The sequence below is a fragment of the Topomyia yanbarensis genome, chromosome 3 (assembly GCF_030247195.1).
Source record: "Topomyia yanbarensis strain Yona2022 chromosome 3, ASM3024719v1, whole genome shotgun sequence".
Taxonomy (NCBI): Eukaryota; Metazoa; Arthropoda; class Insecta; order Diptera; family Culicidae; genus Topomyia; species Topomyia yanbarensis.
Window position 1 is genome coordinate 43,399,304 of NC_080672.1, and position 72,089 is coordinate 43,471,392.

Sequence of the window (72,089 nt, forward strand, 5' to 3'; positions counted from 1 at the left end):
TTTTTTTATAAAAATCGACTTTTTGGGACTTTGCCGATTTCGCACCTTTTTTCAGTTCAATATTACCATGGCTGTTTTTTCTTTTTCAAAATTTTAGAACTCGAATAATGATTTATTTTCTTGTATATAGTTGTCATGTGTTGTATAATAATAAAATGTAATATATGCATTTAAAAGTTTTTAATGAATATGAACAACGCACACATTCTCGTGATTCATGATTGAGAAAGGCACAATTGCACCGCTAGGTGGATTAAAATAGGTTTTTTATATTGGCCTAAAACGTCTTACCTTGTTTACGGGTTCACTGATTCAGATTTGAACGTCGAAAATGTTAAGTTCGGAATGGCGGATGCAAATGGCGACTCAGCTTGGCCAAATTTCATGTCTTTTATATTGGCCTTAAACGTCTTTCAAGGGGGCTTTCGGGGTCGCTGATTTTGATTCTGACGTTAGAATTGTCAAATTAAAAATGGCGGATCTAAAATGGTGAGTGGTTTGACTAAATTTCATGTTTTTTGACAATTTTGTAAAAAATGGTTGCCATTTTGTAGACGCCATTTTGAATATTCGAACTCTGACATCGAAATAGTAATCAGCGACCCTAAAATTCTCGAAAATCGAGTTTTATGCTCCTTGTAACAAAATTTGCAAATTTCGTTAAAAAAATGGCTGCTATTGCGTAGCCGCCATTTTGAGTTTTCAAATTCTGTTATCAGAATCGTAATCAGCGACCCCAAAAGCTCCCGTAAATCGAGTTTTATACTCATTGTAACAAAATTTGCAAATTGAGCATGAGCATGATGACTACTTCGTGATTGACCAGAACAAGCAAAATTGCGCAGAGAATCAACGAATGGAGCCGGGAAATAGCTATCCATCCTCAATGTGCACGTTTCGAGAGTTCTATACTTTGAAATGGCAATAACGGTGCCGACCACGTCCTTGCAGTCAACGGGGAAGGAAGGGAATGTTAGTGTAACAAACGTTGGTATGGAGACCGTTTATAAATCTGCATCTTCACGTTTGCCAAGAGAAGGTATTGTTAGAGGGACGGAGTAAAGAGTTACACAAATCTGGATTCACCTTGATAATTATGATATGATTTTTGCAAATTCTAGAAGAACTATCATGTGTTTATTACTCTTGGCAGTCGGCTGCCGAGAATTTATGAAAGATTTATCGTTTTCTGGATTGATTTGGAAGCTCACAATTCATAAAAAAGTAACTTTAACTCCGGACAGCCGACTACTGGGAGTGTTACTTTTGCTTAATTATATCAAATAATTTTTAAATGGCATGTAAACGACTTATATTCCCTTATTTTTTTCTTCCTGCGAAAGACGACGGTCCAGAAACAATACAGCACTGCAGAAAGTTATTACATTAATTGTCCCGCGACATTTATGGCAAAATATCTATTTCGTAAGATAAGTAATATTTACTTCGTGTAAACTTAAGTGTTAATTACAGCAATGTTTTTCTTTATCCACGAACAATTGAATATAATGACGACATGCAAACAATATTCGTGCGCGTTGTTATGCTAACTTGAGAAGAACGAAAAGAAACTATTCTGCTGATTACAACTAGAAAAGGCAGAAGATGCACGAAAAGGAGGATAGTGTCCTGTCTTGTTTCCTCTTACGACAGTAATTAGGCTGCAACATTAGCACTCGCATGACAAAATATTGCAGCCATTTTGAATTTTCAAATTCTGTTATCAGAATCGCAATCAGCTACCTCAAAAACCACATAACCAATTTTTATACTAGTTGAGAAGTTATTCCTGTCTCTCAGAATCTTTTATAGACCAACATATTAATAAACTCTATTTTTGCAAATTTTGCTAGTTTTTTTCGAAAAACCAGACCTGCGAAAAAATCTGCAAAAAATCTATTAATTAGTTCAATGTTTGAGATACTTGCAAAAGCAGTTTTAGATCGCTAGGACTTTTAATTCAGACACAGCCGCATTTATTGTAAAAAACAATATTTTCGAGTTTTAATTGTTTTTAACTAATAAATAACAATCAAATTCATATATTTTTTGTGCTAGTTGCACTCCTTACATCCCTAAGAGCCGATTAAAAGAAAGAATTCGTATTAATATGACAACGCTAACTACAAATCCCATAGAACTTAGGAGAAGTAGGTTGGACGTATGCGTCCCACTACGTCGCAAAGGGTTAAGTGGTTACATATTTTATTACTAGCTGAAATCTTTCGTGTTATAAAGTTATAGTTTCAAACAAGCAGACTATAGAGTATCATCAACATGGTTTAATTATGTTTAATGAAAACTAGGTGCAAATAGTGAAAATGGAGCAAACTTCGATCGAACGTTCATGTTTAACAGCGTTTACGGTGAGCACGATAGCTCCACAATAAATGAACCGATTGATCTGATTTTTCCAATAGCTGTTGTAAGAAAAACGCATCTATTTCAAACAAACACACAGACTTGAACATCTTCAGCAAATCACAAACTTCTGTCCAAGCAGTGATGACTGTTTAATGCATAGGGAATTATCTTCTAATATTTCATAGGAACATTTTTCACAAAATAAATATAACTATTCTATAAGTGCTCATAATTTCAAAATTTGTCTTTTATCACTTCCTTTTCCACGTAGACTAATTCTCTGCGAGCACTATTTAAAAATAGAGCCACGAACATATTCTTTAAACTAATTTCGCTGCGGTTACGTATTTATCGTTTGAAATAATTTTAAATCACACAGAGAAGCCTACTGTGCTAATTATAAAAAGACTTTAAGGCTGAGTGGCAGGCCAGAAGCCTTTCGCATAGAAGCAGGTGAAATAAAAAAAAAACACGCTAAACATTTCCAACATCTGAAGCACTAAGCGCAACATGGCAAATCATAAAAACGAATTATCCTAATTACGAGTTCCCTTCTGAAAGTTGTTGGTTCTTTCTCTCGTTCCGACGAATGGGAAAAGTTTGTGTGCATGCTACACGAGCACTGAAAAGCAGGCCCTCTGTCTCTGGTTTCCTTTTTCTCTCTCGGTCTATCCCAATCCACAAGGTGAAAATTACCGGGTTCATGAATTAGACTCCGGTGTGCCGGAGGCCGAACTACGATGAATTCTAAGTCGGTATTCAAGTTGAGCGTCCAGGACCAAGCCATATCAGTGTCGTGCGAAGGAAATAATTATTCATATTATCACACAAATCAATCTAAAAACTAGTGTAGGTTAAAAATCGAAAGAACTAATAGTAATTGCTTAAACTGGTTTCATTTTGTTCATAGTTTTATCAGAGATGCTGAATGCAATAGAAGTGTGTACTGTAAAAGGCGTCCATTTCGTGGGTAATCAACCTGCTTTGGGCCCATACACGGAAAACAATCCGTTCATAAATTCATGAACAAAAGGTCACGATTTTGTGAACTGAAGGATTTACGAAAACCGTGACCGAATTCCTGAAATTCTGAATAATAAACCTCGTATTTATGAAACTATTTGTGTTTTCAAAAAACTAGTTCGCCCCGAATATATACATGGACATGTTTAATTTTCGTTGTGATTTTTGTTCATGATTTGGGAATACACAGCCGGCAGTCAAACGTGTTTCATGATTTCAAGAGCATATTCGCGATTCTTGTGCTTTCTTTTCACGCTACCGTTCTATTTTATATATGAGATTACTATCGGATTTTTCTGACAGACTAGCGGGATTAAAGCTGATGATTTTAGGATCTTAATCGCGATTTTAGTAATTTCTATTCACGTTATTGTGATATTTTAGTCATGAGTAGAGTGATCAATATTCATGATTTCAGGATCTTAGTCACGATTTTAGATATTTTTATCACGAGTTGTGTGATTTGTGTTCATGATTTCAGGATCTTAGTCACGATGTTCGTAATTTCTTGTCATGTTACCGAGACATTTTATTTTAGAGCTTACTTTCAAATTAGAAACGAGGAGTAATTTGACCAATGTTCATGATTTCAACAGTTTTTCCATGGTATTCGTAACTTTTCTTCACCTTATCGTGATCTGTTATTTTTTGGTAACCAATTTTTTTTTTCGAAATATCGTGACAATATGAACTGGATCATTAAAATGTGACTGATCTGCGATATCTTGTTCTGTGAACTATATCACGCACACTATTTGTGGTTTCCAGCGTTATTGCGCATTCAAATAAAAGATTCACGGTACGCGCGCGATCATTCAAGAATACACACCAAGACTACCAGAAAAATAGTGAATTTTTGAAAACTCAATCGGTCCACGCCTGATTCGATTCCTAGTCCCACCAGGAGTACTTGCACCAAATTTGAAGCAAATCGGACAAGTCTAGCTACCGGACCAACGTGCCTGAAGTTTGTATTGGATTTTTCGACAATTTACATGGAGAAAACCCACTAACTCGTATTTTTGCCGCTAGGTGGCACTGTATGTATCGTATTACCACTGTAAGTGAAAATAAGAAAGATAAATTAATTGTCTACAACTTTGTCGAAGACTGCTAGTGAATCCGGCTTTGCTAAAAGACGTTATTAAACTTTTAACGAAGTGATGTCTGAGTCAGTTTTGCATGGGGCCTAGCAGTGCATGGTTGTGTATCTACTCGATTTCCACGAACTAGGCATTATTGTGAAATAATCGATAATTTTTGCCTAATAGTATGTTCAGAATAATTATAACACATAATATGAGTTATGTTCTGGATGGAAAATTTTAGTTCCAACTGTGACCGCATAGAGGGCGCCAACACTAACTTTTCACTGAAGAGAGATAGAATATCAAGATGTTCGGAAGAATTATTGCAAAATGTCTGTTCTACAACTTTGTAGAAGACACCTAATTTCTATCTCTTTCCGTTGAAAAGTTAGTGTTGGCGCCCTCTATGTGGTAAAATGTGGAACTAAAATGTTCTGACTAAAACAAGGCTAATATCATTTACTACAATTCTTCTGAATATACCATTGAGCTAAATCTTACGATTATCTCACAAAAATGTTTAGTTCATGCGAATAGAGTACTGATACACAACCATGCACTGCACAGTGTTTTAAAACGTCGTTTTCATGCTCAAAATTAATAGCGTCTAAACCGTTGATTTTAGAGGTACAGTTTGTTCAGAGAAGTTGTTGTTCTTATAATTGCGCATCCACAGGAGTATACCGTTCAGTGATTAATTCACCTAACGAAATTAAGATAGAGACTTTGTGTGTTCGATAAAGTTTTAGAAAATGTTACTACAAAAGAAATTGAATATATAGAAGACACTATATATCTAGCTTCTATAGTTTACGAGTTATGGAACATATTATATGGAAGGCCCCTTAAAATTAGTTCTTTTCATGATAACTTTTTTAGACATTCTCGTATCTTCTTGGAATATTCCACAAAGTTGTTTGCGGTGTCGAAACACATATTTTTGCTTAACATAGTTACTTCCTATCTGTTAAATTTAAAAAGATATTCCAAATTTTACGATATTTTTGGGGTAACTTCCACCTTAAATAATTCGTTAAAGAGCAAAAAGGAGCAAACAACATCATAACATACTGAAAGTAATAGCTTTTTGCTTTCATATAATGGCCCGATTGTTAGTCGACGCGATTCTCCCCGAGTGTTATGTTCAGTACAATATGATATCGCAGTGGTATAAAATGAAATATTCAGTGCACTGCTAGGCCCCATGCAAAACTGACTCAGACATCACGTCACTAAAAGTCTAATAACTTCTTCTAACAAGGCCGAATTCTCTAGCAGTCTTCGACGAAGTTGTAGACAATTAAATTATCTCTCTTATTTTCACTTACATTGATAATACGATTCATGCAGTGCCACCTAGCGGCAAAAATACGAGTTAGTGGGTTTTCTCCATGTAAATTGTCGAAAAATCCCATACATACTTCAGGCACGTTGGTCCGGTAGCTAGACTTTGACTTTTTCACGAATATTTGAATGGTCAACCGAATTTATGCACGCGATAATACATAAATGCCAGTGCATGCATTGCATACGTTGACATACAAACGCTTAAGCCGTTCGCGATTTTCCACGCATAACTATGTACGCGAATTCACAAACTGGATGACACCCCGGTGCCTAAGTGAACGCTATAGCACTTCTAAATTTACAAACACGGTCTCAATAGTGTATCTACAAACTCCCATGTTCGCGTGATTCTGAATAGGTTACGTCCGGCAGTTCCTATTCTCGGCTCTAGCTGCCATAGTGGTTTTTTTCGTCAAAAAAGTGCAAAAAAAATTTCAGGCGAAAAGTGTAAAGTTTAGAGCATGATGTCTTCTGGGATGTTTTATGATGATCCAAGACCTTTATTTTGGTGATATTAATCCACCTTGAAGTGAGATATTTGTTGCCTTTTTTTTTTTCAAAGTATGCAAAAAAGGTAAAGTCTTCAAAAATGTCGAAGAATTTGTTTTTGGAACCATTCTTGCTGATGACCAAAAGTCTCTATTAATCGTACACTCGAAGTTATAGACCGTTATTTGTGAATGACTGCTTTAAGACATATTTTTAAATATCTTAGATAAAGCTTCAGAATGTTCCAGAATGTTAACTGTCTTGTCAAGATACATTTATTTTCCAGAAAAGAACATCGATCTATCTTTTGCTACTATCTTGTTATTGAATATTTTTTGATAAAATTAGCGAAAGTTTCAAAAATTATAACTTTAGAGCGTGCAGATAGCTCTAGTTGCAATTAGAAGGGCTACGTCAACCCTTTAAAACTCAATGGATTTCACTTGTCTCTCGTTGTCTCTAGAAGAGTTACAGATGATTTGAAAAAAACTACTGTTTTTAAAAAAGTTTCGAATATTTTTTTATACTCAATAGAGGAAAAAATATGCGATAATCAAAATTATGTATTTTGACGATTCGAAAAACTTCATAGAATATAATAAACACGTAGGAATGATAATTGTATAGATATTTACAAAAAAAAATTATATCATCCAAATATAAAGAGCCAATAGTTCTATATTGTTTGAATATGATACTCATGTGTGTTCAGTAAGGATATTCGCGAAAGCAATCTCAACAATTTTTCCAAACGGATTCAGATCATTTTCACTACCAAATAAAAATAATTAATTGTGAAATCTCATTTTTGGGAGGATCAATCACTACAAAACATAGCAGCAAGTGACAGACCTTGCTATATTTAAAAAGCATCCCGAAAATACTCTTGACGTAAACATAGCCGTTTCGAGGTAAACATACGAAATCAGTCAATCAATCAGCCAATGTTGTAATTATAGAAAGTTGTCCATTTTGATAATTCAAGCATTTTTACGGAACATACTTAACTTGTTAGGATGATATTTAAAAAGTTATATTAATGAATTGGCTTTTCGGGGTCATCCACAAACAACAAACAATAATGTTGAAGATATTAAATATGAAGTCGTCTGGCAAAAGTTTGCTCTACAACATTGCTGAAGACACAATTGTAATACAGGGTATCCTTTTTCAACATTGAACACCTCCGCCATTTTTCAACCGATTATCACAAGTAATCAAGTTTTTTTAGGGTATTTTGTGCCATTTATTATAAACCAGGTTTAGAATACAACGTCGATTAAATGACCACCCCATTTGATACACAAAAAGCAGCTGTTTTGCGGGCATTTTGCATGACATTGGACAGCTTTGCCGGCTTAATCACAGCAATTTCGGCTCGTATAAAAGCTTTGAGTTCGTCAAGGTTCTTAGGTTTGCTAGAATAAACTTTACTTTTCCAGTAATCCCACAGGAAAAAGTCTGGTACCGTTAAATCAGGAGAACGAGGAGGCCATCACCATTTTTTTTAGGCAACGCGTTCTGGGAATTTGCTCTGCAAGAACTTGGTTGTAGTGGCTGCAGTGTGGCGAGGTGCCTTGTCTTGTTGAAAATAGAAGTTTTTCAGACTTTTTTTCTGCATTTGTGGACAGACGAAGTGCGCAAAAATCCAAAGGTAGCGTGCGGCGTCGATGGCTCTCCATCTTTGAAAAATAAGGACCGATGATTGTTTTGGAGCACACTTCAGTCCGTACAGTTACTTTCTGGTAGTCCAGTGGTGTTTGATGCATAACGTGTGGGTTCTGTGTCCCCCAAATTCGGCAATTTTGCTTATTTACTCCGCCGGAAAGGGTGAAGTGAGCTTCGCTGAATGTCTGCCATATTTTTTACGATAAGCATGCACAGTTTGTACTATTGAAGGATCGTTTTCAATGTAATGCGCTACAATTTCAGCGTATTCTTTCGGTGTAAATCGACTCATAGCTGAAATAGCACAGAATTGTGTTTATCTGTCGAAATCATCTGGAAAATAGCGGAGTTGTTCAATGTTGAAATAGGATACATTCAGATGGCGCATCCGGCACAAATTTGCGGAAGGATCCACATCGTGACGAACGGAAAAATTCGGTGGGAAAGTCATGAGCCCGAAAACTGTATACCCAGATGCTAACGAAGCCTCATTGTCTCATCATGGGTGATGGGACTTACGTCAATGCGGACTTCCAGCAGCTTCTGGGTATACTGTTCTTCATCGCCCAGCGCGTTTTATATTCAGGATGGAGATAAGGAAGCCATAGTTTACCCATGTGGCAAACGGAATGCGCCGTTTGTGACTATTAGGACTGTAAACGGGTAGATCTACCTCAAGGAGTGTCTACAGAAGCGTCTGTTTCCTATGTTAAAGCAACACGAGGGCCCTATGATCGTCTGACCGGATTTTTTTTTTTTTTTTTTTCATACGTTTATTTGACACGGCATTTGCAATAGCTTTTTACGCCAGTTTCTTTTTTTACATAGCACGTTACAAAAATCCTTAAGACTAATTTTAACTATACTAGTACTTTGTCTAAAACTAACACTGAAATCACTTTATTGTTTGCTTTTTTCCTTACATTGTTGTATTTCATACTGATCTAGTATTTTCGGGTGTATTTATTTACTTTTTTTCTGTTATTGTCTAAATTTAAAAACTAAATATTCTAGGACACTTTAATTGGTGAATGATTAGCCTTGGATGAGAGTATGAGGAGATGAATTTAATTAAATTTTGACAGACGCTGTTTTTAGAAAATGATAGATAAGTTCCATGTATAGAAGATCGCGATACGCCAGGATGTCTCTAACAGGAACATGGATTGGTCTTCCTCGGACTTGTAAAGAATCTACTAATTGTAATCTGGCTTCACGATATTCAGTGCAGGACCAAACAACATGCTCAATGTCATGGTAACCTTCTCCACAAGCACAATGATTACCCTCAGCGAGCCCAATACGACGGAGATGCGCATCTAAAGTATAATGATTGGACATGAGCCTAGACATCACACGGATGAAGTCCCGACTTACATTCAATCCTTTGAACCATGCCTTCGTTGATACTTTAGGGGTAATTGAGTGTAGCCATCGTCCCATATCTCCATTGTCCCAAGATGTTTGCCAACTAGCAAGTGTCCTCTGTCGAGAAGCGCTATAAAATTCATTGTAAGCGATGGGTCTTTCATATATTTCACCATCTAGTGCACCAATCTTGGCTAAATTATCAGCTTTCTCATTGCCCGCAATAGAGCAATGGGCGGGGAGCCACACTAGGGTAAATTTATAACATTTTCTTGTCAGGTTACTCAGAGATTCTCGTATCTTCCCCAAAAAGAATGGATCGTGATTATCAATCCTCTTTGAGCGTAGAGCTGCAATTGTGCTGAGACTATCAGTGAGGATAAAGTAATGGTTCGGGGGTAAAGTATTAATTATTTGCAAACTATAGTGAACTGCTGCTAGTTCCGCTATATAAACAGAGGCGGGTTCTGCAAGTTTGAGAGAAATTGAAAAATTATTGTTGAAAATACCGAAACCAGTGGCCTCACTGATTCGTGACCCATCAGTGTAAAACATTTTAAGGCAGTCTATGTGTTGATATTTACTTGTGAATATTTTAGGGATCTCCCGCGAGCGTAGATGATCCGGAATTCCACGAATCTCTGCTTGCATGGACGTGTCGAAGAATAAAGTGGATTCAGGAATATCTAGTATATTGACGTATGTGGGAACATACTTAGCAGGCGTTATTTCTTGTGACATGTGATTGAAATACACTGTCATGAATCTGGTTTGGGGTTGAAGCTCGACAAGTCTTTCAAAATTTTCAATTACCAGTGGGTTCATAACCTCACATCGAATAAGTAAACGAGAAGAGAGATCCCAGAATCGGTCTTTTAGAGGAAGAACTCCCGCTAGTACTTCAAGACTCATTGTATGGGTCGACTGCATGCAACCTAAGGCAATTCGTAAACAGCGATACTGTATCCGTTCCAGTTTAATAATGTGAGTGTTCGCAGCTGAACGGAAACAGATGCACCCATATTCCATTACTGAAAGTATTGTTGTTTGATACAATCTTATCATGTCACTTGGATGAGAACCCCACCATGATCCAGTTATTGTTCGCAGAAAATTTATCCTTTGTTGGCATTTCGTTATTAGATACCTAATGTGGCCTCCCCATGTGCCTTTAGAATCGAACCAAATTCCAAGGTATTTAAAAGTCAGGACTTGGGCTATCGTTCTACCAACCAACTGAAGCTGAAGCTGAGCTGGATCACGCTTCCTTGAAAAAACAACCAACTCTGTTTTCTCCGTAGAGAAATCGATGCCTAACTTCAAAGCCCAACTTGATAAATTATCCAAACTATCTTGCAGTGGTTGTTGTAAATTTAAGGCTTTTGGTCCTGTAACAGAAACCACGCCATCATCTGCAAGTTGCCTTAGAGTGCATGGGCTGACAATACAATTATCAATATCATTCACGTAAAAATTGTAGAGAAGGGGGCTTAAACAAGAACCTTGTGGGAGGCCCATGTAACTTATTCTGAATGTTGCCAAATCGCCATATGAAAAATGCATGTGCTTTTCTGACAATAAGTTGTATAAATAATTATTTAATATTGGTGAAAGACCACATTGATGTAGTTTCTCTGAGAGAACATCAATGGAAACAGAGTCGAATGCTCCTTTTATGTCTAAGAACACAGACGCCATTTGTTCTTTTTTTGCGTAAGCTAGTTGGATTTCTGACGAAAGTAGCGCCAGACAATCATTCGTTCCCTTTCCCCTCCGAAAACCAAACTGGGTATCTGATAGCAAGCCGTTCGCCTCAACCCAATTGTCGAGACGTCGTAAGATAATTTTTTCCAACAATTTCCTGATGCAGGATAACATTGCAATCGGTCGATACGAGTTATGATCGGAGGCTGGTTTTCCCGGTTTTGGAATAGCGATAACTCTCACTTGTCTCCAGTCGTGCGGGACAATGTTCTGCTCAAGAAGCTTATTGAATAAATTCAACAAGCGTCTTTTTGCTAGGTCAGGCAGATTCTTCACCAAGTTGAATTTAATTCTGTCTAGTCCCGGAGCATTATTGTTGCATGAGAGGAGTGCAATTGAGAATTCCATCATTGTCAAAGGCGAATCTATGAAATCGTTACTTGTGGGAGCATCGCGAGTGATTTTCTGCGCAGGAGCAGAATCGGGACAAATTTTCTTGGCAAAATTAAATATCCAACGATTCGAAAAATCTTCGCTTTCATTAGTCACGTTTCGATTCCTCATTCTTCTGACTGTGTTCCAAAGAGTACTCATTGATGTTTCTCTTGACAAGCCATCAACGAAGCGTCTCCAATAACTAGACTTTTTGGCACGACGTATACTGTCAAATTTGTTTTGCAAAATGAAATAATTTTCAAAGTTCTCACGTATACCCCCTTTCTGTTTCATAATTTCTTTGTAGGCAACTTGTTTAGCTTCATATGCATCAGAGCACTCTTTGTCCCACCAAGGATTAGGGGGGCGTCTATTTATTGTCATTCCAGGATTGCATTTCGTTTGGGCTTGTTCTGCTGCTTCAATAATTAAACCCGCCAGGAATTCATATTCTTCGGTAGGGGGTAGCTCTTCTGTCGAAGCAAGAGAAGTGGAAATTAATGTTTCGTATGTTTTCCAATCAATATTTCGTGTTAAGTCATAAGGAACATTGATTGAATTCGTAAGGCCTAATTCACTGTTAATTGAAACAACGATTGGCAAATGATCGCTACCGTGAGGATCAGGTACAACCTTCCACGTGCAATCTAACCGAAGTGATGTCGAGCACAGAGATAGATCTAATGCACTTGGACGTGCAGGAGGTCTGGGAATGCGTGTTGTTTCGCCAGTATTTAAAACTGTCATATTAAATTCGTCACAAACATTGTATATCAAAGAGGATCGATTATCATTGTAGAGGGAACCCCACAATACTCCGTGCGAGTTGAAGTCTCCCAGTATCAGACGCGGAGCAGCCAAGGATTCCACTACCTCAAAAATTTGACGTTGTCCAATTTGAACTTTGGGAGGTATATATATAGAAGCGATAGACATGTCTTTGCCTTTAATGTTCGTTTGGACAGCTACAGCCTCAATGCCCGCAAACAAGGGCATGTTAATTCTATAGAAAGAATAGCACTTTTTAATTCCTAGAAGCACTCCTCCATACGGGGTGTCTCGGTCTAGGCGAATAATGTTGAAATCATTTAAGTTGAAATTAATGTTTGAGGTAAGCCATGTTTCACATAGAGCAAAAGCATCGCATTTTAAATTATGCAGTAAAATTTTTAAGGAATCAATTTTAGGTATGATACTTCTGCAATTCCACTGTAAAACAGTGATGGAATCTTTCATTGGAGGAGGTGAATTACCCATTGAAAGATACAATCGCTGCAAGGATGGGCCATTGAGCAATCAGCTGCTCTAAAAATGTTCTAATTGTTGGAAGGAAAGCTGAAAGTATACTCTTTAGTGGTTCAGAAATATTGAATGCTTTAAAAATCCAATCAACAATTTCAGAAAATTTCAATAATCCTACCCCCGGCTGAGGCTCAGAGGTAGTCGAAATTTTATTATTTCCAGTAATGGTGTTCTGTTTGGATTGTACGTTCCCAAAACCGGGCGGAATTGATTTCGGGTTTGAATCGGAATTTTTCGGTTTTGGGCGCAGTTTATCTATTGGTGGAGAAATTTTAAGGCCCTTTCTTGGCAGCTTGGGAAAAGAAGACTGTTTTCTTTTTCTGGAATTTCCGGGTAAAACAAATGATGTACCTTCGCACGCTGCGTCAGAGTCAGACTGTTCCGAAAATAGAGATGCGTAAGTGTTTTCTAAGAAGATGGGTTTAGGGGTAGCATTTTTCAACATTTCTGCATAGGAGCGCTTAGACCTCTCCTTCAAGGATCGTTTAATTTTATCCTCACGCAATTTATAAATGGGGCATGCAGAGAGCTCATGTGAGTTTTCTCCGCACATTAAACATTTTTCTGAATTTTCATTGCATGTATCCTCTTGATGAGAACCCCCACATTTGCCACACCGTGCCTTATTGGAACAGTAAGTGGCTGTGTGGCCAAGCTGTTTGCAATTAAGGCAATTCATTACACGAGGGATAAAAAGGCGAACAGGGAGACGAATCTTATCGATAATGACATAGTTGGGCAGCGCAGACCCAGCGAAAGTCACTCGAAATGAGTCAGACAGTCGATAAACTTTTTTATCTCCTTCGTGTGATACTGAATGCAATTGCTTGCATTCAAGTATTTTTACGTCTTTAAGTATGGTGTCTTTGAAACGACCAACCCCATGCTTAACTAAGTCATCAACAGTCAAACTCGATTCTGTGATGACCCCATCAATTTCAATTTCCTTTGAAGGAATATACGCTCTATACTCACGCGTAAAAAGCTCGCAAGAAGCAATTGCATTGGCTTGTTTGAGACTACCAACGACAATGCGTATTTTATCTTTATTGACTTTGACGATCTCTTTTACATCCGAGAATCGCGAAGTCAAATCTTTAGAAATTTGAATAATATTTAGCGCCTTTACTTTACGCCTAATAAATACAATCCATGGTCCCGTTGACGACTCTGGGTAAATTTTAATTCTAGTCGGATTTACATTTTCAGCATAAGGCTTAGGGGGAGGGTCTGGTACTCGTTCTCCCATCTCTTCATCCATTTTACCTAGCAAGAAAAACTATCACAAAAAGGAATGGAAAATATACCTGTTATACCTGTAGAACACACCTCATGTGTTACGTTGTAAACTCGGTGCCCGTTGTTTGACAATGTGACACTTGCTGTCCTTTTTCGTCGCGCTGCTTCTTCAGTAGAGAAATAGTCCTACCTGCAACACTTCAAAACTCTCTCCGATTAAGCTGCTCGTCGGTATCACCACCACAAGCGCGCTCTCTCCGTTTCCACCACCTCGGTAGACAAATGTGGCTACCTGTGGCTTGCTGCGAAAATCCCACTGTCGATGCGGCTCTTTTCGGTGCCACTTGTTTTCCTTATTCGTCGTACCACTTCTGCGGTAGACAAATAGAGCAAATGGGTCTACCTGTGACGCTTCCCTCTCGTCGATTAGAATTGCCCGACGACACCAATACACTATATTTTTTTCTGTGTGTACAGGCACGATCACTGTCGATTTCTGCCACCGCGGTAGGCAAATTCGTCTACCCGCGGTTTGCTGTCAAACACCACTTGTCGAGGATGCCGTTGACCACGCCTCCGACGTATCAACTGTCGACTCACACTTAACAAACTGGTCTCTCTCTCTCCCACATTAACGCATACAGCGTCTCGCACTCCGTCACTCTCTCGAGAACAAAACCTTCCACCTGGAGGCACAACCGTCTCGGTCGGTTGCAAAAACTGTTATGACTGACCGGATTTAGTTTCGTGCCACTATTCAAATGTTGTCCTAGAGTGGTACGAAGCCAACGGACTCACTTTCGTATCCAAGGACATGAACTACACGAAAAATACTGGGCAATTATGAAGCAGGCACTACGAAAGCATCCCAAGGAGGTCTAATCTGAGAAAAAAAAAATTAAGAAAAAGTGGATTTCCATACAGAAGAAGCTGCAACCAGATGTATGAAGCTGTAAACCTAACGAGTGGAGTTAATCGTATGGTTATGGTATTAAAGTTTAATGAAATAAATTTGCCAAAAGCTTATACTTTATTATCTGAAAGTTTAAAAAGGATCGGTCCACTAGGTAATTTTTTACAGCGTTTTATTCGTGATGCAATTTTATGTGGGACACCCTTTACTCCATAAGAGCGAAAGAGACAGTATGATGTATGTTTTTTTCATCTCGCTCATTCATAATTCGAATTTGCGTTTCTTTCATTTGATAGCTGACGGATATGTGCCATCGCGAAATATTTGACGTTTTCCAACAAAAAATTCCTGTCGAGTCATGTATCGTATTCAAGTAGGATCGACCCAAGTGTTTTTTTTGTTTTTCGTTATGCCGGTACAGGTTTTCGGTGGTAAAATTGGAAACACTACTTGTGAACACACCAAACGACTGCTAACTTACGATGTCCCGTAAGTGAAGAGGTTCTGTTTGCTGATGAGATATACTTAAATCGAACCTTGTTTTCAGGTACGCAGGCGAATGCAATCAAAAGGCTATTTACTCCCTAAGAAGAAAATCGTCATTATGGATTTATGTACCGAGGCTTTTATCTATGTTTTTGACAATACATGGAGACGCTGTAGCTCATATATCTTCTCACTCTTAAAGAGAATTCTAGAATTTCAAAACTAATGGCTTAAATGGACACAGAGAGCCAAAATAGTTACAAAACCCAATTTTTCAGCCACTTAAGCCAGTTTTTATAATTTTGTCACAACTTTATATGGAGAGGTGCCACTGTGCGTTCGCTGAATCATGAAATGGTGACGTCTGGAAATCCCTACCTTCGGTTCTAGTAGCCAACACTTATGCCTTATGGACCAATAAAACTAAATGTCGCTCATATCCACTGTACAGCACATTGCATAGTTCCATGACCGGGAGCTCTAGTGATGGGCAAACTTACTTTCTTCTAGCATCTGAACCATACACCAAAAATTAAGTATTAGATCCGTGGTCTGCGCGCGATCATTCAAAAATACACGGGAATATGCGAATGACCACATGGTTATAAAATCGATTTTTTGCACGAGAAGTTGCATACACACCAGCACACTCAACAAATACGGTAACATGCGAACGCTCGAGCTCGTCGCGATCATCCACGCACACCTACGCCCACGATCTCTCAAACAGCATAACAGTGAACGTTCTAGTGCTTATAAACTTACAAACGCCGTCTCAAGAGTGAATCTACAAACGCACGTAATCGCGCTATCATGAATCTGTTACGTCCGGAAGTCCCTACTCTCGGCCCTAACAGACACGTTCCATGCCTTCAGTCGGACCAATCAGAAAGAAAATGACGCCAATATCCACCAAACAACACGCTCCATTGCGACATGAGCGTGAGCTCACTCTTTTCTAGCATCTGAACCGTACACTGAATATTAAGTATCAGGTTCATGATGCGCACTTTTATCCAAGAACACACGAGAATATGCGAATGGGTATACGGTTATAAAATCGACTTTATACACGCTAGCACACGTGACATACATACGCCAACGCGACATTAAAACGCCCGCGCGTTTTCGGCTCGTCAGCAATTGTAGTGAGTGATACTAACGGGGAACCCTTCCGAGAACCTAGCTCTACAGCTCTAGTACTACAACGCTCGAATAAAAAAATCTGCTTCTGGTTATATTTTATTTTAACATTATTAACTGCTCAGTTTTCAGTCTGATTCCGCATTTCGTACAGATCAGAAGTCAAAAAGCGAACCGCTTGCGAATAGCATACAAACATATAGATACAGTAAAGTTCCGTTGCCCCCAACTACTAGTGAAAAGAGGGAACCACAAATTAAATTTCGACAGTTGATCAAGGTGAAAATGGAACTTGCTCTTATTTATTTATTTATTTGTTCTTATGGATGTTTCGCACATCCAGCTACACCATACGAGACAAGTACTACTAATAACATTCAACTACTTAGCTGAGGCAGAAAGCTTCGTAGCAAAGAACAACATGCAACACGGTGTCGAATATGACAACGTCAAAACCAAGATCCTCGTGTGTATGAACCTTGTTCTTAAGGAATTTCAGCTTCACGATCTGGCACCGCGCACAAGTACGGATTATGTTAAAAGATTCATGTCGAAGTATGGAGAAGTTGAATCCGTCACAAACGATACGCGGAGAAACTTTTTTCCCGTCATTCTCCACGGTGTCCGAGTAGTTGGAATGCGGCTGAACCAACCTATACCGCATTACTTGACTTTCGAATGCAGATCATTGCAAGGTGTTAACTGCATACAAAAAAACCATTTACACATATCCTGATCCCTGGACAGACGCCCACATGCCAGTTCTGTAACCAGACGACACAGTACGGTAAGCCATGTGTCAAAACAACTAAAGAAAATTCATCTACTACAATCAACACCACCAAACAGCCTACGACACCTGCTGATACATCACGGACAGCCGGTCAAAAAATAAATGCCGTATAAACAATATTCCACGGTATCCCCAAGCTAATCGTGAACATACCTTAGGGATGAAATAAACAAGGAAGAAGACAGTTATTCCAAAGCCACTCGAAAACACAAAATGCACCACACATGTAACAGCGAAAATCAAAGCTCTCGCGACGACATCATGGACACAAACACAAGCGAGGGAGAAGGCAGACGGAATGATCAGTATGCGACAGAGGATAAACTTGACCATTGCTCACCACCAAGAAAGAAGATTAAGGTTGGACAGAGAAAGGGTAAAATTCGCAAACGAAAAAAGCAGTTTTCTTCCACACCGTACGTCAGATCTTCATAAAAATCAATCAGCAGTACTATAACAACATTCTACATACGCTGATTGATTTTTATGAAGATCTGACATACGGTGTGGAAAAAACTGCTTTTTTCGGTTGCGAATTTTGCGCATTCTCTGTCCAACCTTAATACAAGAAGCGAAATGCAGTGCGCCCAGAATATACATCAGCAATAATAATTGCTTGTTATATATTATAGAAATATTATGAATTGGGTTTTATTTCCTTGAATTTAATATCATTTCAAAATTTGGGTAAATGACCCTTGGAGTTGAAACCTTAATAAACAAACAAACCACTAGCTCAATTTCTATTCTCTAATATACAGTTCGAACAGCTAACTTAAAATTGTTTCAAACAACAGGAATTGATATAGAAGAGCCTGTCAGTAATGTAAGTCTTGAGGTACGGCGCGGTTCTCGACGACTATGATATAATCACGTTTCGGTGAGAACGATAATGTCGTAATCGCAAGATGGCCCGCGTTTTTGGTTCTCATTCCACGAACGTGTTGGTAGTAGACGGTTAGGAAAGCATGTGTTGTACGCGAAGAAATGGTATGAACCAATAGGTTTTCAGGGAGTAAATTTTCATTTAAGGTAAAATAGCGTAGCGCGACTGCGTGGAAACGCTCGGGGACTTAGGTAGTATTGCGAAACGGGCACCCTGGTGATGGCAACGAAGAACAAAGTGCGCCTTCTTTTGTTTGTAGAAGTCATTGAAGGGCGTGACCGGGTCGGGAGGGTGAAACTTCAATCTACTAATAGGCAGATAACCTTCGGTGCCTGCGTTGAAACTATTGTGTTCAGCAACATAAAGAGATGGAAGGTATTCTGCGTTCTAATTCTAAATTCTAACTTTCCACTTTGGTTGATTGTCGACGATGTTGGTATAGCGCTGAGCTACAGACCACCACCAGATGAATTCTTCTCTGCAGCAATCTTGATAATCAGTCGTTGGGTTGTTGAGTTATTCACAAATGCACGAAAGCAGATATTTTCTAGCCAGGTGTGTTTGGAAAGAGCCTTATCCTTATATGATTTGCGGGCGCTGATTTTAACTGTTTTTTAATCTCAGAAATTTTAGTGGACACTAAATTAATGACAGGACTAAGCTAGCGCTGGTTTGACGCTATCTCCAAAAACAGAGACATTGACCTGTGTTCCTGAGCAAACCCCTAGTCAAGCGTGATGTTTCGCAAGAAAAGGAGCTCATAATTGTGCCGATGATATGCTATATTTCTCATTAGAGGAGAAAAATTTCTACCTAAAAATCAATCGGTGCCTATCACACAAGCAGTCCATATAACAATAGCCTATACCTACTGTGCGATTTAGTGATGAATGACGGTGCCCAGCAAAAAGCAACCCAGATGCGGCCGAACTGTGTTGCTGTTGATTTTTCAAAATGCCACGTAAGACCAGCCATTCGGGAAGTGGAACAGTTATTAAAAGTGCAGATGGAACTCAATCTGGCTGAAGTGAAAACCCTACAAATGCATCATATCAAACATTGCGTGCTGATTTCGTTCAAGAACATTAACCAAGCTGAGTCATTCGCCTCGCGAAACAACATGCAGCACACCGCCGAATGCGGCAATGTTAAATATAGCATTCCCGTATACATCGAGAACGGCGCCTTAGAAGTTCGGGTCCATGATTTGGCTACGCGTACCCCTGACGGCGTGATTAAAAAATGCTTGCAAATTCCTACGTGCCAGTTCTGCACGAAGAAGCTGCACCTCGGAAAACCTTGCGTAGAAACTGTTAAGGAAAACTCAAATTCAACTGAAATCAGCACACAACCATCTTACGCTAAACCACTAACAGCTGCAAAACCAACATCTATGGATCAAGCACCAACAACCAGCAACAACAACAACGAAACGAATGCCGATAACGTACATACTAAAACGACCCTTAAGAGTAAAACACAAACTGGAACATCTGACCGCGAGCAGCAGGAAAGTACTACGGATGAGGACATGGACATGAACGACAACGTGAAAGAAGACAAACGAAATGAACCTCAACTTGCAGTGGACAACACTGGTAATATTTCGCCCCCTAGAAAAAGGATCTCAACACGCAGCAGAAAGCTGCGCCTGAACGAGACCAAAAATTTAATGTAGCTGTTTTTTTTTTATTTATTGTAAAAAACAAACAATCGGCCTCGTCGAGCTACCGCATTTGGGCCTAAATAAATTTATCAATTATAAAAAAAAAATTTCCAAAAATATCCCTATTGAATGGTTTATAGCGAATTTCGCTAAATCGGAAATCGCAATTATTGATTTAAAAATGGCGTCAAAATCAATTTTTGGAACCTACTCGTTAAGATCATTCCGAAAACACTCATATTGACTGGGTTATAGTGAATGTGACTAACCCGGAAGTCGCCATCTTGGAATTCAAAATGGTGTCAAACATCGACCTTTGTCTCCTACTAGTCAAGGCCATTCCGAAAATATCCATATTGATTGAGTTATAGCAAAATTCGCTAAACCGGAAGTTGCCATATTTGATGTCAAAATGGCGTCAAAAATCAATTTCTGGCACCTACTCTTCAAGACCATTCCAAAAATACCCATATTGTTGGGGTGTGGGCCATAAGGAGTCTTCCAGACCCGTCTCTTCCATCTTTCCGAAAATCTTCTAAGTCTTTTGCATTCAAAAGGACTTAGAATATTTTTTTGCAAAAACCGTGTTAATTGCGAACTCCGCGCAAAATAAAAATTGCCAAAATTCTTCTAAGTTCTTTGCATTTAAAAGGACTTAGAATTTTTTACCAGAAAAAAGTCTAAGTTTTTTGCATTGAAAAGGACTATTTTTTATTTATTTTTGCAAAAACCGCGTTAATTGCGTAACCCGTGCAAAAAAAAAACTTCCAAAAATATTCTAAGTCTTTTGCTGAGAGTTCTTTTTACGCGGATTTTCGACTTACCGCGGCTTTTTTACACGGATTTTCCAATTAACGCGGTTTTTTACGCGGATTTTCCAATTAACGCGGTTTTTTACGCGGTATTTTTTACGTGGTACGTATCCCCTGCCCAAAAAACCCTGGGTGTAATTGTTTAAAACCACATTTGCGCGCTAAGAAAATATAATTTATGTCTCTTTTTTTAGAGCTAGCGTTATTCCGTCGCCAACTTAGTCCTGCCACTAAGTTGGTGTCGGATTCTGATGAGCCAAAGTCGAAACGCAAATTCCATAACTAATTTTAACACAAAAAATTGCTTTCCTTTGACGTTTGTTTGTGACTGATGAGCAGATATTTTTTCAAATTATTCCGCAATAGTCACCGCAAATAGAATCGTTATTTGAATGCGTAAGCAACCGCATCCAGACATGACATTTGATCCAAATAATATTCTCACCCAATTAAAATGAAATACGCCTCGGTGGGTGATATAATTGCTTTTCCCAGGAAGTTGCTAGGAGACAACGGTTCCTAATTGGGATGATTATCACCCAACGTTTGATTGGTGTCGTTTTATTTGTTATTTATCCAAAAATGGTTAACGATTATCGCTTTGGGAGATTTTTTAAAATGAACATATTTTTAACGTAATATAAACTACCGATTTATCCATTTAATTTAATTTTATTTCGAAATTTCTGACAAAACCACATCAACGTCATCATCAATCGTTATCCCAGCCACCTCTCGGGAAACCCTTTCACCAAGATAACCCCCCCCCCCCCCCCCCTTAAAGATGTTAAAGTGCTAACACCTGTAAATAAAAAGGAAAAGAATCCCAATCGAAAGCAAAAAAAAACAAGCGAAGTAGTTTCGTACCTTTCGCCGGCGGAACGAAGGAAGTCAATCACACTGAAAAGCAATCGGTTGACACAAAAAGGGACGAAAATCTAACGCTTTTATTTGATTTCCAGGCCAAACGCTTTCCGCTTCAGTCCGTGCGGCCGGACGATGTAAAAGTTAACATTCCCCACTCGAGAAAAGATATCGCAAAATGGTGCCGCCGGGAGGACTGCTGGGAAAGGAGACACGGGAAAATACACGTTTTTACCTCGGTCAGCGGAAAAATGCCATTCACCAGGGCCCGGGCTTTTGTGTGGCGATGCGGTGTTGATCAAAGAAAACGACAAGCAAAATCAGGGATTCAATTTTTCTTACCACCCACTCGAACGTGAAAAAAGCTCCCCATTACACAGCTGATTGGGAACGATTGTGACAGGCGACGGAAAATAAAGCTTGTTTATGATGGCCTCCCACGAAGCCCCACATGTCACACGGGTTGATATGAATAGGAGGCTTCTTTTTTTTCCTGGCGAAACGATTTTCCTCCGAACGGAAAGCAAGAACCGAACTAACGAAAAGGTAAGAAGACAATTCGTCGAGATAATTGAAAAGTTTTTATCTGCTACATGGAGCAAATTGAAAACTGTTACAAAAACACTGCTCAGCAATGATGCAGAGGCGAATGGAGTAAGTGGCGAGCGGCATGAACTGATACCGATCGGAACGATTCAAAATTGAATTTAACCGATGGAGAAATTGATACATGATTTCCACAATTCGCTTGATTTGCTGTTTTTCCCGTTTTCCAACAGTCGTAATACCGCAGCGGTATCGTATCCAATGGTATGGATGTTTATTCAACGAGCACTGGAAAAATCATCGAATATATCGCAATGCTTGAGGAAAAGCTCTTGGTGGTTATATGAACTCGATGGATGAAGAATCTTACAGTCGGTTTCGGATTTTGATGCTTGATTTTAGAGAGTACTTTCCACAGTAAGGGTAGCAGGATGGTTTTTTGTAACTGTTTTGTTACATATTTTGTGTTCATCTTTTTCTTTTCGAATAGTTAGCAAATGTCGTTAATAGTTAGCAAATGTCGAGTTTTGTTCAACTCCGAAAATGAGATTTTGTTTAATCTCTGATTGAGTTTCATTTCTAAAATCGCCAATGAATTAACGAAATAAACTCAATCTGACTGGCCGGTCGTAGTTCCATGAGAAACCGGCCGACCGCAAAATATGACCATCGTCGATTCGAACGAAACTTTGCAGGTGTGTTCGCTGTATGAATCTCCATGATATTCTCTGGCAATTGGAATATTTTGATACAAGAGTAATTTTTCAAAAAAGCGTAAACGTTTCTACGTGTATGAATTTCAAAATTTTTTTGCTCGATTCCTGTATTTTATACAGCAAAACTATCTGAGAACAAGTTACAGGGAATGAATACTTCTGTCCGAAAAAAATATACACTGAAAAAAATGTTGTGTCATTTTTCAAAAAAAAAAAAAAAACAAAAAATTATGATAAAAATTTAAATTGCGAAAAAACCCATTTTTTAAATTTTTTATATTTTGTTACCAAAAACCTAAAGAGAAAAGAAACATTTTGATTGTGATTGTATGATGGAGAAAAAATCGGTAAAAAAAGTTTTTCTAACAATAACTTCGTACATGTTTTTAAATTTCATACTAATAGACATACAAAATTGTAATTCTATTACAGAATATAATTCTAAGCACTATTTAAAATCAAAATGCATTTAACAAAAATCTTCTAACATGCGATAGTTTTCGAGATATTTGAAATGTTGCTCCTTCAAAAACAATTAATTCATGTAATTATGCTCTTTTTTAAAGTTATTCGCGTTACCCCATCAAAAAATGTCAAAAAATTAATGTTTATCGTTTTAAAGACGTAAAAGCAACCTTTTTAGTGTATTTGGATCATGGAGAAGCTTTCAATAAAAAAGTTTTCCTAACAACAACTTTTGACATTTTTTTATAATTCTTACTATTTGCAATCAAAAATACAATTTTCTTTTTGAATATTATTCTAAACGCCATTTTAAATCGAAATGCTCTTAACAAAAAAATTCTAAAATGTAGTAGTTCTCGAGATATTTTAACTTTTGTTTTAACAACACAATTATTTTGTTTTATTACGACCTTTTCATAAGTTAGTCGCGTTTCTCTATCAACAATAATAGGTTTTTCAAAAGGCTCGTAAACTTTCGTGCAACTTTCTCTTTGACATCAACGCGATATTGTAAACCATTTGAAAGTTACATGAAAGCAATTAAAATATATTTCAACCATAGGGTCTGTTGATTAAACTATACAGGGTGTTTGGTTCATGGTTAAGAATCTCTCGGGTGGTGATAGACTGCCATATTTGGAGAAAAAAATTGTTCTACACATACCATCAAATCTCAACCGTTACAGAGTTATTGAACTTTTTGTGTAAAAAACTTATTTGTCTTAAAATGCCTCTAACTTTAAAAGTATACTTTGTATTTTAAATGTTTTAGTTCCATTCGAAAGGCGAGAAAATTTCGCATTGAGTAATGCTCTCACATGTTTCAGCTAATGAGTTTAAGTAGCCTTTTCAAAGTAATTTATTGAAAATTAAACAATTTTAAACGATTTTTCGTTCATTTATTGAAAATCCTAATAGTTAACCTCATCATTTTAATAATTCATATTGTTAATCGTGATGAGCTGCTTAATTCGTTCTTTGACATGATACACTTGCCTTTTCTTATTTTCACGATTTTTGGTTATTCAACTTGGATATTTTTATCTCATTTTCACTAGTACCACCTCTAATTGAAAAATTATGGCACTTATTGTACTTTTTTTCTTTTTATTCGAAAACCAGGAAAATTCTACAGTGAAAAATGTATTAATACCTTTCAGTTAAGTGAATTTAGTATTCTTTTAAAAGTAAATTAGTTTAAAGTTAGTGCTATTATTAGCATTTTCGTTAATTTTCTTAAAATAGTAAATAATAAACATCACCATTATTATCATGGAAACAATGCATCTCAGCAAGTTCTACAGTTCTTTCTTTGATTCCATCCAATTATCTCTTTTGGTTTCGACGCAAAATCGTTTTTATCACATCGTTTCATATGCAAAAATAACGATTTCGAACCCACTACATTTGTGGCGAGGTCACGCTGTGTTAACTATTAAATAGCAGCAAAATAAAAAGAGATATAGACAAAGTGTCAAATAAAAAGTTATAGAGAACATTTAGGGGCATCAAATGAATAATAGTAACGATAAATTTTGTTGATTAATAATTAGAATAATTCAAAAACTCTCCAAAAACACAAATTTTGAGTTATTTCGTTAGTAAGAAATCATTTAGTACACTTAACTAAAAAATATTTACATACACTGATAGGAAATTTTCACAGCTTTCCAATAAAATCTTGTAAATAACGATATAAAGCATATTTTTTAGATTAGAGTCTTTTAAGCACTTGCAAGTCGGTTACAGAAAAAGTATAGTAATGAAATTACAAAGAAATGAGAAGAGATAGAAATATGACGTCCAAGAACAAATTATGAATTGTCTTAAAACCCAACTTTTGGATAATGGATATTGCTATAATCATACTTCATTATTTCGAGAAAATTAGCAAAAACCTCATCAAAAACACAAACTTTTAACTACTTTACAGTTAAAAGGTACTTAAAACTAATTACTTAAAAGATATGAGAACACCATTAAATAGGAAATTTTCTCACCTTTCGAATGGAACTGAAATATCTAAAATACAAAGTATACTTTTAAAGTTAGAGGTATTTTAAGACAAATAAGTTTTTCACACAAAAAGTTCAATAACTCTGTAACGGTTGAGATTTGATGGTATGTGTAGAACAATTTTTTTTCTCCAAATATGGCAGTCTATCACTCCCCGAGAGATTCTTAACCATGAACCAAACACCCTGTATAGCTGAATCATATGTTGGTTGTTTTCATGTAACTTTAAAATGTTGCAAATATCTCGAAAACTATCGCATTTTGGAAGATTTTTGTTAAATGCATTTTGATTTTAAATGGTGCTTAGAATTATATTCTGTAATAAAATTACAATTTTGTATTTTTAATAGTATTTAATTTAAAAACATGTACGAAGTTATTGTTAGGAAAACTTTTTTACCGATTTTTTCTCCATCATGCAATCACAATCAAAATGTTTCTTTTCTCTTTAGGTTTTTGGTAACAAAATATAAAAAAATTAAAAAAATGGGTTTTTTCGCAATTTAAATTTTTATCATAAATTTTTGTTTTTTTTTTGAAAAATGACAACATTTTTTTCAGTATATATTTTTTTCAGACAGAAGTATTCATTCCCTGTAACTTGTTCTCAGATAGTTTTGCTGTATAAAATACAGTAATCGAACAAAAAAAAATTTGAAATTCATACACGTAGAAACGTTTACGCTCTTTTGAAAAGTTGCTCTTGAGTCAAAATAATCTTATTACCTGTGGAAAATATTTAGTCTTGCATGACGGTGAAACGTGTAAAGTTTCATTGGAATCTAAGATGGTCGGTCACGATTTTAGTGATTTTCGGACGGATCTTCGTGGAATTCCTCAGTAGCTCATTTTTCAATTGCTGTAAATGAGAAACCGATAGATCGATTCACTCCAAGCAAATATAAAACTAATAAAATATAAATTGAAGAATTCGACTTTAACGTGCTCAAACAGATCTTAATTTTGGCCAAGCAGTCTCATAAGGATTAAAATGAATTATGTTATGATTTGCCGACGTTTCGATGCAGAGTTTGCATCAACTTCAGGGGACAATTCTGCTCATTACCACTTAACAAGGAACGAATGAGTAGATTTGTCCCCCTGAAGATGATGCGAACCCTGCATCGAAACGTCGGAGTAATTATAATATAATTCGTTTTAATCCATATGAGTCTGCTCAGTCGAAATTAAGACCTGTTTTATTGACAAAATATTATACTAATTCGTATAGTCGCGACCGACCAATCGTCCACGCTTCCGTCTGCTGTTTATCAAACATAGTATAAGGTTTCTCACTCAGTAGTGAAAGAATAACCACAATTTCATTGTGGTTTCCGTGCATCTCCACACCACAATTTAGGCCAGGCGAGACATATAACTGCAGAGCGCGTAATGATATCCCTAACTTAGAAAAAAAAATTAACCCATACATATTTGTGCTTGTCATACACGCTTCGCAATTTAGTACAAATTTGTTATAAATTGTTTGTACTAAATAGCAAAACAATAGATTATTTGTCTTCGAGGACAATGGAAATTAGAATATTTCAAAATATCCGGCCATTTTTCTGCAAATTTTATATTTTTCCCCTCTTAAATAATTCGTTCAAAACAAGAATCAGGCTATACCCAATTTATGACGTCCCTGAACAAACTGGTACACGACTGTGCAGTTGCCAATGCCGTAATTGAGAGGAAGCAATGCTATACCTGGTGCAATATGGCTTGATATTTATTTTATTCGAACCTGATGGAAGGAAATGGCTAGGCGATCTTTCTAGTTTGTTTGATCCAGTCAAACTAGGTTGAAAGTTGCGGAAAACTTATCGCACCATAACATGTGTTTATTGGTAGTTTGATGATGGTGTAACAGATTAAAGATGAGAACATCGTGTAACGTTTTTCGATCAGTTTGGTGCTTTCAGTTTAACTCAAGAATTGAAAATGAGGATTGACTTACATAAACACCTGTTGTGCCTTGCCACGTCATCTCACAATTTTCCAGACGGGAAAGGTGTTCGGAAATTGAAAATGACAACACAGAACAATAAACAGTCTTCACTCCCGAAGAAATAATGGACCCCACTGATAAATTCTATATCTCTTTACCACACTGGGTTAGAAACAATAACATAACAGATACATATCAAAATATATGAAGTTCCGTAATCGGATTCACAAAGATCACACGAATAATACTCAGCACACTGAATAGCAGCCATGTGATAATAGAGTTTGCAATGTCCAGTTAGTACCCTGATTAGAATACTGCAATTGTACTTGAAAAATCTTTGACATTTTCGGACACACATCTGACAGGAAAGTTTTTGTTTGAACGCAAGTATGCAAGCTACGCAAATAGCTGGCTTGTTTGAATGCAGTCTAAGAGCGAATCTTGTACTTTATCTAACCGATAGTGTTAAAACTGGTTCTGGACCAATAAAGTTGATCGCAGTGTCCGCCTATTCATCCCCAGCAATACTAAAATGACTGGGTACCCGTAGAAGGTAGATAGCATTTGAAATACTATGTTCTCCGATTGTAATTCGACATACGATTACTAATTCCGATTTAGAAACTGCCGAACTATATCCCGATCAGAAAGACATAACAGAAAGCTATCAAATTTATATCTCATGTTGATATTTATTACTCTCTGTGTTATCTTTGTGATATCCCAATCAGCAAGGCAAGCAAACATATATCAAGATTATATCTTCCGGTGATATCATTGCACTGCTAATATGATATAAATGTACGCATATAACGATGATGTTATAATAAGTTATACATATGTTCTTTCACAACTATCTTTGAACGCTAACGGTAAACTGTAAAGCGGGCAAATGACCATATGGTTAAAGCTCCAACAAACAAATCAAACAATCAACTGTGAATGATTGTTACATTACACAAATAACCGTCCATTTACTAATACGCTGAAGTCTCTTTTCATGCGTCGTTATTCAACTTTTTAAAGCAAATTTTCGAAGTTTTAGATGTAACTTGTCAGTAAGGTGTTTGACTTACTTGGTTGCATTTTGATTATAAGATTATGTACTTTCTGAGACACTCGTATGACACACAATTTCGAATATGGGGCTAATGATTTCAATGTCTTTATTCAAATTTTTTTTGGAATCGTAAAGTTATCAACAAGATATTTTAAAGTTTATAATTTTCATATAAAAGTTATTTTGAAAAAGATGCAGGAAGTATCAAGCACTCCAGATGAAATAATAAAACGCGAATTGAAATAAAAAAGCATTTTAAAACTATTTGTTATGGTTTAGTCAAATGGTTATATGATTAATTTTCTTTTAATCAATTGTGCATATTACGAAAACGAATTTTCAGAGCTTAAAAACTTTCTGTATACTGATTTCTACAATATCGTTATGTATTTTGAGGATCTTCGAGGATCTTCAGTCCGATTTCTTCAATTTATGCGGGTTTTTCATGAACAATTAAAATTGGCCAGTTTGTGCGTTCTCCGAACTACCAAAGCGTTGCATTTTTTTAAATTTCGAATAAAAATGTTTGAGTTACTTGATTGTTATATCTTTTCATTCCACGTAAGATAAGTTTGACATTTTACGGTTGAACTGACAATTGCTTTGAATGCGCAATGTTCTAATGTTTCTGCTGTATTCGATGGTTTTCGTTCCTCTTAAAAAAATCATCGAGCTAGCAAATTTTCGTAATAGTCAAGATACTTGATTCATTTTGTAGAAAGTTAAAACAAAATAAGGCGACCTGTTCAAATTGTTGAAATATTAATATTTGTTAGTATGCTGCATAAAGCTGGCCTAGAAATCTCTGATTATATACATATCCCAGCTAGTATTATCGTTCGCTGTTACAATTTAAATGAATTTTAAATAATGCTTGAAGTAGCTAAAAACTTTAATGTAAAAATATTGAATAATTCCCCTTAAAATAAAATAAAATTTAGAATGGAAAATATATTTTAGAAAAACAATATTCTAGAATTCGTCACACCGAAAAATCCTCAACAATTTCTCAAATTTTCTGATTTTCTGTTATAATATCCGCAGTTGATAGATTGCATTTGTATTTCTGGGAATTATTAGGTTGCGATAATTATACTGACTTCATCTTCCCCATATTAAAAGTGCTAATAACAAAAACTCTTGAAATTTCAAAAAGCAATCCTCAAAACTATGGTATTTGTTTATTTGAATCTATTCAGAATCATAAATAACATTTGCCGTATTCTCCGTTAAATAATGTACGTAAATTATCCACTCAATGTTACCACATCGCGTCGACATTATTACTAGAAATCGTGTAAAATATGTTATCGTACAAGAGAAGCGCCGATGTGCACTATTCAGAATCTAAAAATAGCCATTTTCCTAATCTGCAAAGATACCATAAAGCTATTCAGTCTATCGTAATATAGACAGCTGTAGTAGTGAGTAAAACTGCATGAAAACAAAGCGTATGACATAAGGAAAACAAACAGTCCTTAGGCTTTGGCAAAGTTCAATGTGTGCGTTCTGGAAACAAGATGCATCTATAATCGTTTTAGTCTTGACGGATGCGAGGAATATTATGCTAAAATTAAACATCAGTCGAAAGCAACGTCTTTGGTTCATGCAGGAAACATCCACATAAAACTCAGAATACCCAGGTTCAAATCGCTATAATCCACAAATAACCATCAGCGTGTCATATATTCGTAATAACCAATCAGCCAGCAGGTATGCAATCATTTGACCAAACTATAAAAAGCTTTTGCTACATGAAGCTTTTTGCTGCCAAACGAAAACGCCTTAATTTATGCTATATTTTTCTATTCTACTCTATTTTTAGATCTGCACGCTAAATTTGTTGATACTATATAATAGGTAATACAAACTATATTGGCCGTGGGACAACCTAACAAAATTTGTTATAATTCTGATAGAAGCCTATCACAGGTTGTCATATTTTTGATATATACTAGAAGAATTTCTGTTATGTTTTCTGTTATTTTACCAACTAACGAGACCAGAGTTATTACACAACTTGTTATCATAACAAAGTAACACAGTCTGTAATAATTTTGCTATTTCTTTCTGATCGGGATGCTTTTATAGCAGCCTGACCGTGAGAGCAAAAATAAATTTGTTGCCGTAAATTTACTGTTGAAGTATACCATTGGAGTAGGATACAATATCTACCAAGCGAGTGGGATTGGTCTAATGTTATTTCACAAGAATAGATACCAGCACCTTAACTATATATAATGTTTAATTTGCTTAATCAGCATAAACTCAATGTCGTCTTTCGGCTAACTTATTTTATCATGCGGGTGTATGTGTGTTTGTAAAGGGGTTGAATAACCCATAACCGAACCACCCCCAGCCTATCTTGGTATGCCTACTGGGAGAAGGTGATTGGGATGAGAGAGGGGTGGGTCTGAAGAGGGTGAATGAGGTGGTCGTTTGAGGGGGATCTGTTAGGGAGCTTTGATGGGTGCTTTTAGGGAAAGGTGTCGTGTGATGTGGTGAGAGAGGGGGAGCAACCCCTCACCGTATACTCCTAGCTACGCCCCTGTTAAAATACGCAACACCTAAATAAGTCTAACAAAATTAGCCGTTATTAAGTTGGTCATGTTCAGAGTGATTGCATAACCTTTCTATATGAGAAAGGCAAAAATGTGTCAAAGTCCAAAATCAAATTTCGTAAAAAAAAATTTTTTTTCGGGTTTATATTAAATCTCGACTATTCTTGCATTTTAAAAACATTTGACATCAATAATGCAAATTCGATGTTGAAATTTTTCTTTACTCCCCCCTTTGAGCATTTATCAGTTCCTGCTTATAGGGAATCAAGAACCGTCGTAGGTGGCCAATGTGGTCAAAGCGACTTTAGTTAGTCATTATTGATCTAGACTGGTAAATCCAAGTAATTTTGCATCCATTTTAATAGGTTTTAGCATCATTGGGATATCATGATGGTACTAGTTTATACGGCAATTCGCTGTGTGGCCGCATTCTTCAAACCGTAACACCGGAACCGTATGTCCAATAAAAAAAAATCAATAGCAGCCGACGAGAAGGTTGTACCTTCATTTGAGACTAAGTTTGTGCAAATCGGTCCAGCCATCTCTGAGAAACAGAGGTGACATTTTTTTCCACATATACACATACACACACACAGAAATTTTCCGATCTCGACGAACCGAGTCGAATGGTATATGGCACATGGCCCTTCGGATCGAGATTAGGTTGACGATGTTCAGAGTGATTGCATAACCTTTCTATATGAGAAAATCAAAAAATGCATGTGATATCGTCGCTGTTGTGCTATCTTATGACAAGCGCCATTTAGCACATTTCGATAAAAACGATTTTTTAAAGTTTAATGCTGAATATCTTGAAGCTTATAAATAGTAGAAACAATTCAAAGAAAACAATTGCTGCTTCTATCTATTCTGTATTAATCTCTCAAATATTACGAGGATCGGTTGACTATGTTACGAGTTTTTATTATAAATGTAAACCAAAGGCGCACTCACACGTGTCATAGGTGCGTATTGATGACAAAATTTATGTGGCATGTCATAATCTTGCATGGAAAATTTTCCATAGAAAAAATCATCAATTATTATTAAATTTTATTGATATCTTTGGCTTCATGTGGTCTATAAACAATCGGTGAAATGATTTTTGAAGGAAATTAGTCAGAGAAACTAGAAAATATAGTTATTTCTGGTTACAGTGTTGCCAAATATACTGCATTTTTCTCACAATTCATGTATTTTTATTTTGAAAATGATTATGCCGTTGTATTCCTCAGATAGTTTTACACATGAAACATTAAGATAACTTGAACCAATCCCCAGACACATTTAAAGACAAAAATAAAAATTTTCTCTGCACGTTTCCCGCTATATCTGTCGTTTTTCAACCGATTTTTAGTTTGTTAATTGTTCTGAAAAGAAGAGGTATGGCGGTAGTCAGCTATTTTCGTCCGCGTCCCTTATCACCTACTATTTATAAAGTGATTCATTAGCAGTGCTAACGTTGAAAATGAACCGCCTTGATTATGTAACTATTTTTTTCTGATCATTTTTAATGCATACAATTAAACAGTGTTCATTTCGTTATATTCTGAATTGCACATATTTTGTCGTATGTAATTTTAAATGTTCTTTGATTTGATGGCATTGTAAGGGAACACGTATCCGCCGGTTGATGCCAATCGAGCTGACATTTCTTTAGACTGAGCAAACTAATTTATTTGTTTGTTTAGTGTTTATTTGACCAGCTAGGAAACGAATCCACTGGGTCTTTAATGTGCGAGGGAAATACGCACGGTCTTGTCTGAGCGAATGAAGACTTTTGGATTATGTGTGAGGATTGAGAATTTACAATTCGCAAGAATAATTCAAAACTAATTACCATGTTTTCAATCATTGCAGCACGAGGAACAAATGTTTTATTGTCATATTTAATGGTTTACTTTTAGTTCATTAAATCGTCAATCAATTATACTGAGTTAAGAATAAGTATGTACTATTTGGAGACGTAATCAATGTAATATCGCAATTTTTACTCGAACAAGGTGGATAATTTGAAGTTACAATATGTTCGTGATAATACCCAGCATCCTTTACGTTATAATTGAAAAATATTTTTCGCCATAATTCACGTTTATTGTTGCATATTTCAGATCTGGCAAAAGTCTAATGTAGCTGAAGAACCTCTTTATCCAGTGCTATCATTATCTCATTTTTTGATGTTTTGCGACTTAGTCCAGTCTGACTTAACACCGACCAATTGTGCCATGTATATAAGAAATTCCATAGAGCATGAACATTTTGCGTGTAATGGCAGTAATGTGCTTCCACAAAAAAGGAAAAGATGCAATAATTTGGTTCGTATTAGACCAAGGGTATACAAATCATGGTGATTTGAGGAGAGTTAGTTAGTATTGGGCAATTTTTACGTGACATCATATATGATTGGTCTACAATGCCACTTTTCCAAGTTGCTGAGATTTATGTAGACTAACGCATTCATTTGAACTCATTGTTCATGGTCCATTTTATATTGTCGCCAGCACTTCCGACAGCCGGCTGTCCGGAGTTTAAGTTGTTTTCGATGAAACAAACTCTCGATAAATGGTTACCCAGAGCTTAAACGCCTTCACATTTAGAACATTTACGTATCATACAGTCAATAAACTATTCAATCTTTTTATGCACGAAAATATATTCTCAGTCGCATCACTTGCTTGAGGTGAATCCTAACTAACAACCCAATCCGTGGTACTTATGGGAGTGTCACTGAGTCGGGGCCTTCCGTTAAGTAAGTGCCACATCAACACCTCCTTTCTCGTATCCCAAGTTACGGTAAAGATGGTCGTGTCCCGCGATGGGTGGAAACGAGAGTCAACAGTCTGCAATGTACGAAATATAGGGGAGAGTGGGTACGTTTGATGCCACTTTTGTTTTCTTCTCATAACTTTTCAATGAAATAAAAATTTTAATTGCAAAGCTCGCCAGCTTGTAGTCAATTCGTATTGTAAGCGCTATGAATAATGTTTAAATCCGAATACTATGTCCTGTCTGTAATGTGAACAGTTTTGAAAATCATGTCATAACGAGGTTTTTGTGAAACGTGTGGTAACTTGATCCCCCGCCTACTATGGCTAAAGAAGCAAAGCACACTATGACTTACAGGCACGAAAGTTAAGCTAATCACCTATCTTTGCGGTATTTGCGGTAAATCAGCGCTGTTAAACTTGCTTTTCCAATATTCAATAACTTATATCATATTTGTTCGCAGACAAACACATTTTAGATCAATTAATAGTGCCAGGTACTTTATGGAAATGATGTTTTTCTATGTTTATACATTTTGAAAATGTTTGAGAAAACTAATGATAGAGATCAAGAATACCCAGTGTTACAGGGATCAAAGATACCTATTGTATGAGGTAAAAAAATTAAATATTTTTGTATGCGTAGTGAAACTTTTTATTTAAAAAACGTGTTTTTCTAGGCAAAATCCCTTAGAAAGTAATCGTACTTGAAAATATTCGTACACAATTAGTTCGACGATCTCATACAGCCGTTCAAAAAATTTGTGAAAAGATCTTTGAGATGGATTTAAACACATATTTTCTAAAATATTATATAACTTTTCCAACCCATATGTAAATATTTCATTTTCTTTTTATATTGTGATAACTTTATGCGTATAGATTATGAGATATGGCCAGGGAATAAAATGTCCCCAAGCATCAAGTGTCCTCACTCTCCCCTACCGTGCTTACGCAACGCAACGCAAGTGAAGTGATAAATGTGATTAAAGAGTTATTCCAAGTAAAGTGTAAAGTGCAACACTGTGCTTTTCCTTTTGATCGATCACATCCAGTAGCAAGCGGCTTTCCAACATACAATCCATTTAAGTTGTTTGCAGATTGTTTTGAGTGGTCCAACCGAGGAGTTTTAATTTGTCTGCGAACATTTATAAACATAGCCAGCCACCAACAACAAGCTACAAATTTCCCACAACAAGGGTCACTCCTAGGTCCAAACAAGGACATAACATAGCATACCGTTGGAATGGTCAGATTTTCTTCTTTCCAGAATGTAAATCGGTTGAAAAATGACTGCGTTGCAATATTTTTAGTGCCGAAGTCTCGAAAAATAGTTTTTCTGCTATACATAATCAAGATTTTGAAGATATAGACGAATTTCGCGCCAACTCGAACAAATGTTGGCAGCACCCTCTCAGATTTTAATGAAACTTTCTGTACTTGAGAACTTTGTCACAACTTGCCACTTTGCATACTTTGTATTTCCAAAAATGATCTAGACTGTCTTTTGAAAAGGGCCAAACTTTTTTTACCAATTTTTTTCAAATGGCTATAGTCTGAAAATGACAAATCCTACAACAAGTGTTGTAGGAGCGATTTTCACAAAATTAGTCAAATGTTTGAATAAAAATATTGAAAAAATTCTTCATTGACTACTACACTGAAAAAAATCGATTTTAAAAATTTAAAGTCGATGTACAAAAAAACCCCATTTTTGGCTTGGATGAAATTTTGTTCCAAGATAGGTGATTATATTCCCTACCTACCGACAAAAATTCAAGTTGGGCACTTTCAAGAGAAAAAAGTTATTTGAAAAAAACTTTTCCTTGTCCAAACTGAATTTTTTTTCAGTGTATTTTATCGTTAAACTAAACTAATGGAAGTCATAATAATCTCAGAATCCATTTTCCCAGCTGCTAGTTACCTGATACATGCAAAAAGTATCAGTAACGAATTTGATATATATTCATAACAAACTTGATTGAAGACTGGAAGATCGGAAGACTGGAAGACTAAAAGACTGGAAGACTAAAAGACTGGCAGATTAGAAGACTGGAAGACAAGAAGACTGGAAGACTTGAAGACTGCAGTTCATTTGTTCCTCTCAAAACCGATAAATTTTATGAAACAATTGACAAACTTTTCTAAAATTTATTTAATGTCTGATGGAGCAACAGCATAATACAAAAATAAGAAAAAGCTTGTGTAGATTCCAGTCAAAGTATGAGTTAAGCGCAGCATGGCATTTTGTTGTAGCATTCCATGGAAAAGGACCCTGAGGCACTCTAAAGCGAATGTCAAAAAAGTCAGTCTTGCTCGCGACTATGGAAATACCATAACAAGTCCCCGAGAGTTATATAACTGGGCAGTTGAACAAACTGATAAAAATATCACAAAATTAATTTTCTGCTACATATGCACTGAACAGTACAACAAAATGTCAGAAGAACTCTATGATCTGTATAATAACGCCAAGACAATATCTGGAACTCAAAAATTCCACAGTTTTGTGCTTATTCCTGGGGGCAAAGTAGAGACGATAAGATATTCTAATTCAGAATATGAACCAAAAATATTTTCCTTGTATAGAAATAATACAAAAAAGCCTACATGAAGATAATTTTAAGACAAATGTAATATATAAAAATAAATAAATAATTATGTAAAATTCAATACATAATCTTGTGGTGGGTATTTCTTTCTCTGATTCTACCCCAGCACTAAACAAGAAAATAAAAAGGTAATAATGGAATATTTGTTTAACGACATAAACTCTTTTCAATGGGATTCTTGATTAAGGGGTTGCATAACTTTTAGTGATAAAAATGTCAAGAAAGTTTGAATTTACGTAACAATAAAGCAATGATTTCATTACATCAAACTTATAATATTTTGGTAGCACATTTTTCAGTAAAATAAACAAGCATAAGCTTATAAAAATAAATTGATAATTGGTGAAGTTATGGCTTTTTCACCGAAATCCTTTTTATATAAGAGGTTTGCGGTGATCCCGATTGGAGATCAATAGATCATCTAAAATCACAAAACTCAGAAAATTCCATTAGTATATGAGTATTCCTCGTACCTTAACGATAAGTTGAATAAATAATAATTTTTTCCTACATTCGAGAACGTTTTTAGTAAAAAATCGCTGTTTTAAGCTCTAAAAATTGTATTAAAAAATTCTTATCCATGAAACAAAAATTTATGAATAAGAAAGCAATCGTGAAAGTACGAGAAAAATTAATTACGATCAATTGAAAAAAAAAAAATAAGAGAATTGATTGAGTAGTTTTTCGGCAATCGTGATTATGGAAACCCCATTTTTAGTAAAACGACATTTCGAGAAAATCGAGTTTAAAATTTCAAATTACCACTGCTCTTGGTAGACGAAGCGCGCTTGGAAGCGCTGTAACTTTCGATCTTTCCTCGGATCTTTATAAGAAATTAGGAATACATTCTCAAGGAGTTGTACATTCAGATAAAGTAATAAGAAAAAGTTGGATTTCATGAAAAATGAAAAAGTAGTTAACCCCTTAATAAAAATATGCTTAGTTGCTAAATTACACAATATATTCTCACAAACTAGGTTTTATTGGATTCTGAGATGATTATGACTTTCATTGGTTTAGTTTTCGATAGAAAAACACTGAAGAAAAAAAATCAGTTTGGACAAGGAAAAGTTTTTTTTCAAATAACTTTTTTTCGTTGAAAGTGTCCAACTTGAATTTTTGACGGTAGGTAGGGAACATAATTATCTATCTTGGAACCAAATTTCATCCAAATCAAAAATAGGTTTTTTTTGTAAATCGACTTTAAATTTTTAAAATCGATTTTTATCAGTGTAGCAGTCAATGAAGAATTTTTTCAATATTTTTATTCGAAATTTTGACTAATTTTGTGAAAACTACTCCTACAACATTTTTTTGTAGGATTTGTCATTTGGTAAAAAAGTTTGGCCCTTTTCAAAAGACAGTCTAGATCATATTTGGAAAAACAAAATATGCAAAGTGGCTTTTTGTGACAAAGTCTTCATGTACAGAAAGTTTCATTAGAATCTGAGAGAATGCTGCCAACTCTGTATACGATTTGGCGCGAAATTCGTCTATAACCTTTTCCATACATTATTTTATTTTGCATTTGATGAGATCTACAATATATCCTAGGTCACTTGAAATGATAAAACCACTGTAGCACCGTGTTATTATACTGCATTATTAGCTACACAAAGCTTATACGTGTCAAGTATTTTAAAGCTTACCATACCAAACCATGCTATGATATGGCATTCGACTACAACAAGAATTCGGAAATAAAGCCGCAACCAAATCCTCCCATAAATAGCAACATTCTTACCACGTAGTTTGCTGTCGTGAATTGACACACGTGTGACGAAGCACCATTCGATGTCAGTGTGGCAGTGGGGCTTCCACACTGGAGGGAGTTAGAGTAATTGCATGCGTATGTGTGTACGTTTGTGTGATGGTGTAGGTACTTAAAGAAATTTGTTTTCAATCCCACCAACTAGCTAGGGGGAGAAGGAGGTAAGTTGAGTGTGAGCATTGCGAACAATTTGTTGCCTCGTTAGCTCTCGTTAAGTTCTATCAGATGATGATCCTTCTTGTCGGCATGTGGGTAATTCCTGGAAAGTAATTATTTAAAGGATGTCTTCAGGGACATTTTGCGCCAAGGAGAAGTTGTCATTCGGATGTGTATTGCGTCTCCCTGTTTGTCTCGATCCGCAAATCAGAGCAACGTCAGCCGTAAATTGTTAGATGACATATGTGTATAAACAAGGTCATTTCTAATGAGACAGTTTATGAAGGATCCTACGGTTCTGGTTTTCTTATGACTGATTTTTTCGGTTAATAGCGTTTGCTTTAATTTTAATTTGCACGCTTCGAAAAAATCTTTAAGTTCACTCAAGCTGACCATTGAATAAAGAAAAAAAATCTTTTATTACAATCATCTGTAGAGCTGAATTTCCAATACATATTTTTCCTACCGTTAAAACTCTACACTGCAAAAAAAATCTTGTAACTTTACATCTTGCCAGATGCATAAAAAAGGAGCGTCCCAATTCACATAAATTTACATTTAATTATTTGTAAAATTGTGAGTTGTTCGGCTTTTCGTAGGTAATTCAGTCGGAATTTTACATCCAAAGATTCACGATGTTAAATTTTACATATCAAGTTATGTAAAATCCTATCATTTGACAGAAGAGTGTAGAACGACGTTTCACTGATATTCTATCGAAATTTAAAGAGTCCTCGTTTGACACTTTGGTAGTACTTTAAAATGGTCTCATGGGTTAGCAACTTTGACAGTTTATAAAATATTTCATGGAAAAATCACAAAAAAATATTGAAAAAGTTTGGCTACGGTGTCAGAAATGATAAAAAAAACAACACATTTCAAATCCTGTTGAAACGTGTGCCACTAATAGTTCCCACAGGCAAGTAATACCATAACGTTTCATTAATTTTCACTAAAGTGTGTATTTTAAAATAACACTCGCTTATAAATTGAAACAATCACAACGAAATTAAACTTTTCAATTCCAATTTCAGCGAGAACCGCTTGACTACAAAAAAACGTATAGCAAACTTGGCAGCCAGAATTCAGCGAAGGGTGTGACTATAATGGCCCGATTTCCACTTCATTTACGGTTGTGGTTTTAGCACTGTTAAGCACTGACTGGCATTGCATTCCTCGAATCGTTTCCCATCCAGTACTGTACGGAGCATTTACCGGGAAAAACTTTTTCCGTTAAACATGTTAGCTTATTCCGCTCCGTGCGGATATGTGCGGCCGACCAAACCAGGATAAATTGGATTGCTATCAGCAGGGTCGGAGGAGCGAGGAGCGGTAACAATTCAGGTTACGGTGGTTACACCGACAGATTCTCGCTGGTAACAATTATGGATAAAATTTTTAATGTTTCCATCACAATTGAGGCCTCTTTTAATGTTAGTGGAATCCATTTTAAAACGGCGATTTTATAACTTCCTGTAACATTTCGCAAAACCCGCCAAACTCGCACTCGACGCTTGGGATAACATCAACCGCTTCCACAAAACAGTTATTCTTTGAACCTTCCAACTTAAAACACCCACACGAGAAATGGTTCAGCCTCGGTTGAAATCCGAAAATCATCTCCGGCAAGTTCAACCACATCCCGCCATAATTCCCACAGCAATGACTTACCAGATAGTAGGCCGAGACAGCTCCACACACAAAAAGAACGCAAATGATTCCGGTGAAATTTTTCCCGATTGTTATCTAAAATTATATACATTTTCACACATCCCTGACGGAGCTTGGCAGCCTGCCGAAAAAAAAGCAGTTTACGGAATCTTTTCCCAACAGACGGTCCTATCACAATAATCCCACATACCTACCCTGTCCCGGTATTCCACCGACAAACGCCAAACGCTGGTGCGGAAATCTCGCGTCGGATCGTTTTATCCTCCATCCCTTGTTTCCCTTGTTGCGCTTACTTGACTACCGGTAGCCACCAAAAGGAATGTGTTTGGAGAAACTTTTAAAAATACGTTACAACAAAATAAACCGAATCCACGCATCCGTGAAGCGGTTGGGCGCTAAATTGCGTACAATTCGAAAGCGCGGTGGTAACATTTTACTTTGGCGCGTTTCTCGGTTAGAACAACGGAAACCGAACCTGACGGCGCGTGGCGTGGTGTGTCGGAACACGAAACAAGCTTATCATTTGCAAGTGATTCCCCCCGAGCCTAAGGCCGGGGCTAGGGATGTTATACGGGACACAAGGCAAACGAATGCGCTCTATTGGTCCAATTATGCTCGGGAATGCTCGTGTTCTGTTGTTGAGGCATTTTTGTGGCGGATGAAAAGATTCGTTTGTTTATCAGCCGGCGCTGGGCGAAAAAGGCTACGAAGCGTGAAATTTATGGGGCCGCTTTTCGACTGCACGGTTTAGCACGGAGAAATAGTGAATCAGATTGGAACGGTTTGAGATTACTTACATTTGAGTGAATAAATTACTACGTGTTTAGCGAAATAGGTGCTGGCTAAGCATCGATGCTGATGGATATTCTTTGGTTTAGTTTTGTGGAGGTAGGTCTACGGGGATGATTCAAATGACCATGTTGAGACATATGCGATTCACGATCTACTCTTAAGGACTGTTCATAAACCACGCACATTGAACAGACCAGACGTCTAGCATTATGTAAAAATGTTCCGCGTCAACATTCGTCCCGCGAAATGTCCCGCATTGTTTCATGTCCGTAAATGTCCGTAAAAAGCTACAAAAGCCTGGCCTGTAGTGAATTGGTACTGTGTGGGACTCACGGCTCACGTTCGTGCCTAACCACTAAAAACACTTCGTACTATTTTTTTGCCCTTCTGCCCCACATAACAAGAGCAAGGTTTTACTTCGTGGAGGACTCGTTTTGCTTTCGTCGCGCTTATTTCTTTTGGTCACGAGTTTTCCGCAGCTATCTCTGAACTGGTGCGACCTTTGAGTTGTTAAACTCTCTACTCTTCGCTTCCTTTTCGTCTGCATCCAGTACATCGCTTTTTGTTTTAGTTTCCATGAGCTATTCAGCTCCCACTCGGATAGGCCCCAGCGGTCAACTCACGCTATTCCGACTTAGAGTTCTACGGCTGCGCAATTCCTCTCGATACCGATGTATGTGTCGCGAGCCAACTAGTTCCTAACTTTGCCACGATAAAGTCGTATAGTCCATGGCGATGAATGCCGACTTATCCCCATCCCGGTACTTGTTTTCGTGACTCATTTAGCTCCCCGATTCGTCGCTATATTCTTAATTTAGTCACCGGCCTGCTCAACAAGCCAGCCAGTAGTTGCTGAGGTCTGTCCAGCAATAACGGGTGCATCCGGTTTACTGGCGCCCCAACAACCCACTGCTAGCTCGTTCTAATCCCCGACGGTGAATTTAGCCAACCCAAGAGCAGCCCGGTAGTCCGTTGAGCGATACCGGTGAAGCCTGACATCCGGTTCGCTGGAGTCCCGACTACCCAAGCCCGGTCTATGTCGCACACTTCTCACCTGGCCCCGGCGGTGGATCTGATCCACACCACCGGAGAGCTCCACGGCGGTGGATTTTCTCCCAAGTCACGATTTTTGTCAGCTATTCGGTATCCGCTATCCGCTATCGCTATCCGCTATCAAAGGTCAAACGTTAAATCCGGTATCCACCATCCGCCATCCGCTATCGGAAAGGTCAAAGTCAACGGTCAACGGTCAAAATTCAGAGGTCAAAGGTCAAAGGTCAAAGCTCAAAGCTCAAAGCTCAAAGCTCAAAGCTCAAAGCTCAAAAGTCAGAGGTCAAAGGTCAAAGGTCAAAGGTCAAAGGTCAAAGGTCAAAGTTCAAAGGTCAAAGTTCAAAGGTCAAAGTTCAAAGGTCAAAGGTCAAAGGTCAAAGGTCAAAGGTCAAAGGTCAAAGGTCAAAGGTCAAAGGTCAAAGGTCAAAGGTCAAAGGTCAAAGGTCAAAGGTCAAAGGTCAAAGGTCAAAGGTCAAAGGTCAAAGGTCAAAGGTCAAAGGTCAATGGTCAAAGGTCAAAGGTCAAAGGTCAAAGGTCAAAGGTCAAAGGTCAAAGGTCAAAGGTCAAAGGTCAAAGGTCAAAGGTCAAAGGTCAAAGGTCAAAGGTCAAAGGTCAAAGGTGAAAGGTCAAAGGTCAATAGTCAAAGGTCAAAGGTGAATCCGCTATCCGCTATCCAAGGTCAAACGATAAATCCGGTATCCACCATCCGCTATCCGCTATACGCTATCCGCTATCCACTATCCACTATCCACTATGCGCTATCCGCTATCCTCTATCCGCTACCCACTTTCCGCTATCCGCTATCCGCTACACGTTATCCGCTACACGCTATACGCTATCCGCTATACGCTATGCGCTATCCGCTATACGCTATACGCTATACGCTATACGCTATACGCTATACGCTATACGCTATACGCTATACGTTATACGCTATACGCTATACGCTACACGTTATCCCCTATCCGCTATCCGCTATCCTCTATCCGCTATCCGCTATCCGCTATCCGCTATCCTCTATCCGCTATCCGCTATCCACTATCCACTATCCGCTATTCTATCCGCTATCCACTATCCGCTACCCGCTATTCTATCCGCTATCCACTATCCGCTATCCGCTATCCACTATCCGCTATCCGCTATCCTCTATCCGCTACCCACTTTCCGCTATCCGCTATCCGCTACACGTTATCCGCTACACGCTATCCGCTATACGCTATACGCTATCCGCTATACGCTATACGCTATACGCTATACGTTATACGCTATACGCTATACGCTATACGCTACACGTTATCCCCTATCCGCTATCCGCTATCCTCTATCCGCTATCCGCTATCCGCTATCCTCTATCCGCTATCCGCTATCCGCTATCCACTATCCGCTATCCGCTATCCTCTATCCGCTATCCGCTTTCCCCTATTCGCTATCCGTTATCCGCTACCTGCTATCCGCTCTCCGCTATTCTATCCGCTACCCACTATCCACTATCCGCTATTCGCTATCCGCTATACGCTATCCGCTATCTGCTATCTGCTATCCACTATCCACTATCCGCTATACGCTATCCGCTATCCACTATCCGCAATCCGCTATCCGCTATCCGCTATCCGCTATCCGCTATCCGCTATCCGCTATCCGCTATCCGCTATCCGCTATCCGCTATCCGCTATCCGCTATCCGCTATCCGCTATCCGCTATCCGCTATCCGCTATCCGCTATCCGCTATCCACTATCCACTATCCACTATCCGCTATACGCTATACGCTATACGCTATCCGCTACCCGCTATCCGCTATCCGCTATCCGCTATCCGCAATCCGCTATCCGCTTTCCGCTTTCCGCTATCCGCTATCCGCTATCCGCTATTCGCTATCCGCTATACGCTATCCGCTATCTGCTATCTGCTATCCACTATCCGCTATACGCTATCCGCTATCCGCAATCCGCTATCCGCTATCCGCTATCCGCTACCGCTATCCGCTATCCGCTATCCGCTATCCGCTATCCGCTATCCGCTATCCGCTAACCGCTATCCGCTATCCACTATCCACTATCCACTATCCACTATCCACTATCCACTATCCACTATCCACTATCCACTATCCACTATCCACTATCCACTATCCGCTATCCACTATCCACTATCCGTTATCCGTTATCCGCTATCCGCTATAAGCTACACGCTATCCGCTATCCCCTATCCGCTATCCGTTATCCTCTATCCGCTATCCTCTATCCGCTATCCGCTATCCTCTATCCGCTATCCACTATCCGCTAGTTGATTTTCCGGCGATTGAAGGAACGGGTTTTAGACGGGTCGTCCTTCCTTCCGGCGGCGTAACGCTGCCGGGTTCAAAATTCGTCCGATGCACTTGGACCTGCGCGCGTGTGGTTTTTCCTTTCTTCTTCCTCTCGTTCGTCGTAGCTGCGTGAAATAAAAGAGGTGCCGTCTGGCTATTGCAAACGGGGTCATTAGCACATGGGGAGGGTCAATGGCACTATAATTTTGAGCACTGTTACCTTTCTCCTGATTTTGCACGCACTTTATCACACGCTAGCGTTTTCTACGAAATTACAGATAACTAATGGAACGGAAGAGACAAGAAATTTAGACTAATTCAAAGTACTATTACGACACTTTACATACTTGGAAACTAAACCGGACAAAACTACGCGCACTTTCACTATGTTTGGCGGACTGGGACGAAATGGACTAGCAGCGTTAATCCTCAGATTAGGGAAGGTAATTTCGTACGAATTTACAGGAAGCGCGTATTTTCCCGCAAAAATCTTCGGGCAAGTTCGGAAATCAACGACCCTACTAGCTGTTTTATTCTGTCAGCTAACCTTTGGCTCTATCTGTCCCTTTCCATCATGCATTCCAAGCGAAGGATCGTCATGGTTTTCGTCTTCAGGAGAATCTCAACAGGCAATTTAATTTCTTTCCCTCGCGGAGAGGAGTATTTGCTAGGGTGTTGCGCAAGAGTCGATCAACGGTAGGTTGTCTAACTCTTGGCGCAAACAATCAGGCTGGTTTTACTAAATTTGAAAAATATTGCTGAATATGACATGACCGCTACAATCCACTATCCGCTATTCTATCCGCTATCCGCTATCCACTATCCGCTATCCGCTATACTATCCACTATCTGCTATTCTATCCGCTACCCGATATCCACTATCCGCAATCCGCTATCCGCTATCCGCTATCCGCTATCCGCTATCCGCTATCCGCTATCCACTATCCACTATCCACTATCCACTATCCGCTATACGCTATACGCTATCCGCTATCCGCTATCCGCTATCCGCTACCCGCTATCCGCTATCCGCTATTCACTATTCACTATCCACTATCCACTATCCACTATCCACTATCCACTATCCACTATCCACTATCCACTATCCACTATCCACTATCCACTATCCACTATCCACTATCCACTATCCACTATCCACTATCCACTATCCACTATCCACTATCCACTATCCACTATCCACTATCCACTATCCACTATCCACTATCCACTATCCACTATCCACTATCCACTATCCACTATCCACTATCCACTATCCACTATCCACTATCCACTATCCACTATCCACTATCCACTATCCACTATCCACTATCCACTATCCACTATCCACTATCCATTATCCACTATCCACTATCCACTATCCACTATCCACTATCCACTATCCACTATCCACTATCCACTATCCAATATCCACTATCCACTATCCGCTATCCACTATCCACTATCCGTTATCCGCTATCCGCTATACGCTACACGCTATCCGCTATCCCCTATCCGCTATCCGCTATCCTCTATCCGCTATCCTCTATCCGCCATCCTCTATCCGCTATCCACTATCCGCTATCCGCTATCCGCTATCCTCTATCCGCTATACGCTATCCGCTATCGTCTATTCGCTATCCGCTACCCGCTGTACTCTATCCGCAATCCGCTATCCTCTATCCTCTATCCGCTATCCGCTATCCGCTATCCGCTATCCGCTACCCGCTATCCACTATCCACTATCCGCTATACGCTATCCGCTATCCGCTATCCTCTATCCGCTATCCGCTATCCGCTATCTACTATCCGCTATCCGCTATCCTCTATCCGCTATCCGCTATCCACTATCCTCTATCCTCTATCCGCTATCCACTATCCGCTATCCGCTATCCTCTATCCGCTATCCGCTATCCGCTATCCGCTATCCTCTATCCGCTATCCACTATCCGCTATCCGCTATCCTCTATCCGCTATCCGCTATCCGCTTTCCTCTATTCGCTATCCGTTATCCGCTACCCGCTGTACGCTATCCGCTCTCCGCTATTCTATCCGCTACTCACTATCCACTATCCGCTATTCGCTATCCGCTATCCGCTATCCGCTATCTGCTATCCACTATCCGCTATACGCTATCCGCTATCCACTATCCGTAATCCGCTATCCGCTATCCGCTATCCGCTATCCGCTATTCGCTATCCACTATCCACTATCCACTATCCACTATCCACTATCCACTATCCACTATCCACTATCCACTATCCACTATCCACTATCCACTATCCACTATCCACTATCCACTATCCACTATCCACTATCCACTATCCACTATCCACTATCCACTATCCACTATCCACTATCCACTATCCACTATCCACTATCCACTATCCACTATCCACTATCCATTATCCACTATCCACTATCCACTATCCACTATCCACTATCCACTATCCACTATCCACTATCCACTATCCACTATCCACTATCCACTATCCACTATCCACTATCCACTATCCACTATCCACTATCCACTATCCACTATCCACTATCCACTATCCACTATCCACTATCCACTATCCACTATCCACTATCCACTATCCACTATCCAATATCCAATATCCACTATCCACTATCCGCTATCCTCTATCCACTATCCGTTATCCGCTATCCGCTATACGCTACACGCTATCCGCTATCCCCTATCCGCTATCCGCTATCCTCTATCCGCTATCCTCTATCCGCTATCCTCTATCCGCTATCCACTATCCGCTATCCGCTATCCGCTATCCGCTATCCGCTATCCTCTATCCGCTATACGCTATCCGCTATCGTCTATTCGCTATCCGCTACCCGCTGTACTCTATCCGCAATCCGCTATCCTCTATCCTCTATCCGCTATCCGCTATCCGCTATCCGCTATCCGCTATCCGCTATCCGCTATCCACTATCCACTATCCGCTATACGCTATCCGCTATCCGCTATCCTCTATCCGCTATCCGCTATCCGCTATCTACTATCCGCTATCCACTATCCTCTATCCGCTATCCGCTATCCGCTATCCGCTATCCGCTATCCTCTATCCGCTATCCACTATCCACTATCCGCTATCCTCTATCCGCTATCCGCTATCCGCTATCCGCTATCCGCTATCCTCTATCCTCTATCCGCTATCCACTATCCGCTATCCGCTATCCGCTATCCTCTATCCGCTATCCGCTATCCGCTTTCCTCTATTCGCTATCCGTTATCCGCTATCCGCTGTACGCTATCCGCTCTCCGCTATTCTATCCGCTACTCACTATCCACTATCCGCTATTCGCAATCCGCTATACGCTATCCGCTATCTGCTATCCACTATCCGCTATACGCTATCCGCTATCCACTATCCGTAATCCGCTATCCGCTATCCGCTATTCGCTATCCGCTATCCACTATCCGCTATCCGCTATACGCTATGCGCTATACGCTATCCGCTATCCGCTATCCGCTATCCGCTACCCGCTATCCGCTATCCGCTATCCGCTATTCACTATCCACTATCCACTATCCACTATCCACTATCCACTATCCACTATCCACTATCCACTATCCACTATCCACTATCCACTATCCACTATCCACTATCCACTATCCACTATCCACTATCCACTATCCACTATCCACTATCCACTATCCACTATCCACTATCCACTATCCACTATCCACTATCCACTATCCACTATCCACTATCCACTATCCACTATCCACTATCCACTATCCAAAGAAAAAAGATCAAAGGTCAAAGGTCAAAGGTCAAAGGTCAAAGGTCAAAGGTCAAAGGTCAAAGGTCAAAGGTCAATCAAAGGTCAAAGGTCAATCCACTATCCGCTATTCGCTATTCTATCCGCTATCCGCTATCCTCTATCCGCTATCCGCTATCCGCTATCCGCTATCCGCTATCCGCTATCCACTATCCACTATCCGCTATCCGCTATCCGCTATTCTATCCACTATCCACTATACACTATCCGCTATTCTATCCGCTATCCGCTATACGCCAAAGGTCAAAGGTCAAAGGTCAAAGGTCAAAGGTCAAAGGTCAAAGGTCAAAGGTCAAAGGTCTAAGGTCAAAGGTCAAAGGTCAAAGGTCAAAGGTCAAAGGTCAAAGGTCAAAGGTCAAAGGTCAAAGGTCAAAGGTCAAAGGTCAAAGGTCAAAGGTCAAAGGTCAAAGGTCAAAGGTCAAAGGTCAAAGGTCAAAGGTCAAAGGTCAAAGGTCAAAGGTCAAAGGTCAAAGGTCAAAGGTCAAAGGTCAAAGGTCAAAGGTCAAAGGTCAAAGGTCAAAGGTCAAAGGTCAAAGGTCAAAGGTCAAAGGTCAAAGGTCAAAGGTCAAAGGTCAAAGGTCAAAGGTCAAAGGTCAAAGGTCAAAGGTCAAAGGTCAAAGGTCAAAGGTCAAAGGTCAAAGGTCAAAGGTCAAAGGTCAAAGGTCAAAGGTCAAAGGTCAAAGGTCAAAGGTCAAAGGTCAAAGGTCAAAGGTCAAAGGTCAAAGGTCAAAGGTCAAAGGTCAAAGGTCAAAGGTCAAAGGTCAAAGGTCAAAGGTCAAAGGTCAAAGGTCAAAGGTCAAAGGTCAAAGGTCAAAGGTCAAAGGTCAAAGGTCAAAGGTCAAAGGTCAAAGGTCAAAGGTCAAAGGTCAAAGGTCAAAGGTCAAAGGTCAAAGGTCAAAGGTCAAAGGTCAAAGGTCAATGGTCAAAGGTCAAAGGTCAAAGGTCAAAGGTCAAAGGTCAAAGGTCAAAGGTCAATAGTCAAAGGTCAAAGGTAAATCCGCTATCCAAGGTCAAACGATAAATCCGGTATCCACCATCCACTATCCGCTATCCACTATCCACTATCCACTATCCACTATCCGCTATCCGCTATCCGCTATCCGCTATCCACTATCCACTATCCGCTATTCTATCCGCTATCCACTATCCGCTACCCGCTATCCGCTATTCTATCCGCTATCCACTATCCGCTATCCGCTATCCACTATCCGCTATCCGCTATCCTCTATCCGCTACCCACTTTCCGCTATCCGCTATACGCTACACGTTATCCGCTACACGCTATACGCTATCCGCTATACGCTATACGCTATACGCTATACGCTATACGCTATCCGCTATACGCTATACGCTATACGCTATACGCTATACGCTATACGCTATACGCTATACGCTATACGCTATACGCTATACGCTATACGCTATACGCTATACGCTATACGCTATACGCTATACGCTATACGCTATACGCTATACGCTATACGCTATACGCTATACGCTATACGCTATACGCTATACGCTATACGCTATACGCTATACGCTACACGTTATCCCCTATCCGCTATCCGCTATCCTCTATCCGCTATCCGCTATCCTCTATCCGCTATCCGCCATCCGCTATCCACTATCCGCTATCCGCTATCCGCTATCCGCTATCCTCTATCCGCTATCCGCTTTCCTCTATTCGCTATCCGTTGTCCGCTACCCGCTGTACGATATCCGCTCTCCGCTATTCTATCCGCTACCCGCTATTCGCTATCCACTATCCGCTATTCGCTATTCGCTATCCGCTATACGCTATCTGCTATCCACTATCCGCTATACGCTATCCGCTATCCACTATCCGCAATCCGCTATCCGCTATCCGCTATCCGCTATCCGCTATCCTCTATCCGCTATCCGCTATCCACTATCCACTATCCACTATTCACTATCCGCTATACGCTATCCGCTATCCGCTACCCGCTATCCGCTATCCGCTATCCGCTATTCACTATCCACTATCCACTATCCACTATCCACTATCCACTATCCACTATCCACTATCCACTATCCACTATCCACTATCCACTATCCACTATCCACTATCCACTATCCACTATCCACTATCCACTATCCACTATCCACTATCCACTATCCACTATCCACTATCCACTATCCACTATCCACTATCCACTATCCACTATCCACTATCCACTATCCACTATCCACTATCCACTATCCACTATCCACTATCCACTATCCACTATCCACTATCCACTATCCACTATCCACTATCCACTATCCACTATCCACTATCCACTATCCGCTATCCACTATCCACTATCCGTTATCCGTTATCCGCTATCCGCTATACGCTACACGCTATCCGCTATCCCCTATCCGCTATCCGTTATCCTCTATCCGCTATCCTCTATCCGCTATCCGCTATCCTCTATCCGCTATCCACTATCCGCTAGTTGATTTTCCGGCGATTGAAGGAACGGGTTTTAGACGGGTCGTCCTTCCTTCCGGCGGCGTAACGGTGCCGGGTTCAAAATTCGTCCGATGCACTTGGACCTGCGCGCGTGTGGTTTTTCCTTTCTTCTTCCTCTCGTTCGTCGTAGCTGCGTGAAATAAAAGAGGTGCCGTCTGGCTATTGCAAACGGGGTCATTAGCACATGGGGAGGGTCAATGGCACTATAATTTTGAGCACTGTTACCTTTCTCCTGGTTTCGCACGCACTTTATCACACGCTAGCGTTTTCTACGAAATTACAGATAACTAATGGAACGGAAGAGACAAGAAATTTAGACTAATTCAAAGTACTATTACGACACTTTACATACTTGGAAACTAAACCGGACAAAACTACGCGCACTTTCACTATGTTTGGCGGACTGGGACGAAATGGACTAGCAGCGTTAATCCTCAGATTAGGGAAGGTAATTTCGTACGAATTTACAGGAAGCGCGTATTTTCCCGCAAAAATCTTCGGGCAAGTTCGGAAATCAACGACCCTACTAGCTGTTTTATTCTGTCAGCTAACCTTTGGCTCTATCTGTCCCTTTCCATCATGCATTCCAAGCGAAGGATCGTCATGGTTTTCGTCCTCAGGAGAATCTCAACAGGCAATTTAATTTCTTCCCCTCGCGGAGAGGAGTATTTGCTAGGGTGTTGCGCAAGAGTCGATCAACGGTAGGTTGTCTAACTCTTGGCGCAAACAATCAGGCTGGTTTTACTAAATTTGAAAAATATTGCTGAATATGACATGACCGCTACAATCCACTATCCGCTATTCTATCCGCTATCCACTATCCACTATCCGCTATCCGCTATACTATCCACTATCTGCTATTCTATCCGCTACCCGATATCCACTATCCGCAATCCGCTATCCGCTATCCGCTATCCGCTATCCGCTATCCACTATCCGCTATCCGCTATCCACTATCCACTATCCACTATCCGCTATACGCTATACGCTATACGCTATCCGCTACCCGCTACCCGCTCTCCGCTATCCGCTATCCGCTATTCACTATCCACTATCCACTATCCACTATCCACTATCCACTATCCACTATCCACTATCCACTATCCACTATCCACTATCCACTATCCACTATCCACTATCCACTATCCACTATCCACTATCCACTATCCACTATCCACTATCCACTATCCACTATCCACTATCCACTATCCACTATCCACTATCCACTATCCACTATCCACTATCCACTATCCACTATCCACTATCCACTATCCACTATCCACTATCCACAATCCACTATCCACTATCCACTATCCACTATCCACTATCCACTATCCACTATCCACTATCCACTATCCACTATCCACTATCCACTATCCACTATCCACTATCCACTATCCACTATCCGCTATCCTCTATCCGCTATCCTCTATCCGCTATCCACTATCCGCTATCCGCTATCCGCTATACGCTATCCGCTATCGTCTATTCGCTATCCGCTACCCGCTGTACGCTATCCGCAATCCGCTATCCTCTATCCGCTATCCGCTATCCGCTATCCGCTATCCGCTATCCTCTATCCGCTATCCACTATCCGCTATCCGCTATCCTCTATCCGCTATCCGCTTTCCTCTATTCGCTATCCGTTATCCGCTATTCTATCCGCTACTCACTATCCACTATCCGCTATTCGCTATCCGCTATACGCTATCCGCTATCCGCTATCTGCTATCCACTATCCGCTATACGCTATCCGCTATCCGCTATCCGTAATCCGCTATCCGCTATCCGCTATCCGCTATCCGCTATTCGCTATCCACTATCCACTATCCACTATCCGCTATGCGCTATACGCTATCCGCTATCCGCTACCCGCTATCCGCTATCCGCTATTCACTATCCACTATCCACTATCCACTATCCACTATCCACTATCCACTATCCACTATCCAAAGAAAAAAGATCAAAGGTCAAAGGTCAAAGGTTAAAGGTCAAAGGTCAAAGGTCAATCAAAGGTCAAAGGTCAATCCACTATCCGCTATTCGCTATTCTATCCGCTATCCGCTATCCTCTATCCGCTATCCGCTATCCGCTATCCGCTATCCGCTATCCGCTATCCGCTATCCGCTATCCTCTATCCGCTATCCGCTATCCGCTATCCACTATCCACTATTCGCTATCCGCTATCCGCTATTCTATCCACTATCCACTATACACTATCCGCTATTCTATCCGCTATCCACTATACGCCAAAGGTCAAAGGTCAAAGGTCAAAGGTCAAAGGTCAAAGGTCAAAGGTCAAAGGTCAAAGGTCAAAGGTCAAAGGTCAAAGGTCAAAGGTCAAAGGTCAAAGGTCAAAGGTCAAAGGTCAAAGGTCAAAGGTCAAAGGTCAAAGGTCAAAGGTCAAAGGTCAAAGGTCAAAGGTCAAAGGTCAAAGGTCAAAGGTCAAAGGTCAAAGGTCAAAGGTCAAAGGTCAAAGGTCAAAGGTCAAAGGTCAAAGGTCAAAGGTCAAAGGTCAAAAGTCAAAGGTCAAAGGTCAAAGGTCAAAGGTCAAAGGTCAAAGGTCAAAGGTCAAAGGTCAAAGGTCAAAGGTCAAAGGTCAAAGGCCAAAGGTCAAAGGTCAAAGGTCAAAGGTCAAAGGTCAAAGGTCAATAGTCAAAGGTCAATCCGCTATTCGCTATCCACTATACACTATCCGCTATCCGCTATACTATCCACTATCCACTATCCGATATTCTATCCGCTACCCGCTATCCGCTATCCACTATCCGCTATTCTATCCGCTACCCGCTATCCGCTATCCGCTATCCACTATCCGCTATTCTATCCGCTACCCGCTATCCGCTATCCGCTATCCGCTATCCGCTATCCACTATCCACTATCCACTATCCGCTATCCGCTATCCGCTATCCGCTATCCGCTATCCGCTATCCGCTATCCACTACCCACTATCCGCTATCCGCTATTCTATCCACTATCCACTATCCGCTATTCTATCCGCTACCCGCTATCCGCTATCCACTATCCACTATCCGCTATCCGCTATTCTATCCGCTATTCGCTATCCACTATCCTCTATCCGCTAACCGCTATTCTATCCGCTATCCTATAGCCAGCCCTGGTCGATCCGTAGCAAGCGTGCAGCTTATGCGCCACTTCCCGTAGGAAGACTGCACGCCAAGATTTGTTTGCCCGGATGAGACTCTTCTTAGGGCGAGTCCCTGAAGAAGATTCACCTAAAAGAAATTAATCAGGATCAAACCAGACAGGCTTATCAAAAATCAGCCTCCAAAAGTCGGGTAGACGACTCTATTATCAACTAGCAGCAATCATTAAAAACCTCATCACCCTCAGATAATTCGCGGTAAGAAACTCCCCATACCTAACTTATCATCACTGGAACTGCAGCCACTCATCAACAGGTGGCACAACACGTTGAAAGCGAAGCTTTCACCACTCATCAAATTCCGCCAAGCGGAAGACATTGAAACGAAACGAAAACTACACCGAACGAAGTGACGTAACCATACTGGAACGGGACTAAATCCTGCGGGAGTACTACAAACATTTGATTACTTTACACTAAACAACATTTATTCTACGGTAATGAACGGAGGATTTATATTTCAATTTCATGTTTGTATTTGCCGATCGTTCTGCTGCGATGATGGGCGATCACATCGATCGGCCTCGCCGGTTTCTGACCAGCGGTTGTTAGTTGCTGATTTATGGTTTGATCGGCCGGAAAAGTTACAGTTGATTTTCCGGCGATTGAAGGAACGGGTTTTAGACGGGTCGTCCTTCCTTCCGGCGGCGTAACGGTGCCGGGTTCAAAATTCGTCCGATGCACTTGGACCTGCGCGCGTGTGGTTTTTCCTTTCTTCTTCCTCTCGTTCGTCGTAGCTGCGTGAAATAAAAGAGGTGCCGTCTGGCTATTGCAAACGGGGTCATTAGCACATGGGGAGGGTCAATGGCACTATAATTTTGAGCACTGTTACCTTTCTCCTGATTTCGCACGCACTTTATCACACGCTAGCGTTTTCTACGAAATTACAGATAACTAATGGAACGGAAGAGACAAGAAATTTAGACTAATTCAAAGTACTATTACGACACTTTACATACTTGGAAACTAAACCGGACAAAACTACGCGCACTTTCACTATGTTTGGCGGACTGGGACGAAATGGACTAGCAGCGTTAATCCTCAGATTAGGGAAGGTAATTTCGTACGAATTTACAGGAAGCGCGTATTTTCCCGCAAAAATCTTCGGGCAAGTTCTGTTTATTTCTCAAAGGTCGAAGGTCAAAGGTCAAAGGTCAAAGGTCAAAGGTCAAAGGTCAAAGGTCAAAGGTTAAAGGTCAAAGGTCAAAGGTCAAAGGTCAAAAGTCAAAGGTCAAAGTTCAAAGGTCAATCCGCTATCCGCTATCCGCTAACCGCTATCCGCTATCCGCTATCCGCTATCCGCTACCCGCTATCCGCTATCTGCTATCCGCTCTCCGTTATATGCTATGCGCTATACGCCAAAGGTCAAAGGTCAAAGGTCAAAGGTCAAAGGTCGAAGATCAAAGGTCAAAGGTCAATCCGCTATACGCTATCCGCTATTCTATCCGCTATCCGCTATCCGCTACACGCTATCCGCTATACGCTATCCGCTATCCGCTATCCGCTATCCGCTATCCGCTATCCGCTATCCGCTATCCGCTATCCGCTATCCGCTATCCGCTATCCGCTATCCGCTATCCGCTATCCGCTATCCGCTATCCGCTATCCGCTATCCGCTATCCGCTATCCACTATCCACTATCCACTATCCACTATCCGCTATCCGCTATCCGCTATCCGCTATCCACTATCCACTATCCACTATCCACTATCCACTATCCGCTTTCCGCTATACGCTACCCGCTATCCGCTATCTGCTATCCGCTCTCCGTTATATGCTATGCGCTATACGCCAAAGGTCAAAGGTCAAAGGTCAAAGGTCAAAGGTCAAAGGTCAAAGGTCAAAGGTCAAAGGTCAAAGGTCAAAGGTCAAAGGTCAAAGGTCAAAGGTCAAAGGTCAAAGGTCAAAGGTCAAAGGTCAAAGGTCAAAGGTCAAAGGTCAAAGGTCAAAGGTCAAAGGTCAAAGGTCAAAGGTCAAAGGTCAAAGGTCAAAGGTCAAAGGTCAAAGGTCAAAGGTCAAAGGTCAAAGGTCAAAGGTCAAAGGTCAAAGGTCAAAGGTCAAAGGTCAAAGGTCAAAGGTCAAAGGTCAAAGGTCAAAGGTCAAAGGTCAAAGGTCAAAGGTCAAAGGTCGAAGGCCAAAGGTCAAAGGTCAAAGGTCAAAGGTCAAAGGTCAAGGGTCAAAGGTCAAAGGTCAAAGGTCAAAGGTCAAAGGTCAAAGGTCAAAGGTCAAAGGTCAAAGGTCAAAGGTCAAAGGTCAAAGGTCAAAGGTCAAAGGTCAAAGGTCAAAGGTCAAAGGTCAAAGGTCAAAGGTCAAAGGTCAAAGGTCAAAGGTCAAAGGTCAAAGGTCAAAGGTCAAAGGTCAAAGGTCAAAGGTCAAAGGTCAAAGGTCAAAGGTCAAAAGTCAAAGGTCAAAGGTCAAAGTTCAAAGGTCAATCCGCTATCCGCTAACCGCTATCCGCTATCCGCTATCCGCTATCCGCTATCCGCTATCCGCTATCCGCTATCCGCTATCCGCTATCCGCTATCCGCTATCCGCTATCCGCTATCCGCTATCCGCTATCCGCTATCCGCTATCCGCTATGCGCTATCCGCTATCCGCTATCCGCTATCCGCTATCCGCTATCCACTATCCACTATCCACTATCCGCTATCCGCTATCCGCTATCCGCTATCCGCTATCCGCTATCCGCTATCCGCTATCCACTATCCACTATCCACTATCCACTATCCGCTATCCGCTATACGCTATACGCTATCCGCTATCCGCTATCTGCTATCCGCTCTCCGTTATATGCTATGCGCTATACGCCAAAGGTCAAAGGTCAAAGGTCAAAGGTCAATCAAAGGTCAAAGGTCAATCCACTATCCGCTATTCGCTATTCTATCCGCTATCCGCTATCCTCTATCCGCTATCCGCTATCCGCTATCCGCTATCCGCTATCCGCTATCCGCTATCCGCTATCCGCTATCCGCTATCCGCTATCCGCTATCCTCTATCCGCTATCCGCTATCCACTATCCACTATTCGCTATCCGCTATCCGCTATTCTATCCACTATCCACTATACACTATCCGCTATTCTATCCGCTATCCACTATACGCCAAAGGTCAAAGGTCAAAGGTCAAAGGTCTAAGGTCTAAGGTCAAAGGTCAAAGGTCAAAGGTCAAAGGTCAAAGGTCAAAGGTCAAAGGTCAAAGGTCAAAGGTCAAAGGTCAAAGGTCAAAGGTCAAAGGTCAAAGGTCAAAGATCAAAGGTCAAAGGTCAAAGGTCAAAGGTCAAAGGTCAAAGGTCAAAGGTCAAAGGTCAAAGGTCAAAGGTCAAAGGTCAAAGGTCAAAGGTCAAAGGTCAAAGGTCAAAGGTCAAAGGTCAAAGGTCAAAGGTCAAAGGTCAAAGGTCAAAGGTCAAAGGTCAAAGGTCAAAGGTCAAAGGTCAAAGGTCAAAGGTCAAAGGTCAAAGGTCAAAAGTCAAAGGTCAAAGGTCAAAAGTCAAAGGTCAAAGGTCAAAGGTCAAAGGTCAAAGGTTAAAGGTCAAAGGTCAAAGGTCAAAGGTCAAAGGTCAAAGGTCAAAGGTCAAAGGTCAAAGGTCAAAGGTCAAAGGTCAAAGGTCAATAATCAAAGGTCAATCCGCTATTCGCTATCCACTATACACTATCCGCTATCCGCTATACTATCCACTATCCACTATCCGATATTCTATCCGCTACCCGCTATCCGCTATCCGCTATCCACTATCCGCTATTCTATCCGCTACCCGCTATCCGCTATCCACTATCTGCTATTCTATCCGCTACCCGCTATCCGCTATCCGCTATGTGACGTCCCACTAATTAAATTATACCGTGCTATATAAAGTTCGACTGTACTCAATCGAACTTTATTCGCACAGCACACCGGTGACCAACTCGAGCGGTCGATCACCGAGGTCTATTGTCGACGCTGCACATTTGATGACGTGCAAGGCACATGGATACGGCGCAGCAAATTGTCACTCCAGGCGTCTAACGCTATGACCCTATGTACTATGTATCGATGTATGCATGGCAATCGTCATGCATATAAAAACTAAATATTGAATAAAATAATTCATTCTAAGTAAGACAAACTTACATGGCAGACCGTGGCTCGTATCCGAGCAGTGATTACCAGCGGCACGAACCCGCACTTGTACTGTAGATCCGCGAATCCTAACAGCTCGTTCCGTTCTCGCGTGTGTTAAGTGAAAATGGAGATCTAAAGACCCAACTGATTAGTAGTGATCGCACAGCAACTGCCAATAACTCCAGAAGAACTTATACAAATAAAAGTGAGGAGTTCCAGTGGTGGAAAATTCGTCCAGTGTGCTAAGAAAAATAACCAAAAGAATGAGAACTAGCCAAATTGTGAGATACGCCATTCCGTTAAACTACGACCAAGTGAATTAAGTGACCTGATGCTAAGTTACGACCAAGTCAACGAACCTTACTATTATCGAGAATGAGTACGTGACTGTTAAGCATTAGCCAAGTTAACCGAGATCCAGCCGTCCGACCGCTACCCACTCAACCAGTGACAGTTAAAAAAAATGGGGTCGCGTACAAGTAAAAATCCTACGGTAAGCGGAGATCCGCAAATAAATATAATAAATACGTTAGAGCAGCACGCGGTGTGGCAAGATGGCCAGGAGACTAAATATTGGATATTACTAACTATATGCAGTATACAATTAGCTTTTGTAATATACCAAGCCTACACAAAGTATGTGAAAAAACAAGCTTTCAAAAAGGCGAGGAAATCGCTCGTCAACCTAAACCAGGTCTAACTCTTTAGGAATGGATAAATACGAACAATTAAAAATATTGAACACGAACATAAAAAAGTCTCAATATAACAAAATCACCAATGAAACACTCCAAACTAAACTAGAATTGAGCGAAAAACTTAAAACTTCAGTAGAGGAATACTTAGAAGAAAATTACGACCTGATAGAACCGCAAACATTCGCTAAAATCGCGAAAAATACACGTGAATGGAATAGAGAAATAAAAGAGATTCTCACACGAAAATTTAAAGACAACAAACCAAAAGACGAACTAAAGATGGTGTCTGTATTGGAAGTTATTAAAACAGCCTCATCGTTAATCCCTGAGTACGATGGCAGTGCTGATAAATTAAATGCAACAGTAGCGGCTATAAAAGCCCTATCGCCTATCATTAACAACGATAATCGCGCCGCTGCGATTAATGTTATTTTATCGAAATTCTCGAATAAAGCTATAGCAGCCGTCGGAGAAAACCCGGAAACTCTAGACGTTATAATAGAAAAACTTAATGAAAAATGCAGAAAGCAACAACAGCCTGAGGTTGTCCAAGCAAAATTAAATGCTTTGAGACAGACAAGTGACCTCAATAAATTCACTGACCAAGTCGAGAAATTAACACTAGACTTGCAGAAGTGCTATTTGGCTGAAAACATCCCCTTGGATGCAGCCGTTAGATTTGCAACAAAAGCAGGCATTAAAGCTTTGGCCAATGGAGTTCGAGATTCTGAAACCAGACTTCTGATAAAGGCAGGCAAATTTGAAAACTTGGATGCTGCCATTGGAAAAGTGCATGAGAATCAGCACGAGACTGAAGTCAGTGTATTGTACTTTAAAAACCACAATCAAGGAAATCCAAGAGGTAGAAATAACTACCGAGGCCGATCGAACAGAGGACAAGTCAACTCTTCCAGAGGCCGATCTAATATTTATAGTGGATATCAAAACCGCCCTTTCAATCAAAATAACTACAATTATCGGGGACACCAAAATGGAAATAGAGGCCGCGGAATCCAGAATCACCGCGGACAAAGTTACACACGGGGTGGAAATACTCGTCAACATAATCAAATATTTTACAACGATGCGGAAAACTGGCAAGGCCCTCAACAGCCACAGCAGCAGCAGCAGCAGAATCAACATGCTCAGCATGTTGGGGGTATAAGCAACCCGCAAGAACAACAACAGCAAACACAACAAGCAGTCCCATTATCCCAAATAAGGAACCATTGACCAGATACATTTTCAATATTCATACTAAACCAACTAATTTTATCAATTTAAAACCAAAAATTTCAAATTATACTTGTACATTTTTGATAGATACGGGAGCAGAGATATCGATTCTGAAACCCAATAAATTAAACCAAGACGAATTTATCACAATAACTGACAAATGCTTGATTACGGGAATAAACAATATCAAAACTGAAACTAAAGGTTCTATGACTACAGAACTGTATACTAGCGATGGTGTATCGCTATTACATAAATTTCATATAGTGAATGACGAATTTCCAATTCCGACAGATGGTATTTTAGGTCGAGACTTTCTCACCAAATATCATTGTAATATTGATTATGACACTTGGACATTAACATGCGCTACTAGCCTTGGTCCAATTGAAATAATAATTGAAGACACTTGTGAAGATACAATTGTCCTACCACCTCGCTGTGAGGTTTATAGACAAATAAATACGAAGAGCACCAAAGAAGATAACGTTTTACTGTCATGTGAAGTTCAACCCGGAGTATTTTGCGGAAACGCTATCGTTAATTCAGAACATGCAATAGCTAAATTCATTAACACAACTAATAAAGCAGTAATAATTGATAAAAATTTTACTAAACAGATAATCCCTCTACAACAATATATAATGTATACGTTCAAAGAGGTTGACCAGGAAAACCGAAATACAAATCTCATGAAAGAATTAAATATTGATGGTGTAAATGCTGAAGCCAAAGGCAAATTAATAGAATTATGCAAAAAATTTAATAATATTTTCTCTTTGCAAGGTGATATGCTAACCTGCAATAACTTTTATAAACAAAATAAAAATATTACCGACAACACACCAGTATACATAAAAAACTACAGAACTCCTGAAGTTCATAGAGCTGAAATAACGAAACAAGTTAATGATTTACTCGAGAAAGGAATTATTCAAGACTCCACGTCACCTTATAACACACCAATTATGTTAGTACCGAAAAAATCCAATACTAAAGATCAAAAGCATCGTTTAGTCTGTGATTTTCGTCAACTTAACAAAAAAATTATAGCCGACAAATTTCCTCTAACTAGAATAGATGATATTCTGGACCAACTTGGGAGAGCGAAATATTTTTCGACTCTTGATTTGATGTCAGGATTTCATCAAATCGAACTAGACAAAAACTCAAAAAAGTTAACAGCCTTCTCCACACATCAAGGGCATTATGAGTTTAACAGACTTCCATTTGGACTGTCAATCTCGCCCAATAGTTTTCAAAGGATGATGACTATAGCTTTAAGCGGTCTTCCTCCGGAATGTGCTTTTCTGTACATCGATGATATTATTGTCATTGGATGTTCTATTGCCCACCATTTGAAAAATTTAGAAAGAGTGTTCACCAAACTCCAACAATTTAATCTCAAGCTAAATCCTGCTAAATGTCATTTCTTCTGTGCAGATGTTACTTATTTAGGACATCATATATCCGCCGAAGGAATTCAACCTGACAAGGCAAAATTCTCCGTGATTGAAAAATATCCGGTACCCCAAAATGCGGACGAAGTACGACGTTTTGTCGCATTTTGTAATTATTACAGAAGGTTCATACCTTACTTTTCTGATATAACCGCTCCATTGAATGCAATTCTGAAAAAGAATGCAGTCTTCAAGTGGAGTGAAGAGTGTAAAAATGCGTTTGAAAAATTAAAACAAGAGCTTATGTCACCAAGAATTTTACAATTTCCGGACTTCAATAAACAATTTATTTTAAGCACAGACGCATCTAAATTAGCATGCGGAGCTGTGTTATCTCAATTACATGGCGATGCTGAACTACCTGTTGCATACGCTAGTAGAATGTTCACCAAAGGAGAAAGTAATAAGTCTACTATAGAACAAGAATTAACAGCCATCCACTGGGCAATCAAACATTTTCGACCATATTTATATGGAAGACGCTTTTTAGTGAAAACTGATCACCGACCTCTTATATATTTATTTTCGATGAAAGAACCATCCTCCAAATTAACAAGGATGAGAACGGATTTAGAAGACTTCTCATTTGATATCGAATACGTGAAAGGCAAAAATAATACGGTACCTGATGCTCTTTCACGCGTAACTATCAATTCTGAAGTACTACTTGTCTTGCCAGTTCAAACTAGGTCTAGAACTGGGAAAATCGACCAAAACAAAATAACAGTTGATAATGCTACTGAGACTGATCACCTCAGGGCTTATGAATCTGTCAACAATATAGACGCTTTCAGTTTACCAAAATTGGTCTTTGAAATGCGCCATTCGATAATATCAATAAAAATCACATCAAAAACAAAGAAAAAAGAGTTAGCATCAGTGCAACTTACTTACAAAAAAAATGTTATAGATGTCCAAAATGCGTTAAAGCAAATAAATGAAATGGCCAAGAAAATGTCAATAAAGAAACTAGCGCTAGAATTAAGCAGCATTATATTCAAAAAAATGAACGTTCAAAAATTTAAAGAAAGCTGCAACGAAACATTAAAAGACGTCTGTATAATACTATATAAAAAAGCTGCAGTGATAAAAAATAAAATAGATATTCAAAACATCATAGCTGAAAACCACAATACTCTCTTGGGAGGACATGTAGGTATAAATAAACTATTGATGAAATTACGAAGAAACTATTATTGGACGAATATGAAGTCCACAATAACCAATTATGTCAAACAATGCATTCTATGCAAACAAAATAAACACAAAATGAAAACAAGTGAAAAATTTATTCACACAACAACACCTGCTAAAGTGTTCGATTTGATATCAATCGACACGGTAGGTCCATTTACCAAAACAAATAATGGAAATCGTTATGCACTCACTTTGCAATGCGATTTATCCAAATATGTAATTATCACACCTTTAGTGGATAAGCAAGCTATAACAGTAGCGAAAGCATTCATCGAAAGTTTTGTACTTATATACGGTTGTCCATCTGCAATAAAAACAGATATGGGAACTGAGTATAAGAATGAAATTTTTGAAAATATATGTAAAATATTAAAAATAGATCATAACTTTGCAACTGCTTACCATCCTCAAACAGTTGGTAGCTTAGAACGAAATCATCGTTTTCTTAATGAATACTTAAGACATTTCATTAATGAAGAGCGCAATGATTGGGACTCATTTATTTCATACTATGCCTTTTGTTACAATACTTCACCCCATTCAGATATAAAATTTGCTCCTTTTGAACTTGTATTTGGAAAACCAGTTAACTTTCCATTATATTTGAAAAATGCAGACACTATAGATCCAGTCTACAATCATGAACATTATTATTCGGAACTAAAATTCAAAATTCAACAAACAGTTTCCAAAGCTCGAGGATTACTAAATAAAAACAAAGTTATGAGAATAAAAGATCAAGCCGATCAAACAAATCCATTAAATGTAAAAATTAACGACAAAGTTTGGTTAAAAATAGAGAACAGAAGAAAATTAGATCCAGTATATTCAGGTCCATTTATTATAAAAAACATCCTACATCCCAACATTGTAATAGAACATTGTGAGACAAAAGAAGAACAAACTGTGCATAAAAATAGAGTGATTAAATAACCACAAATCTAATTTTATTATGATTTGATAAGACTACTGTGGTTACCTTGAATTAATAAAATTAGAATAAGCCTAACCAGCAGCATGATACTAGCTCAAAAAAACAAGAAACTGAGTGAAACGGTAAAAACATTAAGCCTGCCAATGCGTATCATTAGTGGTAAGACCTTGAAAACAACTAAAACCTACAAAATATTATATACAGAAAATCATATATTTTCATCCTCGTAAAAGGAAGGGAACGATTGCATTACTTTCAGCACTTGCCGAGAAGTGCAAAATTTAATTATTTAGAAACAAAAAAAAAGTAAAAAAAAAAAGTCGAAAAGAAGAAAAAATGGAAAAAAAATATTATAAAACTAAGATATGATTTTATAGGCATCTGGAGTGTATAAAATGATTTCACCTGAAGTCTCATCATTTTCTGTAGGGGATAGGTGTGACGTCCCACTAATTAAATTATACCGTGCTATATAAAGTTCGACTGTACTCAATCGAACTTTATTCGCACAGCACACCGGTGACCAACTCGAGCGGTCGATCACCGAGGTCTATTGTCGACGCTGCACATTTGATGACGTGCAAGGCACATGGATACGGCGCAGCAAATTGTCACTCCAGGCGTCTAACGCTATGACCCTATGTACTATGTATCGATGTATGCATGGCAATCGTCATGCATATAAAAACTAAATATTGAATAAAATAATTCATTCTAAGTAAGACAAACTTACAGCTATCCGCTATCCACTATCCACTATCCACTATCCACTATCCACTATCCACTATCCGCTATCCGCTATCCGCTATCCGCTATCCGCTATCCGCTATCCGCTATCCGCTATCCGCTATCCGCTATCCACTACCCACTATCCGCTATCCGCTATTCTATCCACTATCCACTATCCGCTATTCTATCCGCTACCCGCTATCCGCTATCCACTATCCACTATCCGCTATTCTATCCGCTATTCGCTATCCACTATCCTCTATCCGCTAACCGCTATTCTATCCGCTATCCTATAGCCAGCCCTGGTCGATCCGTAGCAAGCGTGCAGCTTATGCGCCACTTCCCGTAGGAAGACTGCACGCCAAGATTTGTTTGCCCGGATGAGACTCTTCTTAGGGCGAGTCCCTGAAGAAGATTCACCTAAAAGAAATTAATCAGGATCAAACCAGACAGGCTTATCAAAAATCAGCCTCCAAAAGTCGGGTAGACGACTCTATTATCAACTAGCAGCAATCATTAAAAACCTCATCACCCTCAGATAATTCGCGGTAAGAAACTCCCCATACCTAACTTATCATCACTGGAACTGCAGCCACTCATCAACAGGTGGCACAACACGTTGAAAGCGAAGCTTTCACCACTCATCAAATTCCGCCAAGCGGAAGACATTGAAACGAAACGAAAACTACACCGAACGAAGTGACGTAACCATACTGGAACGGGACTAAATCCTGCGGGAGTACTACAAACATTTGATTACTTTACACTAAACAACATTTATTCTACGGTAATGAACGGAGGATTTATATTTCAATTTCATGTTTGTATTTGCCGATCGTTCTGCTGCGATGATGGGCGATCACATCGATCGGCCTCGCCGGTTTCTGACCAGCGGTTGTTAGTTGCTGATTTATGGTTTGATCGGCCGGAAAAGTTACAGTTGATTTTCCGGCGATTGAAGGAACGGGTTTTAGACGGGTCGTCCTTCCTTCCGGCGGCGTAACGGTGCCGGGTTCAAAATTCGTCCGATGCACTTGGACCTGCGCGCGTGTGGTTTTTCCTTTCTTCTTCCTCTCGTTCGTCGTAGCTGCGTGAAATAAAAGAGGTGCCGTCTGGCTATTGCAAACGGGGTCATTAGCACATGGGGAGGGTCAATGGCACTATAATTTTGAGCACTGTTACCTTTCTCCTGATTTCGCACGCACTTTATCACACGCTAGCGTTTTCTACGAAATTACAGATAACTAATGGAACGGAAGAGACAAGAAATTTAGACTAATTCAAAGTACTATTACGACACTTTACATACTTGGAAACTAAACCGGACAAAACTACGCGCACTTTCACTATGTTTGGCGGACTGGGACGAAATGGACTAGCAGCGTTAATCCTCAGATTAGGGAAGGTAATTTCGTACGAATTTACAGGAAGCGCGTATTTTCCCGCAAAAATCTTCGGGCAAGTTCTGTTTATTTCTCAAAGGTCGAAGGTCAAAGGTCAAAGGTCAAAGGTCAAAGGTCAAAGGTCAAAGGTCAAAGGTCAAAGGTCAAAGGTCAAAGGTCAAAGGTCAAAGGTCAAAGGTCAAAGGTCAAAGGTCAAAGGTCAAAGGTCAAAAGTCAAAGGTCAAAGTTCAAAGGTCAATCCGCTATCCGCTATCCGCTAACCGCTATCCGCTATCCGCTATCCGCTATCCGCTACCCGCTATCCGCTATCTGCTATCCGCTCTCCGTTATATGCTATGCGCTATACGCCAAAGGTCAAAGGTCGAAGATCAAAGGTCAAAGGTCAAAGGTCAAAGGTCAAAGTTCAAAGGTCAATCCGCTATCCGCTATCCGCTATCCGCTATCCGCTATCCGCTATCAGCTATCCGCTATCCGCTATCCGCTATCCGCTATCCGCTATCCGCTATCCGCTATCCGCTGTCCGCTATCCGCTATCCGCTATCCACTATCCGCTATACGCTATCCGCTACCCGCTATCCGCTATACGCTATACGCCAAAGGTCAAAGGTTAAAGATCAAAGGTCAAAGGTCAAAGGTCAAAGGTCAAAGGTCAAAGGTCAAAGGTCAAAGGTCAAAGGTCAAAGGTCAAAGGTCAAAGGTCAAAGGTCAAAGGTCAAAGGTCAAAGGTCAATGGTCAAAGGTCAAAGGTCAAAGGTCAAAGGCTATCCGCTATCCGCTATCCACTATCCACTATCCACTATCCGCTATCCGCTATCCGCTATCCGCTATCCGCTATCCGCTATACGCTATCCGCTATCCGTTATACGCTATACGCTATACGCCAAAGGTCAAAGGTCAAAGGTGAATAGTCAAAGGTCAAAGGTCAAAGGTCAAAGGTCAAAGGTCAAAGGTCAAAGGTCAAAGGTCAAAGGTCAAAGGTCAAAGGTCAAAGGTCAAAGGTCAAAGGTCAAAGGTCAAAGGTCAAAGGTCAAAGGTCAAAGGTCAAAGGTCAAAGGTCAAAGGTCAATCCGCTATCCGCTATTCTATCCGCTATCCGCTACACGCTATCCGCTATACGCTATCCGCTATCCGCTATCCGCTATACGCTATCCGCTACCCGCTATCCGCTTTCTGCTATCCGCTATCCGCTATACGCTATACGGTATACGCCAAAGGTCAAAGGTTAAAGATCAAAGGTCAAAGGTCAAAGGTCAAAGGTCAAAGGTCAAAGGTCAGAGGTCAAAGGTCAAAGGTCAAAAGTCAAAGGTCAAAGGTCAAAGGTCAAAGGTCAAAGGTCAAAGGTCAAAGATCAAAGGTCAAAGGTCAAAGGTCAAAGGTCAATCCGCTATCCGCTATTCTATCCGCTATCCGCTATCCGCTACACGCTATCAGCTATACGCTGTCCGCTATCCGCTATCCGCTATACGCTATCCGCTATCCACTATCCGCTCTCCGCTATCCGCTATTTTATCCGCTACCCACCATCCGCTATTCTATCCGCTATCCGCTATCCGCTATCCGCTATCCGCTATCCACTATCCACTATCCACTATCCGCTATCCGCTATCCGCTATCCGTTATACGCTATACGCTATACGCCAAAGGTCAAAGGTGAATAGTCAAAGGTCAAAGGTCAAAGGTCAAAGGTTAAAGGTCAAAGGTCAAAGGTCAAAGGTCAAAGGTCAAAGGTCAAAGGTCAAAGGTCAAAGGTCAAAGGTCAAAGGTCAAAGGTCAAAGGTCAAAGGTCAAAGGTCAAAGGTCAAAGGTCAAAGGTCAAAGGTGAATAGTCAAAGGTCAAAGGTCAAAGGTCAAAGGTCAAAGGTCAAAGGTCAAAGGTCAAAGGTCAAAGGTCAAAGGTCAAAGGTCAAAGGTCAAAGGTCAAAGGTCAAAGGTCAAAGGTCAAAGGTCAAAGATCAAAGGCCAAAGGTCAAAGGTCAAAGATCAAAGGTCAAAGGTCAAAGGTCAAAGGTCAATAGTCAAAGGTCAAAGGTCAATCCGCTATCCGCTATCCGCTATTCTATCCGCTATCCGCTATCCGCTACACGCTATCCGCTATACGCTATCCGCTATCCGCTATCCGCTATCCGCTATCCGCTATCCGCTATCCGCTATCCGCTATCCGCTATCCGCTATCCGCTATCCGCTATCCGCTATCCGCTATCCGCTATCCGCTATCCACTATCCACTATCCACTACCCCCTATCCACTATCCACTATCCACTATCCACTATCCACTGTCCACTATCTACTATCCACTATCCACTATCCACTATCCACTATCCACTATCCACTATCCACTATCCACTATCCACTATCCACTATCCACTATCCACTATCCGCTATACGCTATCCGCTACCCGCTATCCACTATCTGCTATCCGCTCTCCGTTATATGCTATGCGCTATACGCCAAAGGTCAAAGGTCAAAGGTCAAAGGTCAAAGGTCAAAGGTCAAAGGTCAAAGGTCGAAGGTCAAATGTCAAAGGTCAAAGGTCAAAGGTCAAAGGTCAAAGGTCAAAGGTCAAAGGTCAAAGGTCAAAGTTCAAAGGTCAATCCGCTATCCGCTATCCGCTATCCGCTACCCACTATCCGCTATTCTATCCGCTATCCGCTATCCGCTATCCGCTTTCCCCTATATGCTATCCGCTATCCGCTTCCGCTATCCGCTATCCGCTATCCACTATCCACTATCCACTACCCCCTATCCACTATCCACTATCCACTATCCACTATCCACTGTCCACTATCTACTATCCACTATCCACTATCCACTATCCACTATCCACTATCCACTATCCACTATCCACTATCCACTATCCACTATCCACTATCCACTATCCGCTATACGCTATCCGCTACCCGCTATCCGCTATCTGCTATCCGCTCTCCGTTATATGCTATGCGCTATACGCCAAAGGTCAAAGGTCAAAGGTCAAAGGTCAAAGGTCAAAGGTCAAAGGTCGAAGGTCAAATGTCAAAGGTCAAAGGTCAAAGGTCAAAGGTCAAAGGTCAAAGGTCAAAGTTCAAAGGTCAATCCGCTATCCGCTATCCGCTACCCACTATCCGCTATTCTATCCGCTATCCGCTATCCGCTTTCCCCTATATGCTATCCGCTATCCGCTTCCGCTATCCGCTATCCGCTATCCGCTATCCGCTATCCACTATACGCTATCCGCTATCCGCTATCCGCTATCCGCTATCCGCTATCCGCTATCCGCTATCCGCTATCCGCTATCCGCTATCCGCTATCCGCTATCCGCTATCCGCTGTCCGCTATCCACTATCCGCTATACGCTATCCGCTACCCGCTATCCGCTATACGCTATACGCCAAAGGTCAAAGGTTAAAGATCAAAGGTCAAAGGTCAAAGGTCAAAGGTCAAAGGTCAAAGGTCAAAGGTCAAAGGTCAAAGGTCAAAGGTCAAAGGTCAAAGGTCAAAGGTCAAAGGTCAACGGTCAAAGGTCGAAGGTCAAAGGTCAAAGGTCAAAGCTCAAAGGTCAAAGGTCAAAGGTCAAAAGTCAAAGGTCAAAGTTCAAAGGTCAATCCGCTATCCGCTATCCGCTAACCGCTATCCGCTATCCGCTATCCGCTATCCGCTATCCGCTATCCGCTATCCGCTATCCGCTATCCGCTATCCGCTATCCGCTATCCGCTATCCGCTATCCACTATCCACTATCCACTATCCACTATCCGCTATCCGCTATCCGCTATCCGCTATCCGCTATCCGCTATCCACTATCCACTATCCACTATCCACTATCCACTATCCGCTATCCGCTATACGCTATCCGCTACCCGCTATCCGCTATCTGCTATCCGCTCTCCGTTATATGCTATGCGCTATACGCCAAAGGTCAAAGGTCAAAGGTCAAAGGTCAAAGGTCAAAGGTCAAAGGTCAAAGGTCAATGGTCGAAGGTCAAAGGTCAAAGGTCAAAGGTCAAAGGTCAAAGGTCAAAGGTCAAAGGTCAAAGTTCAAAGGTCAATCCGCTATCCGCTATCCGCTATCCGCTATCTGCTATCCGCTATCTGCTATCCGCTATCCGCTATCCACTATCCGCTATCCGCTATCCGCTATCCGCTATCCGCTATCCACTATCCGCTATCCGCTATCCGCTATCCGCTATCCGCTATCCGCTATCCGCTATCCGCTATTCGCTATCCGCTATCCGCTGTCCGCTATCCGCTATCCGCTATCCACTATCCGCTATACGCTATCCGCTACCCGCTATCCGCTATACGCTATACGCCAAAGGTCAAAGGTTAAAGATCAAAGGTCAAAGGTCAAAGGTCAAAGGTCAAAGGTCAAAGGTCAAAGGTCAAAGGTCAACGGTCAAAATTCAAAGGTCAAAGGTCAAATGTCAAAGGTCAAAGGTCAAAGGTCAAAGGTCAAAGGTCAAAGGTCAAAGGTCAAAGGTCAAAGGTCAAAGGTCAAAGGTCAAAGGTCAAAGGTCAAAGGTCAAAGGTCAAAAGTCAAAGGTCAAAGGTCAAAGGTCTAAGGTCAAAGGTAAAAGGTCAATCCGCTATCCGCTGTCCGCTATCCGCTGTCCGCTATCCGGTATCCGCTATCCGGTATCCGCTATTCGCTATCGCTTTCGCTATCTGCTATCCACTCTCTGGCTAAAGATCGTGTCAACGGTAAAAGGTCAAAGGTTCCGTATAGTACTTGAAGATTTTAGTTCTGCTAGTCATTTAATCCTCAGCACGGGCGACAGCCTTAACTTAAGGACTCTCCTGCTCTTAGTCGCCTCATGCGAAATCCAGTAGATCAATTCTTGGCTTCGATACTTCAATCCACCGGTTGCCACACTGCCTCTAGACTTGTTTTGTCCAGAGAAAGTTATTACACTAACAACCGCCCATTGTATTGGACTACAGCCACATCTGTTGTTAGTTGCCTGTTAAGACCTGGGAACGGAAATCCTGCTGGTCGATTCTTTGCTGAAACACTTCGAGATTTCAGTCCACCGGATACAGCACGGCAGTGATCGGGTGTCGAAATCGGTTAGAAAATGCCATAGTTAATGAATGTTTCAATTTGGTTGATAGCCGGGTAACCTGCAACGAGGTATACTATCCGCTATCCGCTATCCGCTATCCACTATCCACTATCCACTATCCACTATCCGCTATCCGCTATCCGCTATCCGCTATCCGCTATCCACTATCCACTATCCACTATCCACTATCCACTATCCACTATCCACTATCCACTATCCGCTATCCGCTATACGCTATCCGCTACCCGCTATCCGCTATCTGCTATCCGCTCTCCGTTATATGCTATGCGCTATACGCCAAAGGTCAAAGGTCAAAGGTCAAAGGTCAAAGGTCAAAGGTCAAAGGTCAAAGGTCAAAGGTCAAAGGTCAAAGGTCAAAGGTCAAAGGTCAAAGGTCAAAGGTCAAAGGTCAAAGGTCAAAGGTCAAAGGTCAAAGGTCAAAGGTCAAAGGTCAAAGGTCAAAGGTCAAAGGTCAAAGGTCAAAAGTCAAAGGTCAAAGTTCAAAGGTCAATCCGCTATCCGCTATCCGCTAACCGCTATCCGCTATCCGCTATCCGCTATCCGCTATCCGCTATCCGCTATCCGCTATCCGCTATCCGCTATCCGCTATCCGCTATCCGCTATCCGCTATCCGCTATCCGCTATCCGCTATCCGCTATCCGCTATCCGCTATCCGCTATCCGCTATCCACTATCCACTATCCACTATCCGCTATCCGCTATCCGCTATCCGCTATCCGCTATCCGCTATCCGCTATCCACTATCCACTATCCACTATCCACTATCCGCTATCCGCTATACGCTATCCGCTACCCGCTATCCGCTATCTGCTATCTGCTCTCCGTTATATGCTATGCGCTATACGCCAAAGGTCAAAGGTCAAAGGTCAAAGGTCAAAGGTCAAAGGTCGAAGGTCAAAGGTCAAAGGTCTAAGGTCAAAGGTCAAAGGTCAAAGTTCAAAGGTCAATCCGCTATCCGCTATCCGCTATCCGCTATCCGCTATCCGCTATCCGCTATCCGCTATCCGCTATCTGCTATCCGCTATCCGCTATCCGCTATCCACTATCCGCTATCCGCTATCCGCTATCCGCTATCCACTATCCGCTATCCGCTATCCGCTATCCGCTATCCGCTATCCGCTATCCGCTATCCGCTATCCGCTATCCGCTATCCACTATACGCTATCCGCTACCCGCTATCCGCTATACGCTATACGCCAAAGGTCAAAGGTTAAAGATCAAAGGTCAAAGGTCAAAGGTCAACGGTCAAAGGTCAAAGGTCAAAGGTCAAAGGTCAAATGTCAAAGGTCAAAGGTCAAAGGTCAAAGGTCAAAGGTCAAAGGTCAAAGGTCAAAGGTCAAAGGTCAAAGGTCAAAGGTCAAAGGTCAAAGGTCAAAGGTCAAAGGTCAAAGGTCAAAGGTCAAAGGTCAAAGGTCAAAGGTCAAAGGTCAAAGGTCAAAGGTCAAAGGTCAAAAGTCAAAGGTCAAAGTTCAAAGGTCTAAGGTCTAAGGTCAAAGGTAAAAGGTCAATCCGCTATCCGCTGTCCGCTATTCGCTATCGCTTTCGCTATCTGCTATCCACTCTCTGGCTAAAGATCGTGTCAACGGTAAAAGGTCAAAGGTTCCGTATAGTACTTGAAGATTTTAGTTCTGCTAGTCATTTAATCCTCAGCACGGGCGACAGCCTTAACTTAAGGACTCTCCTGCTTTTAGTCGCCTCATGCGAAATCCAGTAGATCAATTCTTGGCTGCGATACTTCAATCCACCGGTTGCCACACTGCCTCTAGACTTGTTTTGTCCAGAGAAAGTTATTAGACTAACAACCGCCC